General features: G+C 36.8%; 3 protein-coding genes across 8 annotated transcripts; 2 read left to right on the top strand and 1 right to left on the bottom strand.

The window, feature by feature from the left end:
- The first annotated feature begins 3,224 nt into the window (after positions 1-3,224).
- On the top strand, positions 3,225-4,670 carry LOC105048538 (uncharacterized). The gene has a single exon (XM_010927870.4). The coding sequence runs from the start codon at positions 3,282-3,284 to the stop codon at positions 4,086-4,088; it is 807 nt and encodes a 268-aa protein (XP_010926172.1). The 5' UTR covers positions 3,225-3,281; the 3' UTR covers positions 4,089-4,670.
- A 13,672-nt stretch (positions 4,671-18,342) lies between these two features.
- LOC114914361 (uncharacterized) lies at positions 18,343-40,250 on the top strand. Of its 6 annotated transcripts, none has more exons than XR_012139084.1 (9): positions 18,343-19,348; positions 22,063-22,147; positions 23,359-23,549; positions 24,693-27,710; positions 28,752-28,838; positions 28,956-29,057; positions 32,116-32,248; positions 33,089-33,183; positions 38,021-40,250. XR_012139084.1 is itself a non-coding variant. In XM_073252658.1 (9 exons), exons 1-4 carry the CDS (start codon positions 19,325-19,327, stop codon positions 24,714-24,716), a joined length of 324 nt encoding a protein of 107 aa, XP_073108759.1. In that variant the 5' UTR covers positions 18,346-19,324; the 3' UTR covers positions 24,717-27,710; positions 28,752-28,838; positions 28,956-29,057; positions 32,116-32,248; positions 33,084-33,183; positions 38,021-40,250. The 6 variants fall into 6 exon arrangements, 3 of the variants coding, with proteins under 3 accessions (XP_073108759.1, XP_073108760.1, XP_073108761.1); XR_012139083.1 differs by having other exon boundaries at positions 24,693-27,309; positions 33,084-33,183; XR_012139082.1 differs by having other exon boundaries at positions 23,370-23,549; positions 33,084-33,183.
- Positions 40,251-58,305: 18,055 nt separating this feature from the next.
- Positions 58,306-61,164, bottom strand: LOC105048544 (probable WRKY transcription factor 31). The gene is made up of 6 exons (XM_010927883.4): positions 60,805-61,164; positions 60,587-60,685; positions 60,276-60,437; positions 59,766-60,188; positions 59,546-59,659; positions 58,306-59,442 (listed from the first exon to the last, which is right to left on the bottom strand). Exons 1-6 carry the CDS (start codon positions 61,102-61,104, stop codon positions 58,774-58,776), a joined length of 1,767 nt encoding a protein of 588 aa, XP_010926185.1. The 5' UTR covers positions 61,105-61,164; the 3' UTR covers positions 58,306-58,773.
- Between the last annotated feature and the right edge of the window lie 10,925 nt (positions 61,165-72,089).

Genomic DNA, 72,089 nt, shown 5'->3' on the forward strand with positions numbered 1-72,089 from the left:
TAAAAATTCAAAAATGTTTTAGTAATTTTTTGGAAAGCATTTTGTAACTTGGTCTTGACATGATAGAGGAATGGTCCAATTAAATTGAAATACCTATATTTTAGCAAAAATTCATGATTGAAATATGAAATTAGTTATTCACAATGAAAGCTTAGGTTATTAGAAATTTTTAAGCAATTTAATCGAGATAGTTGAATCTATTTATCGAAGAAGATATTGAAAAATCATAGAAAATTCTATTTATAGATCAGTTACAAGATAAGGACACTGTCCAATTTGATGATTGTGGGCTCCCCTTTGTTGGGATTTTTAGAGTTGCCACCTAACTTGTGGTAACTAGCTAGGTTAATGGTGGGAAAAGACTTATGGATGCATACCCACTAACCTTCTATTAGAAAGTCTTAGAGGGTAGAGGTTTTTCTAGCTCATAATTAGATTTGAGCATATTAGTAAATAAAAGAAAAGGAAAGAAAAGAAAAGAGAAAATAGGAGAGAAGACAATGTAGACAACCCAAGACTCCTTGATGCTTTTTCTTATTCTTTTATGAGTTGCTAGTGGAAGGTAAGGGTTTAAGATTCATGGAGGTAGAGGAGTATAATGGAAGAGACAAAGGCTAGGATTTGGTAAATTCAAAATGGTATAGGTTCCCTAGGATTTTCTAATTTATGCCTAATTTCTAGGAGATTTTTTCAGTTGAATGTGGAGAAGAGAGGAAATATTCATATGGAAGGAGAAGAGACTCCACGACCAAGAGTAGTTGCCTTAAATCTAATATTTAGCTAGGATAAGAGGATTGAATAGCTTCTTCCTGTTAGATCTTAGGCTTAACGAGGGATTGATGTGGTGGCATGAATCAATAATTGAAATAGTAGGAAGGCACATATTTTGTGTTTGTTTAGGAATGGGTGGTTAGGATATGTAGATAGGAGAGTAGTTGGTTGGATGGCTAGGATTAAGGCTTGTATGATTTAAGAGTGAAAATAACTTTAAGATAGCATGTCACTATTGATTGGAGGAAGAGAGGAGAGAATTGAGGAGATGGATGGTTAAGATTGAGGGAGTTTGTTTATTGAAGTATTTTTCTTATGGAGAGAATTAACAGATAAAAAGGGATGCTACAATTAGGAGAGGATTTAATCTAGTATAAGAAGCCATGCTAAATAAAAGAATAGGATTGGTCTTCATGGTTTGGTGAGGTAGAATAAGAGTAGATGGTTAAGATGTTGTAGGAGAGAGAGAAAGGAGTATGGTAATGGAAGCTAATGGTGGTAAATATATGAATATTAATTGATCTAGGAGAAGGCTTAGAAACTATTTAAGTTTTTTTTTTGTGAGGCTTTTAGGCCAAATATACGATACCAAGCAAGTCCATGCATGTCATAAAATTAGAATGAACAGTGAAAAGGGTCTGAGAGAATAAATCTTAGATTTATCATGCAGTGGGGCTAGAATTTGGAGTTGAAGAGAGAGAGAGCATGTCAGAAGTATATCGGGATGGACATGTGACAAGAGGAGAGTGAAGGAGAAATCAAGTTACCTAAAAGCAAATATTGAGATAGCATTATAAAAGGGTGCAACTTAGGGAGAGAGCAGAGTAAAAGTCAAGTTTAGGATATTTTTTCACTTTATACGCTCTATGAGTACAAAAAGATTATTTTGATGGTGTATTTATAATAAGAGAGATTGGTGATAGAGTTAAGATATGAAAGGATTCAAAGATTTATTCATGATATTTTGGCTTGACCTTATCTGTATTATATTTAAGATAGACGCAAGTTTATGATACAAGTGTAAAAAAGTAGGGATACTTAGATGCATGTACCATGTTTGGAGCTATCATAAGACTAATTGAGCTAGAATAGACTAAGATGAATAGGATTATGTTAAGTAGCATATGGTTTGATGGGATCAAATGGGGTTTGGTCAGATATAATTGGGAGCAATTCAATAAGATTAGATATGATCACATGAGATTAGTTTTGCTTGAGATGAGATTGGATGTAGTTGGGTGTAATTGAGTAGAAATGGATTAAATCAGGTGGTTCAATTTGAGAGTTGGTTAGGATCAATTATTGGTATGATCAGATTGCAATTAGGTTCTGAGGGATTATGTTAATTAGGTTGGATTAGGACTAGATTTGGCTAGATCAACTAGGACAAATTAAAAGACATGGTTGGGACACGTTGAGGCTAGGGATATAATCCACTGCATCTAAGCAAGGCTAGAATATACTAAGGTTAGAGCTATAATCCATTGCAACTAGGCAAAATTATTTTTCCTACAACTAGGAGGTATCGGAGTCATCAATTTTATTTGTATAAATGGAGTAACATTACATCCTTGTAAGCACCACTTCTATGACATAGCATCATCTTGGAGTATAAATCTTGTCTTATAAGACAATGCCACCATGATATTAAAAATGCATGCTAGACCAGCAAACAACCCTCATAAACATCATACATATTCATACAAGATATAGTTTATATCACTTGAACCATTTTGCTGGATTGCATTAAGAAATTAGCATAAAGTGCGGTTACTTAAGGCTAACCATGTTTTAGATTAGATATGTATCGTAAAATGTTAAAAAATTGATGTGTAACTTTCACACTAGCTCTTCTCAAATGACATCTTATGAATCCTAATAAGTAACCAAGGGAATTACATATCAACCATGTAACACTATATGAGATCTCTAAATGACTTAAATCTTTCTCTCTCTATATGCTAATTAGAGATGTTGCACCTAGTATAAACCTGATCTTCCATGGTTAAATAAAATAAGGTGTTTGCATGCATACCTTTAAAAATTTGGCTTATTGCATGTATATCATTCAAAAAATCAGTTTTTATATACATATCCTTCAAATCATCATATTTTTTCTTGAAAAATTTGACATTTAGTTTCCTTGAAAAGAGATATACCTTTTTGTATAAACTTTTTAAGAATATTAATGCAAAAGGATAATAAAGTTCATTTCACTAATATCATTAATCAAAAATCTAATAGCAGGTTGTCAATGTAAAAATAGAATGATTTAAAGGGTGTTACATATATTATAAATTATATATGAAAGGAAAAATATACACAAAAAAAAGAAAAAAAAAAATCTCAGAAACCAAGAGGTAAGCTCACTGGAGGTGCCTGAACTTCTGAATTTTCAAATGAAAAAGGAAAACAGTGGCAACTTATTCCCCCTATAAAAGGAGAGCTACGCTCCCGCAGAGGGCTCACTCTTTCTTCCACTTCTCACGCTCTTCCCTCCTCCTCCTCCTATGCTATATCTCGAACTCTGCACGCTTACCGCGGAGAATCCGACCTCGCCGTCCTCCCTCTTGATCTTCCCTCCACTGTCCGAGCCGGCCATGGACCCCGTGAAGGCGGAGAAGGAGACCGCGATGCGGCGCTACCGCCGCCTCCAGAAGATCGCGAAGCTCTTCCGCCTCCTCGAGGTCATCGCCGCCCTCCTCCTCCTCTCCTGGTCCTCCGTGCGCCTCCCCGCCGCCGCCCGCCTTTCCGGCGACTTCCTACGCCGCCTTGCCGCCGTCCTCCTCAGTCCCCGCTTCGTCTTCCTCCTCGGCAACACCATCATCCTTGTCCTCTTCGCCAAATCCCGCCACCTGTCCTCATCCACCGACGGCGTCGGCGGCGACATCCATGACCAGTTCCTGGAGACCCGCGGTCGGATCGATTTCCCCCCGCCGCCGCCGCCGACGCTGGCGGCGCAGGAGGAGGTCGTGTTCGAGGACAAGACGGTGTGCATGGAGATCCGCGCGTGCCGGAGGAGCCGGTCGGAGAAAATCGACCGCCGGCGGAAATCGCCGGAGCTCCGGCGCGCTGGGTCGGATGTGGGACCGAAGGGAGCGAAGCCCCCGCCGCCGCCTCCAGAGGCGCCGGCGGCAGCGGAGAATGAGCGGAAGATGAGCAGCGACGACGATGAGGAGTTCCGCCACATGATCGAGGCATTCATCGCCAAGCAGACGAGGTTTCATCGCGAGGAGTCGATGGCGATCGTCTCCGCCGAAGGACCGCAGCTATTAATCCCCTCCGCAGGATCACCAGAACCTAATATTTTTAATTAACAAAATTATATAAAATAATCTCTAAGAAAAAAAGTGGGATTTTAACCACCACCCCCCGCCCCCCTCCACTTTTTTTTTTTCTTTCTTTCCTCTCTCTCTCTCTCTCTCTCTCTCTCTCTCTCTCTTTCTTTCTTTCTTTCTGGTAAATCTGTACCTGTTGTACATATCGTAGTAGAGTGATTAAAAGGACGGAATTGCCCTTGTTAATTAGTACCAATCTGGATCAGCCGGTGGATATGTTCGTAAATTCGTGATCTTTTTATATTTAAAATCTATTTGGTAGGCTATAATAGAGCCCGCTACTTGTATTCAAATTTTTGTCATCTGGTTGCTGAGGATATTATGCTAAGCTTGCACAATGAAGGTTGTGGTATGGCGTCTCAATGCTTTGACATTTGGGTCCCATTGAGCTTGGCATCTCATGGCCGTCCGATCTATATCAAATGACTGGTGGTTTAGCGTGTAATTGTAGTTATATTAATTGTCGTTATTGTATTGATTTGCGTTTATTTATTAGGAAATTCGTGTGGTCCTTGTGACTTGTGAGCAATGGGAGTGGCTTGCGGCACACGAATCCGTGTTTGTAGGTGAGCAAGAGCGAAAAGGAAGAAGCAAGAGAAAGGAATGGGTTCCAGATTCCTTCTGATTTTGTTCATATATATTCCCTGCTAACCCCACATGCCCTTCCTTTTTCTGTCACGGATTCTTCTTTTGGTTTTGTAGTGTTGGGTAATGCAACGCATTAGCTAGGAATGTGTCCCTTCTCAATCCAGGGGTCCATTCCATTTTCTTGCTCCCATGAGCTCCAAAGCTGTCCTTTTTATTGTCCATTAATAAATTGCAAGAATATGGCAACCAGAAGGAGCTAATTGGATTTAGAGGTAGATGAGGAGGTCATTAATGTATCATTTAACAAGTACAGTTCATTTAATGCAAAAAAAAAAAAGCATGATACAGAAACAAAATTTCATCAAATTCTGATGCCTATAAATAGTTTCAAGAACTGATTTATAGGTATCGCAATTAGTTTTGTTTTTGGTGTCCCATAAATTCCAAGTGAAATGGAACACTCACTCCACTATCTCTCTCTATATTTTCGTATTCTCTCCTCCCAGTAGAGTGCTCTTTTCTTTTTTCCCTTTAAATATAATAATGCATTCACTTAACCCAGATGATCATTATTCTGAAAGATTTCCTTTCCATCATGCATGTAATGATGAAATATGTGCTAGTTTATTACTTGCTGAACTACAAGATTAGTTGATGCCAAGTCATGCATCGTTTTTTTTTCCCTTGATGCTCTTTCAGCTTAGCCTTTTGACTATTTGGATAATCATGACATGTTGTCATCATTTATATAGTGTGACTGATCGCTATGATAATTCACTAATCACTAAGATAAAAGGTAATTTGCATATTAAAAGAGCTCAAAAGGCTAATTCTTTTCTTTTGGTTGCACTACTTGGATTCACATAATTATCTCCACTGAAAAAGAGTATTAATGAGGTGGCCAAGGGAAAGCTTTTAGCTACGCATGCTATCTTCTTTAGTTGTAAATTAAACTACCACCACCTTTCTTTCTCCAATATACGTGTCCTAAAAGGACATGTAAAAGACAAAAAATCCTATTCTTCCGCATCAAATTGTCTGTTCACTTTCCTTCTCCCTCCTCACACTAAATAGATAAGCTCATTAGATACTGAGGGTCCATGAGAAAGAAAGTAAGGACCTTGGGCATGTCCTAATGCTCTTTAATTTAGTGATGGGTGCCAACAGATATCGCCTTTGCAGTCTGCTAGACTTTTGCATATACTCCATTAGTTGTTTCTTCATAGCACTGGAATTTATTCCTTGGAATATAATCGTGACGCGCTTATGCATCAATGGAGAGATTATCCTACTTTCTCAAGCCCATCTCTATTGAAGGTGCCCTTAGCTGGTAGCTGGCAGATAAAGGTCATAGTCCTATGATATTCTGCTGTCAACTCATTGCTTCACCTCTCCAATAATTTATCTTGTATTCTTACTGTTCCTCAATATTAGAACAAGATCAGATACCCAATATCATCAAATCCACCACCTCCTCTCCTCAATTGCATTATTGCAGTTCGACCAAACCTTGCTGATCGTTTAGGATCCAGGAAGGTCCGTATTTGGCTAGAAGTGCCTTAGGTAGTAATTCGACATAAATTAATACTTTAATTCAGCTAAATCATACTTTAATGCATAAAACTGGTTCCATGTAAGTGAAATAGGCTTTGTCGGGTTAAGGTTATAGCAAGCTTTTGACCCCTAGATCGTCCAAATTGGAAGGCAAGGTATATATTAAACATTTGGTAGATTTAACTAATATGGAATCCAACAACCACTATAGTAATTAAAAACACATTTGTCCCCCCGGTTGTTCCACGAGATGTCAATTTTCAGCAACCCTTCTGGCATATATCCTAGATATCTTCCTCATTCTTAGGGCCATATCAGAATCTACAAGATTTGGTTATGTATTTGCCGTGTCACTAATGTCATGGTTTACCATTAGCTAACAAATTTTATGAGCATAACCTTATATAAAAACATTTTCAGCCCTGAAAGCATGAGAATGTTTGGCTTATCTCCAAGCCTTTTTCACCTCCGAGCTCTGTTGTGATCAGCTTCATGGCCTTTGATGGTTCCCACTCTCTTAAAACTAAAACTTAGCAGTCTCCTTGAGAAGGAATTTGTGAAGATTTATACTATATATATATATATATATATATATCGGGATTGGGTTGGGACAGGTTTTACCATTATCCATACTGCCCTGGATTTGCTATGTATCAGATTGCTCCATTAGAGTTGGATCAGATTGGATACCTAATGGGACAGAATAATTTGCCACCTCTATTTATTCTTTCAATTAAACTAGCCTTTTTTGCCGACCAGCAACCTAGTGACAAAGTATATCATATTTGTGATTCCAAACATATGCAAAGTACTGTACACTGATGTATCTAATGGCTGCCCAATCTTGGCAAATGCATGGGTTCTTATCACATGTCCAAATTTTATTGTTCTTTGACCATGCATTGATCCATGTGCTCTTCAACAGGCCGTCGTGGATTGATTGCGTGTGGTTGATTTCCAATGACCCCTAATTTGCTTAAACCCCCTTTTTTTTTTTTTTTTGAGAAGACCCCTAATTTGGTTAAACAAATGGCATGTATGCTGATTAGAAAATAACAAATCAAGATAATTTAGACAAGCCCATATTCTGATGGTAGATTCTGTTTGCTTATTCAGCAGCGTATGGCCTTCCAATGCCCTTTTTTCCATACTTTTAATCGGTGGAAAACAGCATCTAACTCATGAAAGCATATATTCTCTAGATATTTTAAACAAAAATTCTCCCTTTCCAGAGAATCTCTAACCCTTTGTCTCAGACATCCAGTCATCAACGGCATATCCATCACCCATTCCCATGGGCTGTGCGAATTAATTGACTTGATATGTCCTTGCACATCACACAGTATTTATTCTCCCGGACAGTGCCACCACCATTAATATGAATCGCTGTATTAGTTCTCACTGCGTTCGGTTTAGGTAGAATCCTCTAGATAGTTTCAAGAGATTCCCTATGTGGCAATTGCATAATTAAGGTTCAGTTCATCGTTATCCACTAGGAATAATAAACGCACTTTAGTGTACTACTAAAGATCTTGCCACCAAGAATGTACTTTGTCTTCCTTGCCTACCATTTGTAACCAAAATTTTGGGACATCGCATAAAGAGAAGATGACCTGGTAGCAGAAGAATTGGCAAATAAAGCTTTATAGATCAAATCTTGTATTTTTGTAGCACTATTGTATTTCTCCAAATACATCTCGGAGTACCCCAAATTTGCCTGACAGTCACACCACCAGCTTCACAAAGATGACTTGGATGATGGGAGTCATTTTCTACATTAGCCATGGTTTTGGTTGGAAACTCTCCTGATGGTGATAGCTTATCCGACATGATTAGATTCGACATATGTGCAACTTTATGGTGGCATATTTGTCTATATTAAATTTTAATAACTATAATCAAAACCTTCAATCTTGTGTTTTAATAGCACCATTGTATTTCTACAAATACACCTTAGAGTACCTTCAATTTGCCTGATGGTTACACCACCAACTTCATAAAGATGACTACGATGGTTAGAGTCATTTTCTACATTAGCCATGATCTTGGTTGGAAACTCTCATGATTAGATTCCACATATGTGCAAAGTTATGATGGCATCCACCGATATTAAATTTTAATAACCACAATCATAACCTTCAATCTTCATGCCAATTAGTTGGTTTTGGTTTTTGAAGCTTTCTTCATGCATCACAAAGTCTAAATAAGAATTTAATACAGAGAGTGTGCATTCCACTAGCCCAAGATAGATCCAAATTTAAGGTAGAAATCATTCTAATTAAATGCCGGAAAGGATTCTTTATGAAATCATTAGGCATATTAAATTCCCGTAATTAATGGTCAGGACCATCTTGACGGCAAAACTTGGTCAAGTCTTAGCAAAAAAAAAAAACTTGATGAAGAAAGTAATCCGGCAAGGACGGTGGCAAAGCTTGACTATGTCGAGAGAGGCTTATTCTTGAGTGTGGCAGGGCTTGCTAGGATAGACAGGAGTTTTTAAATCCCATTTGGACGGAAATGGTGGCAAGAAGTAACGTAGGTGCCATCCCATATTCTGATTCTGAGGCAGGAGGTGGGATGGTGGGGACATCGGCTGTTTGCAATGTAGGAAGGCTAAGAATAGAAGGTGGTGTCCTTTCCTCTACTCTAAGAGTTCCAAAAGCCCTTAAACGGGGCAGGACTAAAAATGCATTGGCTGCCATTGGGTGGTTTCGAGTGCCATGTGAGAATCAACAAAAGAAACCCCACGGTCCAGGAATCATCATGGAGCCCCGAGAGAAGTTAGGCCGGTCTAATTATTGGCCTTGCTCCTCTCCAGACTCCAGCTATGCTTGGGTCCACACCTATTTATTTACTCTTTTTTCTTCTTTTCTAAACGATGTCATGCTTTGAGGTAAGGTACGGAATGAAATCCTCCTCTCACAAGTCATTTCAATGACTAATCAAACAGTGCTGATTGGTTCGTGTTTCTGGGTGAAGGCAGCATTGGAATGACTCCTGTTTTTCAAAAGTCGCTTCAAAGTATATAACTACGTTTCAGAGTTCATGCATTCAATGGGGCCAGGCTCCACAGTTGGTGATGGGAAATGTTGATGCGCAGGCGTAGGGGTAAGAGGGAAGGGGACAGTGTCAATGTGAAGGATAATAGCGAGCAAACGTGTTAGCCTAGTCTATTCAGTTGTGCAGCCCGCTTAAATTAGGAGGCGGCACCCCATCCAATTCTTGCATGATCTTTCTCGAGAACTTGATACGGTTATTCACTTATTCCATCCTTTACTTCTGTAAAATAATTGGTTTCGTGCCCATTATTATGTTTTGAAAGAATAAAAAAATAATTTAAGATTTATTTAATATTACTTTTATTTCTCTACAAATTAATGAAATGCCAAATAAACATTAATGTTGAAAATAACAATTTTGGATGGAATTTTTTGTTGGACTTACTACTTATATTTTGAGCTAGTTCCACATGGAGTGGCCCATATTATACTAATAGGTGTTGGACATGAACCTCACTAATGATGCATATATTTTTAAGTGGCAGCCTATATAGGAAGAAAAAGAGAAAGGAAAAAATAGAGATGAGGTTAAATTTTGAGTTTTTATGTATCACAAGGATTTTTCATAAAATATGCTTCTTGGATTGAAGTTCAAGACACGAGGACTTGATCTTCTTTATTCACCTTATCCAAAATGGTGTTTGGTGCTTCTGAAAAGTTAAAAATTTCTCTTTCAGGGTACGTCTACAAACTTTGTAAGTTAAAAATTTGTTGATATTTTTTATTTTTAACATCTTCTTGCGCTCTCGTATTATGTTGTTGTTGTGGACCTCCTATACTCTTCATATTATTGATTCGTGGATTCCGCTTGATACTCCATAATTTTTTTCTTTCTTAAAAGATTTTTCATATAAAAATTTGATATTCTCATTCTCTTAGTTATTTGATTTTTCTATTTTTACTAGATTATTATTTGTGATTATGGATTGTACTTGCGAAATATGATTTATAGCTTGCCCAGGAGAAGAATAAAGTACTTCTTCCCACCATTTTTGCCATTTCTTACTTTTAATTTTCATTCTTTTTCACCAAAAAAATCTTTCTTATCAAAAGCTCTAAATATTTTATAAATATATTTTTAAAAAAAATATCAGATTACATCAAATATGTTGTTTAGTCTAATCCATTTTTTTTCTTAATATTTTGAAAATAAAAACAAAACACAAAAGCGATACCTTATAGCGTGGTCTTCATTCATATTATGCTGCCATCAACCTATCAACATGGCACCATGTTGCAGGATTACTACATTGGAACTCGACAAGAATAACGATGCATGATTTTTCTTCGTGCAACAATACCATATTAAGTGACAACATTTCCATATGCAATTCATCTCTCTCTCTCACTCACACACACACACACACACATATTCATAGATAAGGAACCATTTGCACGTGGATCCCTGGATAGCTTGGTCTGCAATAATTCTATATCGGCAGGCTCTAAAAGATAAATAATTTCCCCACTATCACAACCATTAGATTAAATGGATAGATTTTGAGAAGATGTACTACATTTCTTCAATCCGAGAAGGTACTGGATAAGTCGAAAATAAGCGTTGTTATCGATGTCTTTTTATCTAAAGGATTGTGCGTCTTCGCCGTAGAAAGTTGGTGCTGTAGATCGAGCAAGCAGAATACTCCCTTTTCCAGAGAATCAGACTGAGACTAACACAAGCCCCATTCCAGCCCATCAAATTGGTTAGGTCAGTAGAGCGTGACTGGGCACAAAACGTCCATAATCTCCAATATATCACCTAGTTTACAAGAAGGTAAGAAAAGGCTACCCACATAGCCAATTTGTATCAGTAAACTTCGATCAACTGTTAATCTTGCAAATACATTTATAACTCAAAAGAACATTTTTTATTCTTGTGCATAAATGGGACTATAAGAACTAGCCAGCTCACCTAGACCTAATGTTGGGCATAACTGGCGCTGACAGGGGAAAAAAAAACTCTAGGCGAACACATTCGGCTACAACAGATAAAATGGATGGCAGGCCCAGCAATCGTGTCACCAATTTGTGGTGAATGAATGCCTTGAGATCACGTACTTCCATTCATCATCTTCCACGGGAGGGGCTGAGATGGAGATAAGGAACATAAAGCTTCATCTGTTTTGTTAATGGTTAAAATTGAAAATATTCGGGTTAATGGGCCATTAGCAGTCTATTCTCTATTCTAATCCACAAATACTCTTCTAAGAATAAGTTGCCAGAGACTGACAGATTCTTTATAGATTTTGCAGCTAAGAATGGAAGGAGATCTATTGCATGTGCACAGGTAGTAATCATGATATTATAACAAAAAAAAAAAAACTTGAGTTTAGGCTAGCAATTTATGAATGCTAGAAGCCTGACCCAACCATAGTGGCATGTGACTCAGGCATGCGTGAATGCATATATATAATAAGTATTTCTCATAGTGGAATAAAACTTTTTAACATGCAGTTTGAAGGGCTGTGGACTGGTTTTAAAATTTCTGGTCCCTCCCCCATCCACCACTATACCAGGTCCAGGGGTGTATGCTTTTAAGGGGACCGAGATTTTTTTTATAAAAAAAAAATAAATTCTTGGTTGACCAGGTGTTGAAAAGTTGGTCAACAGATTTTTGCATTTTTTTTTGGTTAAAGTCTGATCCGCCATCAAGTTTCCCTAAATAATATTTTAGCAAATTCCAAACATGATAGCATCAAATTTATCGATGCAACTATAGAAATTATAATAGAATTTGAGTTTTAAAGATTATGATATAAGAGTATGCACTAAGCCCCTCTTTGATTGGTATCATCCTTTGCCAATTGGGCAAGGAGATAGAGATTCCATTTTAGTTTGCGTTGGTCATGGGGATGTGAGTTGGGCATAGGATAGAAGATGAGGAGTCGTTTTTGAATTATCAAAACAAAATATAACATAGAGCCGGAATATGCTTACCTTAATAAAATCAACGACATGTATAATTTGAGCATCAAATGACTTGAATCATCTCCACTCACTTCATGGATTGAAATTGTATTAAGCTGCCCTAACTATTACCTAAATTAACCTGCGCTTAACCTATGCAATAGCTTGAGCTTTGCTGAAGCTGGGGCACGTTGGGTCAAGAGTTAATAGAGCTCAGCTCGTGCCAAGTAACACATATCAAGAGGGCTGATCCCAAAATTCCTCCGGATTGGTCAAACTCCCACAACACCCCCAGGGACAAGAAAATTGTAGAGAAATTACATCAAATTTGGATCAATCAATCGCCTGAAATTAAACAGACACGTAAGATGGGATGGGCCTGGGCCAGGGCCAAATCCAAACCTTGACCTCACGTTCTTCGTCAGAGAAACCTTGAACTCACTTTCATTATCATCGCTGTCAAAGCCCATTATACCACGCCACTTTCCCAACAACTGTCACTTTGGAAAACATCTAGCGAGATCCGTCCAAATGATGGCAATCAATGGCCTAAAAAAGCCATGCAAATAGGCCGAGCCACTCTTAAGAAAATGTTCACAAGGACCGCCAGGCTAAGTTTCGCTCCCCTGACCCACCTAGAGAAATTCTTTATGCACTGTACGGTGCAGAACCGCATGCACCATCCGCATTGATTTACAATGCTAAATTTTTTTTTTTCATACATTATATTTTAATTTTATACATGAATCAATCATCACGGATGGTATGTACATTCTGCACCATCTGCAGTGCACAAAACCTTTCTCCTCGTCTATTTGCATCTCAGTCTCCGGACAGTAGCCCATATATTTGATAATTAGATTAATCTTTTTTTTTTTTTCTATGACGGTGTTGCTCTGTTAATTAATCTCTATATTTAAAAAGTGCTACTACCGATCAACCAATAATGATCACCGCTTGGATCACCAGGGATGTGGCAGTCGAATTGGTGCCAAACGTAGTAGCGTGGGTGGTGTTAGTCTGGCTCTGTCTGTGCTCAGGCAACCACTAACCTCTATAACCCGGCTAACGTGAGTGGGGATTAATAGTGAGTGATCTATAGCCTTTTTTTACATCGAACTTGCAGCGCTTACCAAAAATAACCAAGAGGGAACAATCTAATAGGGGATGTTCATCACATGGATCAGCAGTCACCTTTCAAGCCACACAGGTCGTGCTACAATATGCATCAAATCATACCGGAAAAATCATGACACCAAGCTGCAACCACAAGAATGTTTGCATGACTTAATATAAACTAGATAAATAAAATTTCAGCCAGTCGTATAAAATTATTGATTCGCCCAAATCCATTTGAGGATGAAATAAATCTGACTCAAGTATCTAGATGAGGTCTGAATAAAAGCCGGGTGGCAATTCATTGCTTCTCTTTTCTATAAAAAAAAAAAAAAAAAAAAATCTAGGTGAGGAGTAACAAGGTATAAGATTCAAATGTCACAATATGTAAGGAACTCAATTCAGATCCAATTGTGTGTACTAGTGATCTCAAAAAAAAAAAAAGAAAAAAAAAAGATAACATTTGTCTCCAAGGAAACAGAAGTTTTTCATCGAGGCCTCTAGTTCAGAGTGTCAATCTTTCAAGATTATTGCAATCAATCTGCCACCTCTACAATTTTCTAATTTAGAGCCTATTAGGAAAATCTAGCAGGAATTGGCTGGATTTCCAATTGGATTATAGATTACATAGTCTATTTAAATAAGATCTTTTTCAATCTAATTCCTCTCCGGTTCAAATTCTATAGAAAATAAAAATGACCTCATAGTTTTTTCCCCCCCTTTCCTGTAATCCAATAGGCCCAATGATGGGATTTAGGCCAACACTAGAATGGACATTTAGAAAGTAAATGACACCATGGTTAAAACGGTTTTAACGTACATGGCTCCGTTTTCTTATCAAATACTAATGCGTGCGTGTGTGAAAACTATGGAATAACAAAAGGCGGAGACAGATGCTATCTATACATAATGTCCGGTACAGCTGACAGCATTATAAAATGGCCATGGTGACCGGGGTTTTATATTTTTAATCATTTATTAACTAAGATATAAATTCTACTTTCGAATATTTTTATTTTTAACATGTTAAAACTTTAATTCAATTTTATTTGGGCAAACAATGAAATGGTCGAAAATAGTTGTAAATTTTTTATATTATTAGAATTTTTTTCCATGATCATCATTATCTACTTTGAAAATTTCAAAAAAAAAAATCTTACCTGGTACGGTATTGCAGCATAGCACCTATAATTCTTAAAAAATTAGATCTCACTTTTTTTTTTTTTCTTGTCACAATGTCCAGTAATACTAGTCCTATGTACCTTAGCTTTGCATTAACTCTGACTTTGTATGTGATAACATTGGCTTAAATTGTACTAAATTTTGATCCAAGAAAAAATATCGTACTTTAGAATCATGGTTTACAAATTCTGGCAAAATATACATTAGTTTGACAATATCCTATAGTCTATGGACATATTTGAATGCTTTCTAAAAAATATATAAATATAATATAAATATTATATATATATATATATATATATATATATATATATATGAAAGCAGAAAGTGAGAGAAAATAGAATGGTCAAGTAAGTTATCCATGTTAGCAGTAAATTTTCATTTATGAATGCTATGTGGATTAAAACTAATTTTCCATATACTACATATCAAGACTCTCCTATCTAATCATTTTTTCAGCATTAAATGCAAGCATTATGTCAGGGTATTGAAATTCATTTATATCTATTTAATTAGATGATTAAAATTCGCTATTATTGATCTTTGGAATATGAATAGACATGCTTTTAGTATTCATCTAGATATTTTTTAATAAATTATTTTTTATCATACAATCAATAATGTGATTTTATAATCCACGTGCAATATGTGGGATAAAAACTTAGTATTAGATAGTTATGTTGCAATAACTAGAAAGGTTAGGATCCCGGCGCAACCAAGAAAAGGCACGTAGCAAGGATTATACAAGGAACCCTGAAACTTAGGAGAAGAGATGTGATGATATCAAACATGGCTTATCAGATTCAAGAAACCTTTTCCATTAGGTTGTTAGAACAAGCCAAAGGACTGACTTGAAAAGATCTTTTTTTAAAAAAAAAAAGTCTTTTGAACTTATCATCCAAATTAAATAACAATCCAGTCTAAGATTACATTTCACCCCCCTTTTTGAGGCAAAAAATTCTAGAATCAGGTTAGCCAAAAACAATAAAGAAAGAAGCCTTATAAAGAACGCTAGAAAGGGAATAGCACTACAATAAGGAAAACGGGATGCATCATACTTCATTATCTTCAAATGAAGGAAGGCCAGAGGCATTGCTCTTCCTCTGAGTCGACAAAGTATGCTACTCGTTAGTTCCCGCATTATTATTTCATCAAATGCATATGATTTAGTGAATATAGAAACTAGTTGCAGGACCTGCTTTCTTACCCCAAAGCAAGTGAATTGTTTGAATGCTGTTTTATTGGTTTCATTCTTTTCCTAGGTGTAGCTAGTCGGTAGGCAATTATCACTCATATAAACTGCAAATTAAATGTTTCAGGCTTGGGCATTATTCCGGTATTTGAAGTCGTCTAAGCTTTTGTCATGTGGCAAGTGATACTGACAACTGTTTTAATTCTTCCTGGTTCCATAAATATGATAATCAGATAAAATGAAATGCTTCTTGACTTGCTGGTTATCCTTTATATCTCAATATGCTTTACTGTGTCAACGAGAAGGGAATTGTAATTGTAATTTAACTAGTGATCCAAACTCTTGATTTTTATGGATTAAATGGACTTCATGTAGCGAATTTCTAGTTGGCATAGAATCCATGTTATGCAATATATTTCCTTGAGAAAGTCGAGGAAGTTCCTGAATCTGCTATTGCTCTTTAGTTTGAGTGATAGATAGCAGCACATAAAACCTTAAACTTCTTTACAGTGCAAATGTTTCAGCAGTTTCTTATAGCTTTAACATTTGGAGAGCACTTGCTTGTTTAAAACAATCACATGCTTTGTAAAACGACTCTTACCTGCTAGTTCCATGGAGGTGTTGTAAGTAATACACTTACGTTCTAACATTTTTTTGGGGTAGGCTGAATGATGCTTTGGAATATTGGAATGTCTTGTTGAGATTAGGCGGGAAAAGTTGGGGACAGGCAATCCAGCTGAAGACAATGGGTAGAGGTCGGCTGTTATGTTGAAAGAAACTGGTACAGTTCGGTGCTAGAAGATCAGGCAACTGGAAATTCTCTTCAAAGGCCATTCCCATGGCATAAAGAAAAAGCGATTCCAATGTAATTCCTATCATGAAATGTGTTTCTTTGCATGGTAAAAGATCTATGTCGATGGCTTCTATTTGGATGGTTAAGCTTGAATTGGAGAATGACTTGGTGAAGTATCATTGTATGTTTCTTCTTTATACCAATGAGACACTGTCCCTTGTATTCTTGAATGTAACCATCTCTTTGCCTTTGTGGCCTTTTTTTTTTTTTTTTTTTTGTTTCTTTTTTCTTTTTTGGTGGTAGGCTATAATTCTTTGTTATAATATCTTGTAGTTCATTTCCTTCACCAAGACAATACGCGGGGCAAAAGATTTTCCTCCGTACAATTATCTATTTCTCTGGTGATGGTGCGGCTTGAGGTTCCAAAGAATGCTAATATCTCATGTGAGATTGTTGATGTGAAACAAAGTACATAAATGTAGTAGTAGAAGAATGCCAGATGAAAACGTGAACATTGTGTCTATGAAGGAAGAAACGGAGTTGTTTAATAGATAATACTAATATTAGTATTAGTATGGTAGAATATTGGTGGAAGAAACAATGAAGAATAAGACGGATTTGAAGATCTTCAGTAAGGTGAGAAGAAGAGGTTGGCAGACATCGACCTCCCACTGTCCTCGGTAGACCACCAACCAAATTAACTCCATGCTCACCCTGCCCCAACAAATAAAAATAAAAATAAAATAAAAAAGATTAACTCCATCGTTACAACGTTCCGCAAGAAGGATTTCAACCCACTAACATAAAAAACAAAAACAACCGAGTAGAACGTCTACCCAGTGCACTGTATCTTTTGCGTGAAGGGAAATTATTTGTACACGACGGTGCAGAAAATTTAACGTGGATGCATTATTTTATATAATTGATCTATGTAGTTATTATTTTTTAATATATATTTAATATTTATAATTTTATTTTTTATTTAAAAATTTAAAATAATAAAAATATTTTTATTTTTTTAAAAAAATTATAAAATTTTATGTCTGTATTTTGACGCAAGATATCGTAATATACCACAGAATGTCATAATTTTTTTTAAAATATAGAAATATTTTTATCATTTAAAATTTTTAAAAAAAAATTATAAACATTAAATGCGCATTAGAAAGTGGTTAAACAAAACTATCTCTTGTATATTATGACATCCTGATCCATATTATGACATTCTAAACTATATTACGACATCTTATATGCATGAAATCATAATATGTCACAGAATGTCATAATTTTTCGGATCATACGGTGATATCCTGCAGGTAGAAAATTATAGTATGCTACGAGACATCATAATTTTTTTCAAAAAATAAAATATCTTAATTTTTTTCAAAAAATAAAAATATTTTTATTATATAAAATTTTTAAAAAAATAAATAAAATTATAAATATTAAATATATATTAAAAAATAATAATTTTATAAATTAATTATATAAAATAATATATTCTATATCGAATTTTGTACACCGTCCGGGTGTATAAAGAATCTCTCTTTGCATGAAAGAAAATAATGATTCATCTCCCTTCACGATTGACACCATTGACTCGTACAATAATCATTTCAAGATTTGTGCAGGCGAAGAGATATGTGCCCAGCGTGATCCAACGGTTGACGTACGGAAAAATATCACTCTTTTCGTACGGAAGATGCAACGCGAACCCTGATCGGTCATCCAACCAAAACCGCGTGCGTTGGGGCCATTCGTGGTGCACCGCGTAAATACTCTGAATAGAGGGGTGCTTTCTTTATGAGCAATCCTATTCCCATCCAATTGCCGGTGGGAAGTTTCAAATGACGATCCCTATAGAAGGGGTACCGCGAGCAATTCTATTCCCATCCAATTGCCGGTGGGAAGTTTCAAATGACGATCCCTATAAAAAGGGTACCGCCCTGTTAGGAGCCCAAGGCTTCCCTCAGTCCAACGTTAATTGAAACCATCATCCCCTCGCTTCAGTTCGGTTCTGGAAGAATCTAAAAACCCCAGCTCCGCATCAAGAAACGTCGAAAGCCTTGGAGCTTCGCCGGAGACCGGCATCCTCCTCCGCCGTCGCCCCGAAAGTAGCTCTCCCATCATCGGGAACTCGAGCATGGCGTCCGCGGGCGATTCTGTAGCAGGAGCGGTCGATCCAAAGCATTGGATCGGCGAGGGGAACGATCTCGATGAGGAGAAGAAGGCGATTTCGGCCAGATCAGTCTTCAAGAACAAGTTCCTCCATCACCAAGAACTCAAGCGCGATGTCTGAGGGCGATTCTAAGGCAGGAGCGGTCGGCAATGGCGATCTGAAGGATTGAATCTGTTGGGGAACGATCTTGGTGAGGAGCAGAAGGCGAGTTCGGGCTAGACTTGTCTTCAAGAACGAGCTCTTTCATTACCGAAAATTCGAACGTGGTGTTCGAAGGCGATTTTGATGCAGGAGCAGTCGGCAATGGCGATATAAAGAATCGGATCGGCGAGGGGAACGGTGTTGATGAGGAGAAGAAGTTGGGTTCGGGCCAGCCAGATTCGTCTTCAACAACGAGGTATTCCATCACTGAGAACTTGAGGACGGTTCTATATCAGGAGCCGTCGGCAACGGCAATAGCAAGAATCGGATCGCGAGGGGAACGATCTTGATGAGGATAAGAAGGGGAGTCCGGCCATACTCGTCTTCACGAACGACTTCTTCCATCACCGAGAACTCGAGCGCGGCGTCCGAGGGTGATTCTAAAGCGGGAGCGATCGGCAATGGTGATCTAATGGATTGGATCGGTGAAAGATAGGGTTCGGAATGGTGAAGAGACTGCTGAGTTCGGTAAACTTTTTCGCTCTGTTCTTGTTTTATCGTGATGATCTTGTTAGTTTTGTATTTCTTTTATTTTTTATTTGCGGTGGTTGTTTTGGGTTCTTCTTTTAATGCATTAATGAATAGCAATATTTCTCTTTCCCTGCATTAGAGGCTTTTCATATTCATTTAGACAGCATATATACAATTGAATTGTTATTCTCCATGCGTTGAATCAATAATCTGTAATTTCTTTGTTGTATGTTCCGGGGATTGCTACATTGTATTCTCCTCCTCCTTCACCTTTTATCTTCGTGACAAAGCCTAGCAGGCTCTAATTTGATTCTTTCTCTTTTTCTTAAACTTTAGTCTCTTGCTAATTGTAAAATGGAATATCTCAGAGTTGGTTTAACACATTTCCACGGTCAAACTTAATTACCAATTGAACACTTAGAATATGTCAATGTTCCTCATGTTGCTGAAAATTTTAATGTGCTGCGTTTACGGTTCTCTTTTGGGTGAAACTCTAAAAATTCTATAATTGATCTGTGCAAAACCTCATGCAAACATCCTAGATTGGAAATTACATATCTTGTCCTTGTAAGATGTGCAATAAGGATCCATGAAACAGGATTCATATTTCAGTATTTCTACATAAAGTTTAGGACACTGAGCTTCTTTATAGCCTAAGCTACAGGTTAATCTCTTATGTGATGTTTTCACAGTTAATAGGCTATGCATTTGCTGCTCAGCTTACATCTCCCACCCTGCTTCTTAAGATTCTTTATGATCTCCCTTTTTGTTTGGCCTCTTATCAATTTTGAAGGCCACCTTCAGTGCATTGTATTCCTTTGCCATTGTCTTGAGATTGTTGCTCAATTATTAAACTTGTTTTGTATATTCAATTTTCTGACTTGGTGTTTATTTTTAACATGTGCAAGTTACAGTCTCAAATTATCTATTTTCTTATTGAAATTTCTTATTTTAGAGTTCTTTTTTTGTACTAGGGGTCTTATTATTTAAAAATATAACTCACGGTGCTAGCTTCAAAATTTGGCATATTATGGTGGTTCCCACACTATGTTATCAGGTATTATCAAGTTGGACTTCTAAGAAAGTGATGGAGGCTATTGATTTGTTGTAAGTTTGGAAAAAAATTTCCTCACAACTCCGGGTTAGCAGACAAAATATTTATTCAAATGTCCTCTAGTCAATATTATATATTTTTTGGTTTTCTTTAATCATGTACTGCCTCATGTTTTGATCATTGATAGTTGTAATTTTTTGTGGTATTCATAGCTGGGCCACATTAGACCTGATGCATCAAAAATGGTTGGGTGATTTGTCAGCTTGTTAAGTTGGTGATTTTATTGAGATGATTGGCCTCATCAGTGAATATCTTGATGGCTTTTCACATGTTCTATTCCTTACAACTGCTAATGAATATTAACCTGGATGTTAGTTTAAAGACAAAAATTTGCAAGAACTTTGCAGTACATTAACACAATTGTCAAGAATTCTCAACATTCCATGAAAGGGAATTTCTTAAATGCATAGAGTATTGAAGCTATCAATACCAACTTTGTATGTTCTATTGCATTTTCTACTTGTGGTAATTTGATTTGCTTAAATCTTTCTAATGAGGTGGTGATGTTTTTTTTTTGTTAGTGCTTCATTTATTCCCTTCGTCTTAAGTTTTTGCCAAAAAAGTCTCGTACAACTTGAATTGTTCTTGAACAACTTACATGGAATTTTCACTTTTGTAACTTTATCCTTCACTTTGGTTTGCATTGTACCGTTCACTCCTGTATGAATGCCCACATATGTATACTTATGTTTAACATAAGTAACTTCTGTCTTTTAGCATGTTGTTTATATATTAGATTTTTATTTTTTTTACATTAAAAATATCATAATGAACACTTTTTGTTAGAATTATTTAAAGTTGAAACTTCAAAAATTCAAGAGATATCATGGTTACTATTTCGCATTTTTGGTTTCACATAAGATTTCAATCTGAAATTCTTAATTTACAAATTTTTTAGGTTACATTTTATTGATTAAATCAGTATCTTAACTGATAGTTAAAATGAGTTTCATGTGATGAACTATTCCTGTTGCATGCATAGGCAGATATTTGTCCTTTAATATTCCATGGCCCTAAACTATAGTACCATCGCTGGAAACCTATTATCACTTCAATTGGTTAGGTTGACTGAAATACAAAAAAAAGTCACTAAACAATTCTTATTTGACATATTTAAATGACATTTATCCTTTCATTTCTTATTTCCATACTACACGTTAGGATCAGTACTGTCACTTCAACTTTTTTCATTCATTCCACTTGCATCTAACCAATGAATTTGAAATTGGAACAAATTGCATTCTGTTCTTGCACATCTAATCAATGATTTTGCTCATTATTTTCATGAGAGTTCATATTTCATATTTGATATTACAAATGAGATTTGATCCTTATACTATTTGACTCTTGAACTACTGCTTGAAATTTACTAATTTTAACAATATCATATCAGTGCATCCTTTATGTAAACAGTTAAAACATGTTAGTTCTTCTTGAGTTCCTTCATTTTGATGATCATGAATTTTCCATAGATTGGTGGAATGCAAAAACTGTTGAAGTGGCAGGTTTAAAGTGCAATGCTGTACTTGGTAATAATTTCATGTGAACAAATACATTATAATCGACACTAATGATTCTGATTCTGCTTTGTGTTCAGTGTGTATATCTTGCTTCTTCAACTTTATCAGTGTTGGAGAATTTGGAACACGTAACTTCTTCAACCACATGTCTAGCTATTTTTGGTATGTAATTATTTTCGGTTTTAGTGCATCATCTTCTCTGTAGTCTTCTTATCTCAAAAATGTCACTCAGTATCATATCTTTTTAATATTTATTTTCATGCCCATAAAATAAAAGCTCTTTTTGAGGTTGAATGTTTTCCTTAACCAACATTCTTTGCTATCATCTTGGGAGCTGACATCTGGTTCTTATTTCAAAATTTTCATAGCATTTTCATTGTACAACAGCTGTATCTTTTTTCCAGTAGCTTGTTGAAGACTTCCAGGTAAAAATAACTAGATTCTCTGTAGATAGATAAAGGTTGAAAGATATAGCTGCAGGAAAGAATTGTTATGCACTTGTCAGCGCACTCCGTTCCTTTTTATTATTTAGTATCTTCTAGACTGTGCTGTGCAAATGTTCCATTTAGATTTATATCAATATCTCATACTCTTCTGCTGGAATCCAGGCATGACAATTTAACTGTGTGTCACCGTGGTAGAATACAGGCCTTGGTATCCCTATCACAATGAGAAAGATGTGAAGATATATTTGATTATTTTCTGAAATTTTGGATATCAGTACACATAGAGGTAAATCTGTCTGACATGGGACCGATTAACATGTTGAGATTAGTATATGCCAGCAGGTGTTATCTATTTAGGGGCAACTAGAAAAATGTCTAATTTGGTTCCACATGTTAAATCCTAAATGGAAAATGCTGTTGCAAAGTCGTTCCTTTTGAGCTTGCCTCATGAAATGTACCATAAAATAAAGCAAAGTGAAAGCTACAAACCATCTGAATGGTCTTTTTTGAGTCAAATTTTTGAGTTACTGTGGTACTGCTCATCCTATGCAGAGATAAGCTTGTTATTTGATGGCACATGACTTATAAGGAGCATCTTAAGTCCTTATGATTAGTAGATAATGACATGCAATTCGATTTGTTACTCTATCTTCTTGGGGAAGAGTCAACAAGTGTGTTAAACCAAGGAACAGTACGTATGAAGAAATTTATTAGATGTTTCATTTGAGATTTGGTCTTGAATATTTAAACTTCATCAAGAAAGGAATAGGCAGTGAACAAGTACAAGTATGTTTCATGATGATTTAACTCAACATAATTAGATAATGAATTAAAGAATGACTAGAACATGATGTGTTCAACTAGATTTTTTTTAATCATTTAAATTTTCAGAGAGATATTTAATCTTTTAAATTTTGATATATAAAGAATCGGATCAGGAAGGTAACGATCTTGGTGAAGAGAAGAAGGGGAGTTTTGCCATACTCGTCTTGAAGAACAGCTTCTTCCATCACCAAAACTCAAGCATGGTGTTCGAGGGTGATTCTAAAGGAGGGATCGACAATGGCAATCTAAAGGATTGGATTTGTGAGGAGGACAATCTTGGCGAGGAGAAGAACGTGAGTTCATGAGATAGAGTAGGGAGTGTTGAAGAGACTGCTGAGTTTGGTTCACTCTGTTCTTGTTTTATTATGATGATCTTGCTAGTTTTGAAATTCTTTTCTTTTTCATTTGTGGTGGTTGTTTTGGGTTCTTCTTTTAATGCATCAAAGAATATCAAAATTTCTGTTTCTCTGCATTTGAGGCTTTTCATATCCATTTAGATAGCATATGTACCTTTGAATTACTATTCAGCATGCATTGAATCAATAATCTGTAATTTCTAATTTCTGTTTCTCTGCACTTGAGGCTTTTCATATCCATTTAGACAAGCATACATACCTTTGAATTACCATTCAGCATTCGTTGAATCAATAATAGGTAATTTCTTTGTCGTATGTTCCGGATATTGTTACATTGTAATCTCCTTCTTCTTGTTGACCCTTTGTCACATTTTGTCTACATGACAAAAGCCTAGCAAGCTCTAACTTGATGCTTTCTCTTTTTCTCAAACTTTAGTCACTTGCGAATTGTAAAATGAAATATCTAAGTTTTCTATGATTAACACCATTTCATGGTCAAACTTAATTACCAATTGAACACTTAGAATATGTCAATGATTGTGCCTCATGTGACTGAGAATTTTAGTGTGCTGAATTTAAGGTTCTCTTTGGTGCAAAACTATAAAAAATCTAAAATTGATTTGTGCAAAACCTTTTACAAACATCCTAGATTGGAAATTCCATATCTTGTCCTTGTAAGACTTACAATAACCATCTGTGAAACCGGATTCATGTTTCAGTATTTCTACGTAAAGTTAAGGACATGGCACTTCTTTATAGCCTAAGCTACAGGTTTACCTCTTATGTTTTCACAGTTAATGGCATTATGCAATTGTTGTTCAGTTTACATCTCCCGCCCTGCTTCTTAAGATTCTTTCTGATCTCCCTTTTTGTTTGGCCTCTTATCAGTTGCAAAGGCCATCTTCACTGGATTGTATGCCTTTGCCATTTTTTTGAGATTGTTGCTCAGTTGTTCAACTTGTTTTATATATTCAATTCTCTGCCTTGGTGTTCATTTTTAAACATGTGTAAAGTACAGTCTCGAACCATCTATTTTTCTCATTGATATTTCTTATTTTAGAGTTGTTTTCTTTGTACCAGGGGACTGATTATCCAAAAATATAATCAAGATGCTAGCTTCAAATATTTGGCATTTTTTTATGGTGGCTCCCGCACTATGTTACCAGGTATTATCAGGTTGGACTTCTAATAAATTGCTGGAGCCTATCGATCTGTTGTAAGTTTGGAAAAAAAATTTTCTATTTATTGGGGTAGTGGATAAAATATGTATTCAAATGTTCTCTGGTCAAATTTGTATATTTTTTAGTTTTCTTTAATCATGAACCGCCTTATGTTTTGATCATCGATGTAGTATTCTGTAGTGTTCGTAGCTGAGCTATGTTTAGACCACATTCATCAAAAAGGTTGGTTGATTTGTCAGTTACTCAGCTTGTTAAGTTGGTGATTTTATTGTGATGATGGGCCTCAACAGCGAAACAATTGGTGGCTTTTCATATGTTCTATTCCTTGCAACCACTAATGAAAATTAAACTGGACATTGGTATAAATATGAAATTTTGCAAGAACTTTGCAGTATTTTAACACAATTGACAAGAATTCTCAACATCCTATAACAAGGAATTTCTTAAATGCCACAGAGTTTTGAAGCTATCAATACCAACTTTGTATGTTCTATTGCATTTTCCATTTGTGGTAAGTTGATCCATTTGATTTGCTTAAATCTTTCTCATGAGGTAGTGATGTTTTTTTATTAGCGCTTCATTTATTCCCTTCATCTTAAGATTTTCCCAAAAAAGTCTCATAGAAGTTGGATTGTTCTAGAGCAACTAATATGGGAGTAAAACTTTTGTAACTTTATCCTTCACTTAGGGTTGCACTGTAGTACTGTACTGCTCACTCCTGTTTGAACACCAACATATGCATACATATGTTCAATATAAACAAGTACTGTCTTTTAGCATGTTGTTTATATATTAGATTTGTTTTAACTTTAAAAATATCATAATGGACACTCGTAGTTAGAGTTATTTAAAGTTGAAATTCCAAAAGTTCAAGGGATATCATGGTTACTAGTTCATATTTTTGGTTTCACATATGATTTCAATCTGAAATTCTTACTCTACAAATTTGTTAGGTTACATTTTATTGATTAAATCAATATGTTAACTGATACTTAAATGAGATTCATGTGGTGAACTATTCCCATTTCGTGTAGGCACAGTTTTGTCATCTAATATTCCATGGCCTGAACCTATAGTACAATTTTGAAAATCTATTATCATTCTTCAATATCTTAAGCATGATAAAACACATGGTTAGGTTGACTGATACAAAGGTGGGTGATGAATTGTGTGTCTAGGAATTAAAAGTCACTAAACAATTCTTGTTTAGTTGACATTTATCTTTGCATCTCTTATTTCCATACTCTACATTAGGATCAGTAGTTCAGTACTCACTTTTAACTTTTGTCATTCATTCTGCTTTGATAGGTAAAATCTTGTTCGATGTTACCAGCAGCTCTGAGTACTGGATAATGTATCTAACTGTTCATTTGAAATGTTCTGGATGTTGTTTGGATTTTGCTATCAAATCCAAGGTTTCAGATTTCCTACTGAATCTCAAATGGAGGTGCATATGTACCTACTTGCATCTGACCAATGAACATGAAATTGGAACAAATTGCATTCTGTTCCTGTATGTCTAATCAATGATTTTGCTTGCTCTTTTCATGAGAGTTCATATTTCATATTGCAAATACGATTTGATCCTTATACTATTGACTCTTGAACTACTACTTGAAACTTATTTAAACAATATCATATCAGTGCTTCTTTTATGTAAAGAATAAAAATCGGTTAGAAGTTCTTGTTGAGCTTTTTGTTTTGGTGATCATGAATTTTACATAGATTGATGGAATGCGGAAACAGTTGAAGAGGCAGGTTTAAAATGCAATGCTGTACTTGGTAATGATTTCATGTGAACAAATACATCATAATCAAAGCTAATGTTTCTGATTTATGCTTCGTGTTCGATGTGTATATCTTGCTTCTTGAACTGCATTGGTGTTGGAGAATTTGGAATATTGAACTTCTTCAACCACTTGTCTAGCTATTTTTGGCATGTAATTATTATGGGTTTTAGTGCATCATCTGCTCCGTAGTCTTCCTATCTAAAAAAATTTACTCAGTATCATCTATTTTGATATTTATTTTCATGCTCATAAAATAAAAGCTCTTTTTGAAGTTTGATGTTTTCCTTAATCAACAATGTTTGCTATCACCATGGGAGCAGATGTCTGGTTCGTATTTCAAAATTTTCATAGCATTTTCCTTGTACGACAGCTTTATCTTCTTTCTAGTGGTTCTCATTGATAACTTCCAGGTAGAAATAACTAGATTCTCTATAGATACACAAAGGCTGAAAGTTATACCTGCAGGAAAGAATTGTTATGCACTTGTCAGCACACTCTGTTCCTTTTTATTATTTATTATCTTCTAGACACTTTTGTGCACATGCTCCATTTAGATTTATATAATATCTCATACTCTTATGCTGGAATCCAGGCATGGTGATTTGGCTGTGAGTCACCTTGGTGGAATACAAGCCTTGGGCTTTCTATCACAATAAGAATGTCATAACAAGATGTGAACATATATTTGATTATTTTCTGAAATTTTGGACATCAGTGCACATAAAGGTAAATCTGTCTGAGATGGGACCTATTAACATGTTGAGATTTGAATATGCCAGTAGGTGTTATCTATTTAGGAACAACTATAAAAATGTCTAATTTGGTTCCACATGTTAAATCCTAAATGGAAAATGCTGTTGCAATGTTGTTCCTTTTGAGTTTGCCTCATGAAATGTGCCATAAGATAAAGCAAAGCGAACACTACAGTCCACTTGAATGGTCTTTTTGTTGATTTTTAGGTTACCATTGTCCTGCTCATCCTATATGGAGATGAGCTTGTTGTTTGATAGAACATCACTCGCAAGGAGCATCTTAAGTCCTCATGATTAGCAGATAATGGCATGCAACTTGATTTGTTAGTCTATCTTCTTGTGGCATAGTCAATAAGGGTGTTAAACCAAGGAACGGTACGTACGAAGAAATTATTAGATATTTCATTTGAGATTTGGTCTTGAATATTTAAAATTCATCAAGAAAGCAATAGGAAGTGAGCAAGTAAAAGTTTGTTTCATGATGGTTTAACTCAATATGATAGCAATATCTCTTTCTCTGCATTAGAGGCTTTTCGTATACTTTTTGAATTTTTATTCAGCATGCGTTGAATCAATAATCTGTAATTTCTTTCTTGTATGTTCCAGAGATTGTTACATTGTGCTCTCCTTCTTTTAGATCCTTTATCACCTTTTGTCTCCCTAACAAAGTCTAGCAAGTTCTAATTTGATTCTCTCCTTTTCTCGAACTTTAGTCACTTGCTAATTGTAAAATGAAATATCTAAGAATTGGATTAACACATTTCCATGGTCACGTTAATTACCAATTGAACACTTAGAGCATGTCAATATTTATGCCTCATGTCACTGAGGATTTTTATGTGGTTCATTTTAAGGTTCTCTTTTGGGTGAAACTCTAAAAGTCTAAATGTGATCTGGGCAAAACCTCTTGCAACATCCTAGATCAGAATGTCCATATCCTATATTTGTAAGACTTGCAACAAGGATCTATAAAACAGGATTTATATTTCGGTATTTCTACATAAAGTTAAAGACACAGAGCTTCTTTATGGCCTAAGCTACAGGTTTACATCTTATGTGATGTTTGCAGATACTGGCGTTGTGCATTGCTGTTCAGTTTACATCTCTCCCTGTGCTTCTTAAGATTCTTTATGATCTCCCTCTTTGTTTGACCCCTTATCAATTATGAAGGTCATCTTCAACGGATTGTGTGCCTTTGCCATTTTCTTGAGATTGTTGCTCAATTATTCAACTTGTTTGGTGTTTATTTTTAACATGTGTAAATTACACTCTCAAACTATCTTTTTCTTATTGATATTTCTTATGTTAGAGTTGTTTTTCTTTGTACCGGGGTTCTGATTATTTAAAAATATAACTCAAGCATCTAGCTTCAAATATTTGGCATATTTTATGGTGGCTCTCACACTATATTTCCAGGTACTATAAAATTGGACTTCTAATAGACTGATGGAGGCTATTGATCTGTTGTAAGTTTGGAAAAAAAAAATTCTGACGGCTCATCGGGTTAGTAGATAAAATATTTGTTCAAATGTTCTCCAGTCAAAATTTATCATATCTTTAGTTTTCTTTAATCATGAAATGACTCGTGTTTTGATCATAGGTAGTTGTAATTTTTTGTAGTATTCATAGCTCACCTACATTTTGACCACATGCATCAAAAAGGTGTTGGGTGATTTGTCAGCTTGTTACTTTATTGTGATGATGGGCCTCATCCATGAACAGGTTGGTGGCTTTTCATCTGTTCTATTCCTTACAACTACTGATGAAAATTTACCTGGGCGTTAGTTTAAATATGAAATTTTGCAAGAACTTTTCAGTACATCAACACAATTTTGAAGAATTCTCAACATTTTATAAAAGGGGATTTCTTAATTGCCATAAATTGTGGAAGCTATCAATGCCAACTTTGTATATTCTATTGCATTTTCTGTTTTTGGTAAGTTGATCAATTTGATTTGCTTAAATCTTTCTTATGAGATTGTGATGTTTCTTTTGTCAGTGCTTCATGTATTCCCTTCATCTTAAGATTTTCTCAAAAAAGTCTCATAGAAGTTGGATTGTTCTAGAGCAACTCATACAGGAGTTTAACTTTGGTAACTTTGTCCTTCAGTTAAGGAAGCAATGTACTGTTCACTCCTGATGAACACCCACATATGCATATGTTTGTTTAATATAAATAATTACTATCTTTTAGCATGTTGTTTAGATATTAGATTTGTTTTAACTTTATAAATGTCATAATGAACACTTATAGTTAGAACTATTTAAAGTTGAAATTCCAAAAATCAAGGGATATCACGGTTACTATTTCACATTTTTGATTTCACATATGATTTCAAACTGAAATTCGTAGTCTACAAATTTCTTAGGTCATATTTTATTGATTAAATCTATATCTTAACTGATACTTAAAATGTTAGCTGATAATTAAAATGAGTTTTATTTGGTGGATTATTCCCATTGCATGTATTGGCAGAGTTGTCATTTAATGTGTCATGGCCCTAACCTATAGTACAACTGCTGGAATCCATTATCATTATTGAATATCTTAAACATGATAAGATGCATGTTTAGGTTGACTGAAATATGAAGGTGGGTAATAAACTGTATGTCTAGAATTCAGAAGTTGCTCAAAAATCCTTCTTTGACGTATTTAAATGACATTTATCTCTGAGTCTCTTATTGCCATGCTGCACATTAGGATCAATACTGTCACTTCATCTTTTTTCATTCATTCTGCTTTGATAGGTAAAATCTTGTCCTATGTTACCAATAGCTCTGAGTACTGACTTGTGCTTATTTGAAATATTCTGGATGTTCTTAAGATTTTGTTATCAAATCCAAGTTTTCAGGTTTCCTGCTGAATGTCAAATGAGGATGCATATGTTTCCAATTTCGTCTACGTAATGAATGTGAAATTGGAAGAAATTGTGCTTCATTGCTGCACATCTAATCAATGATTTTGCTTGTTACTGTTCATGAGAATGCACTTTAAATTGCAAATGAGATTTGCACATTATATTATTTGACTCTGAATTACTACTTGATATTTACTTATTTCAACAACATCATGTCAGTGCATCTTGTCTGTGAACAGTGAAAACAGGTTAGAAATTCTTGTTGAGCTCCTTCATTTTGATGATCATGAATTTTACATAGATTGCTGAAGTGCAAAAACAATTGAAGAGATAGGCTTAAAATGCATTCCTGTACTTGGTAATGATTTCATGTGAAGAAATACATTATAATCAACACTAATGTTTCTGATTCTGCTTTTTATTCAATGTGTATATTTTGCTTCTTGAAATGCATTGGTATTGGAGAGTTTGGAACACGTAACCTCTTCAACCACTTCTCTAGCTATTTTTGGCCTATAATTATTATGGATTTTAGTGTATCATCTGCTCGGTAGTTTTCTTATCTTAAAAATTTTACTCAGTGCCATATATTTTGATATTTACTCTCATGTCCATAAAATAAAAGGTCTTTTTGAAGTTTGATTTTTCCTTGATCAACATTTTTTTGCCATCCTTTTGGAAGTAGACATCTTGTTCTTCTTTCAAAATTTTCATAGAGCATATTTCTCCAACTTTATCTGCGTTCTAGTAGCTCATTTAAGATTTGCAGGTAGAAATAACTAGATTCTCTATAAATAGACAAAGGCTGAAAGTTATAGCTGCAGGAAAGAATTGCACTTGTCTGCACACTCTGTTCCTTTTTACTATTTATTATCTTATAGGCCATGCTGTGCAAATGCTCTATTTAGATTTATATCTATCGAATACTCTTGTGCTGGAATCGAAGCATGACGATTTGACTGTGTCACCTTGGTAGAATACAGGCCTTGGTATCCCTTAACAATAAGAATGTCAAAATAAGATGTAAAAATATATTTGATTATTTTCTGAAATTTGATCTTCAGAGCACATAGAGATAATTCTGTCTAACATGGGACATACTGACATGTTGAGATTCATATATGCCAGTAAGTGTTATCTATTTACAGACAACTAAAACAATGTCTCATTTGGTTCCACGTGTTAAATCATAAATGGAAAATGATGTTGCAATGTTATCATTCCTTCAGAATTTGCCTCATGCAATGAGCCATAAAAAGAAAAAAAGCAAACTAAGCACTAAAACTGGCTGAACGGTCTCATTTGAGTCAGATTTTTGAGTTACTGTAGTACTGCTTATCCTATATGTAGACGAGCTCTTTGATAGCGCATCACTTGCAAGGAGCATCTTAAGTTCTTACGATTAGCAGATAATGGCATGGAATTCAATTTACTCCTTGGGGAAGAATCAACAAGGGTGTTAAACCAAGAACCAGTATGTAGTAAGAAATCTATTAGATATTTCATTTGAGATTTGATCTTGAATATTTAAACTTCATTAAGAAAGGAATTGGAAGTGAACAAGTACAAGTTTGGTTCACGATGGCTTAACTCAACATAATGAGATAATTAGTTAAAGAATGACTAAAACCTTAAGTGCTCAACTCTTTTTTTATCATTTAACCTTTCTGAGAGATTTTTATGCTTGCAGGTTCTGATATTTATTAGGGGTATTAGAAATTTTCTTCTGATAGAAATGTCTATTCAGGGGTTCTGGGTAACAAGTCCCTGGGGAATTTTAAAATTTATGTATACCTTGGGGGATTTAACAATTTATATATATGTATATGTATGTCATTTACACAATTCTTGGAAGCTATCCATTTTATGACCACTTGATGCATGGGTAAGAAAGCCCTGAATAATTGTATTTTTGGTTTCAGGGCATTTGGACTTTGGAGATTGTGATCAATAATTTCAATTTCTTGCCTCACTATGCATTTTGGCAGCAGGTCATAATGATGTTACCAATGGCACACAATATTTAAATATGTATGTACTATACCTTACACACGGGTGAGTATATGCTTAAATGTATGTAGAAAAAAATTATACATGTGAAAAGAACAACTCTCGACATGATTTTAAATCATACTTGTGTTACAGTGATATTTAAGTGAGGTTGTGGTTTGTGGGTTTAATATGCCGAGTCATGAGTGGTGACAGTATTACCAACTGCCAAGATTTGACTGTTTAGTATAAAGCTGGAATGCTTCACATATTTGATTGAGTTCTGGTTCCATCCTATGCCCATAATATATCTACATGAATTGAGAGCCGTTAAATTGTAGGGAGCAGGGACTGAAATGCTAAACAAGAACCTTGTTGAGATGATAATATGCTGGATATGTAAAATTAAAGCTAACATATGGATGTTGGCGTAATATATTATAGCTGGATCTTTATGGGCCAGAACAAGAAGATGCTAATTAAAATGAAAGAAATGAACGTAGTGAAGGTAATAATATGTTTTATGATAAGCATTACAAAGCTCTGAAGCACATGATAAGAACAGATTGTGAATGAGTTGTTTAATGGATGTTATAGAACCTAAAATCTAAATGGATATTCAAGTTTCTTCACGTTTAAACTTCAATTTTTTTAATGCTTACTTGCATAACAAAATGGCATGCACAATTTCACATGACACTGATGAAGCCAAGACAACAAGTTGTTGTTATAAGAAATATTGGACTGAATTTGTAGTTTTTCTAGATGCCCTGTATTGGCCATCATGATGACCTTGAGCCCCACTAATTTTATTGAGATTCTTCCTAGAATATGTATGGAGCATATAACTTAATGAAGAAAGTTGATGTTCGTTGATGTTCTCAATCAATAACAATTGTAGATCAGAGTTAGAGCTGATAAGAAGGTTCAGAGGATTGAGAAGATGGGAAAAAAAGCAGCAGAGTAAATCAACAAAGTCAGGCTTGTGGCTGCAACTTTGGGTATTATTCTTCTTGAATTGAAGTTTCTTTGTGTCAGAATTTTGATTTAGCCTTTCCCAACTCTTCTACAGTCACTGTTCACTTACCTAGTATATATGTTAGTCTTGCCTTCTGTTTGTGTAGTTCCAGAGATGCGTTTTATTGTTTGCTTTCTAGAAGCTAGCACCACTATCTATTCCTATATAGTATGGATTGTTTCCTCCAAGCTACAGAGTGGATATGGATGTGTTCATTCAATGCAACAAATCACAGTAATCATACTCTCTAAGATATGATGTTGAAAGACCAAAAAGATTGTTTTAAGTATTTATGTAAGCACAAGATAATATTTTTACATGTAAATGCCCAGATTGAATAATTTTGTGTTGAGGTTGACCTTCGCTAAAAGATATATTGAATCAATGTTCACATAGTATCTTTGTTGCGGCCATGGGTTAGGTGTTCACTCAGATTTGTCAGTCTTTCAAAAGATGCTTATGTGCAAGTGCCATAAAGTTCTTACGATGTTGTTTTGCTGTAGTTTTGATGGTTTGCATTGGTTGTATCATTGAATAGAAAAATGATAAGTTAGCTATTCTATACCATGTCCTGGTGTATCATTGATAGGTCCAGAGGTATTAGACTGCCATGATGCCCAATTCAGGCAATCTGTATGGAAATGCTATGCATCCATGACACAGCATGCTTTCAAGCTATAGGACAAACTATAGTAAAGTTCTCAAAGATATTGCCCATGATTTATAGGATCCTTGAATACTGTAAAATTCTCAAAAGTTACACCCATGATTGATATGATCCTAGATGGCAACATCACTTTTCGCCTTTAGATTTTATTTTATTCAAATGATGTTGACATAATGGTCATTACAAACAGGTTCCTCGCCTTTTTACCTTCTAAATACCTTTTTCTTTTTTTTTATATCAGATATTTCCTGTTTTTCGATATCCTACAAGTTATCATATTTCTTGTTTCTATGATTGAAGTTCATCCCCTCTATACTTTTCAATGCAGCTAAGTTCATCAAATTGCCTTTGTGCTTCTATTTTTTCTGCTAATTGCCTTGTTTTTTCTTTTAATAACAAAAGCATCTCTAATGTAATCTGTTGATTTTCTGACATATTGCATGTTATCTTATCGACCAGATACTGTTTGTGTTAAGATCTAGGAGTCCCTTGCCTTGTGTTCAATCCTTTCCAAAATATGTCATACCTTTTCACGTACCCTGACACACATGCATCTGTGGTCAAGCTTCCACTTTTCTTGTTTCAAGTTATTATGTGTCTTGTAAAGATGACTCTTATATTGATGCAAGAGATTGAACTAGTAATATTGGTATTGGTAGTCATTGATGAAAATTGATTGCTTACCCTGCTCATAAATGGATTGATTGCCATGTTTACCCTTCTTGCATACAAATGGTATATCAAAGGTAATAATCTACTTGAATATGTATTTTTGAGGCATAGTTAGGATACTCTATGTCTCTATCTTCTGAAGTGCTTTTCATAACTCAACATTTTATAACAATACTATTTCCTTCATTACTGGCATTTATTCTATTAGGTTTTTCACATGTATATAAAACTCTTATTTTGTAAGCTGATTATTTACTCTGAATTTCAAACAAACTGTTAACCAAGCAAATTCTGCCCAATGCTTTCCACTAGGCTACCATAGTTCCTTGCAGAGCATCACCTTGTCCTCTGGAATAAGTTAGTTGAGTTTTGTATATAATAGGAAATTTGTATGATGGTACTGTAACTCATTTTTTTTGTATACAATATTACCTAATCATTATGAACGTTGAGCATGAATCCTCAGAGCCCATCGAGATGCTACCACCACTGTTATGTATGCCACATTAGCACCTTCTCAACCCTTAAGGATGCTGTATTTGTTCTTGGCTGGTGCAGTTTGCAGGATCCCTGCATGCAGATCAATCATGTTTGCATAAAAAGGGTGGCAACATCCTGGCAAGGGCTGAGGATTGGCAAACTATGAATCTATTATTCTAACTGAATACAAGATAGCTTTGAATATATGGCACTAGGATTTGGTTAAATCAATTTTTCTTTCTTTTGATAAAAATAAATTATTGCATAGTATTGTTTAAGATTATGAACATATGTTATAGATCAGAAAAATTCTGATTCCATTTTTCATAAGAGCATATACCAAGCGAAAGCTATATTTCTTTCTAGCGTATTTGTTGCATGTATACCCTCCAAAAAAAAATGCTTATTTTCATATACACCTGTCTAAAAGTACCATTTCTATGCATATTCTTTAAAATCTATCTATTTTGCACTTCTATCCCTATTGTTGTTAGCCATCTACTGATGCTAGGTTAGCCAAAAATTGGATTAGTTAAGAACTAAGTTAAAAATTGAACATCTTATTGTTATAGACATCTATCCTATGTTTGGTTGGAGTCATGGAAGGATGGATGGATGGATGGGATTGGAAGGATGGATGGCCTCCATTCACCGTTTGGTTTAAAAAGTTACAGAGAGGATGGATGAAAAAGAAGGGATTGTCCATCCATTCTGGCCCACTAATTTTTATCCTCCCAATTTGGGAGGATGAAGAAAGAATGGATAGAGCATTGAAGGATGGATTTTTACATCGACAAAATTATCTTCATTAATTTTTTTGATAAAACTATAATACTTCTTCATTTTTTCATTCATATTATTTATATATTTTTATATATACTATTAATCATATACTATTAAATTTTATTAGCCATTATTTTAACTTTAGTATATAATTTTCATAATTATAATTAAATAATTTGATTATCTTCTATTTCTCTATTTATATTTACTATTTTTAATTAACTATTTGTATAATATTAATAAACTATTTAAACTAAATTATAAATTAATTAGTTATTTGTATTAATTAATTATTAATAATTAATTTATAAAATTATGTATTAAATTAAATATTTATATAATTTTTTATATAATTATAGATTATAGAGATTATAAGTTTATACATTGTTTACTTCTTTAGTATAAATAAGTATTATAAATTAATGATAATAATATTTTTATCAAAGGATAGTTTAGTAAAAAATATCATCTATCCTTCCTCTTATTCTTCTTATACCAAACAGATAAGGGAATTATTGCCACCCATCCTCTATTTTTCACCAAACATATAAGAGGATGGATGGAAAATCCATCTATCCTTTCTTTTATCCATCCTTCAATCCATTCTTCGTACCAAATAGAGGGCTAATGTGAGAGGGTAGATTTGTAATTTCCCATGCACTTGATTTCGGGGGGGAGAGACGGAGAGATTAATGTCTTCTCATCTCCTATTTCCTTTGAGCCATGCCCTTTTCCAATCAAGCCTAAAACCCCATTTTAAACCCTATATCATGGGAGCAAGATGGTGTGTCATAGCCCGCGACAGTGGGAGTGAGGTGGCAGTTTGGTTGAGAGTCATGGAGGTGAGGAGGTGACCTAAGGGGCCTTGTCTTCCTTCCTCCACAGCATCAAGGGGAGGCAGCTAGGCTTCAAAATGATGATTTTGACTTGTCACATGCTTTGCACAAAATCTGTTTTTCATTTTTCTCCTTTCTTTGAATGCATCTCGGTATCTTGCACTCAAATGCTTGCAAGGATTTTGTCAGCATAGTGTGAGGTTCCCTTCATCTAAACTCATCACTCGCTGTCTGCTCCATTCAACCCCAAGAAAACTTTGTTGGTCATGGATCTTGAAGCTCCCTCATTTGTTACAGCTAGTCTAGGTCAAGAATGCCAATTTTTCAATTGCAGGTGTACTCCAACTGGCTGAAGATTGGTCCTAAGTTTTCGTTCCCTAGATAGATTGGATAAGTCTGGTTTGTCTCAGTTCTACTTCCAGCCCATGGTGTGACTGAACTAATTTTGTCTAAATGGTTGAGAACAGTCAGTCTTCTCTTTCTGCAGCATATTACAAATTAAAGAATAGGCTCATGAAAGCAATCCACCCCACCCTCAAGACTAACAGCTGCCCTAGCTATCTCCTAGTCCTTTCAGAGATCTTCTTTTTCTTCCCCCAAATTTTCCAAAAGATTGTCAGTAGGTTTGATAGAGTTAACCTAGGTCCAAAGGGCAAGACTCAAAATCAAAAGGTGCTGGTTAGAATGAGGTGAAGTCCCATGGTCCCAGCTTCCAGCTACATTATCTGTTCATCCTAAGCAAAACACTTCCCCCTTGAGCTTGGAACGTATTAGCTCTGTACCTGTTTCTTCCACAATATTTAGTTGCATTGATCCTTTTAAAAATGTTTTTACTCAATATTATATCTCATATGTAGTGAAACTTTAAGACCATTTTGTCCTCTGTTTCCTCTGTTTGTATTAGTTTTTTTTTGTTCTGTTTTGGCCATTCCCTAGTTGTGAATTTTTTTATGTGAGATTGTTCTGTCTGGGCCATCTTTTGTTTTTCTTTCCAAGTTCTTTTATTTCTTGATTGGAAATTATAAGAGCTGTTCAATATATGACTAGATTAGTGATATGATGCTAACTAGGTCATTATATTCATGTGAATTATTTGGGCGGCACCTACACATTATCTTATGGTTTTTCTCAGCATGTTTAGTGCAGTTGAGCTGACTGATTCAATGGATAGTTTGACTTTATATCGATAGCTTTGGCTTCTAATAAAGATTAAATGATAATTGATAGAATGCTTTTTGAATGCATGCATAGGTTGAGCTATTGAAATAGATAAGATAATGTTTAAGTTGAAGATCAAATTGAAGATCAAGTTGAAGCATTACTATGGTAGGCAGAAAAATATCTTAGTTGTGTGATGACATTCCTATCATGTTTGGCTGCAGTCATATTGAGATCACAAAAGTTTGGTTCGTGCTGTGGCATGTATTGCCAAAGAATATTGCTATCACGAGGCTCAGATAAAAAAATGAAGACTGCTTCTGGGTGCCTGGGAATTTTTCATGTGTGGTAGTAGAGATGGCAATACCAGCTAGTGCAATGGTGCCAAACTAAGTCCAAAGTAATCCTGAAGAAGGCAGTGTTGAGGCAACCAGGGTCCAGGACATCCACAGATTGATGTTGTTTAAGTAGATGGTGGTAACATTGTTCAGGGCTAGTGAAGTCGGACAGCATTCCATGGAAAACAATAATTATATGTTGGTCTGGGTGATGAGCACTTATGGCAAGAAGCGGACGAATCAGATGGCGATCTTTGTGATTCAGTGTCGCACGGCCTTTATAGCAGTTATTCTGATGATCAAATTTCAGATTTTCAGGGAGAAACGTATGTGGTGGTAGCTTGCTAATTCATGGGAAATGGGAAGACATATGAAAAAATGGAGGATTTCAAACACAATATTTTGAGATGAAATCCAGCAAAGGTTGCTAAGTTGCAGCTTGGTCTTGTAGATGGCCATCAATTTTTTGAAAGGCTTGTTGTTTCATTTGGTGCTTGTAGTCCAGGATTCCTGGCTAGAGGCCTTACCCAGGCCTCGATGAGATGATTGTCATTTGCAAGGAGATTAGAGGGCACAATGGTGGCTGCAATGGTATTGAATGGAAACAATGGCACGTTTCCAGTTGCCTTTGGTATAATGGAGCTAGAAATTGCTGAAAGCTGGTAGTGGTTCCTGGAAGCTCTTGAGGAGGCAAACAGTATGCCAAAGAGTTTACTGCTGGCATCTAGTAGGCAAGGGATTGGAAGAAGCAATGCCTGTAGGCTGACAAGACAGCACAGGAGCTGCATGCAGCATGCATATAAGAACTTCAAGAGTTAGTTCCCTCATAAGTGGTTTGAGCTGTGGTTGGTGCTGCTGCAAGGAGTTTGATGTGCATGTGAAAATGTCTGATGGAGTCACATAATTTATAACTGCTACAGGTGTTGGATTGTGGAGCAGATGACAATTGACAGCTAAGTGCCATAAACAAACAACTTGGCTGAGTCAGGTAATGCATGGATTTCTGAGGCTAGAGATAAGAGTACTCCTTGATATGTTAGATGCTGAGGCAAAAAAATTATGGTGGAGATGGAAGCTCAAAGAAGAATGTCTGCCAGTTGAAGGGTGTTTTAGTTCTTGTGGTTCAAAATAAAATTTTAAATCCCGTGGGACAAAAATGTCCGAGTTTCTCCATGGAATGGGTGGCCTTGTTATCCCGTCCCATCCTGACAATCATCCCGGTCATGTATCTTGATGGATATCCTCCATCTTTCTCCCCTTCTTCTTTCCTTTCTTTCTTTTTTTCTTTCTTCCTTTTCTTTCTTTTTCTTTACCTTTCTTTCTTTCCTTTCTTTTTCATCTTCCTTTCTTTCTTTTTTTTATTTTTATTTTTCTTTCCTTTCATTTTTTCCTTTTCTTTATCTTTTCTTCTTTCCTCTTTCTTCTTCTCTTCCTACATGAATGGGTTTCGAAGTCTTGAGACCATTTCGGTCTTGTTTTCTCATAAAAACGAGATGGGATGGCCGGGATGCCCCCTATCCCCCTGAGATGTAAAACCTTGGTTCAGAAGTCCAACAGAGATGTAAGCCAAAAACTAGGTGGTTATGATGTTAGTAGGAGAAGGTAATTTTATGGCAGAGGTAACTGATAAAGGTGGGAGGTGTGAGGTGATCTAAGGGCCTATTTTGGTTTCCCATAATTGGGCTTCAAAAGTTGAATTGGTCTAGCAGGAGCCTATTTCGGGTGTTTGCTTGGCCCGAAGTAGAATATATCTAGGTTCCTAAATGGTTCCATAAAGTGAAAAATAGCCTGAAATGGCTTCAATCCAAGTGAGCCAAACCAACACAGCGAAGTGGTCTCTCGCTCAGCCAATTATGCCAAGCAAAATAGCATGTTAAGGGGCTTTTTTGTTACCTGCATCTAGGTTTCAGATGCTGGAACCTAGTTGCACGTGGATAGATGTATTGCATGCCTGCAACTGGGTAAGATGCAGGCAACTGAGTTATAACCTATGGTCCTTTTGTTGCATCTAGAGATGCAAGCAAAAATGATTTCAAAGCAAGGTGCGGGCTCTAGTGGTTGTAGGCTTAAAGGGCTATTTTATCACCTACCTCTCTCTGCAATAGTTATACTATGATCATGATAATCAAAATTTTATGATATTATCATTATTTTTATTATAATAATTCTCTTATGATAAAATAATGATTATCATGGTGTGATATAGTAATATAATCATATTATATATCTATTATATAATAAAATTATATAAAGATATAGAAATATAACAATTACTAGTACAATAATATTGTTGATAATTATTATAGTTATTATCAATATTAATTAATTATATGATATACTATATTATTATATTTTACATTAAATTTATAGTATACTATAATTAATATATTATATAATTATATTATAGAATGATATTATAATAACTCTATGATATGATGATGTAATATAATAATATTAGTGGAGGTAATCTTATTAGGTGATCTGCAATTGCAGATTTAGATGCAAGCATGCCAAACAAACACTTGCAAATACAAATGCAGCATTTTTAGGTGCAGCTGCAAGAGAAAAAATAAGCAACTTGAAATGTAGGCAACCAAACGGGCCCTGCATGAGTGGAGGTGTTATTGTAGAATGCGGGAGGTTTCAAGAACTCCATGTGTGTGCTGCTACTGTTGTTAGGAGAATGAGAGGTGCAAAGTGGAAATTATGTTTAGGAGTACTTTATAATTGCCAGATGGAGGGCAGCATATGAAGATGAAGTTAGCCCATTTCTAGCAAGAACTGATGAATAAAAGTTGATATAGGGTACAAGGTGATCGCTCTAGTGTTGAATCTCAGGTGTATTGGAAGGCCAAAGTAAAAGAGGATTAGGGACGTAGATGAATCTAACTACAGATTGCACTAGTGGAAATGTTGTGGCCAGCTTTTTGCGCCTTGCAAAGACGTAAAAACCTAGTTGATCCTACATTAATAGTGAAATCTCAAGCTTCAACATCCTTTTCTACTGGACCAAAAATTAGTGGCAGGTAACTGTATTTATATATTTTCGGTTGATGATTTAAATGCTAATACTTCACTACTCTCTTGGCGAAGGATAGAATTGCATATCTACTGCATTGAGTATTGATCCAAAATCCTCCTTGCATGTAGTTATGCAATCGTGACTACTAAGAAGTTCTTGAATGCTTTCCACTAGAATATCTGCAGATTTCAAACTATTTTAACTAAAAACTTCAAAGTGCTCTTATGCATGTGTTAATGATGAGATTTATAAGGAAACTAAGCAAAGGGGTGTGACCACTAGGGCAAGCTCCAATTTATGAAATTGATAAGGAAACTATGGCATCATAAATTATTAGTTCCATGTAAAAATTGTTCTTGTTTCTAGTGGATTGTGAGGCCCAGGAAAAGTAGCTCACGTGGAATTAGGATTGGTACATGATATGTGGTATTTGTACCATTGAGAAAAAAAAAAATTTAAGGTCCCATGAGCAAGCTGGTAGGAAGGAGCCTTCTAGGGGAGAGGATGCAAGATTCATAATTTGAATGATATATTGTTGGCTAGATTATGTTTAACATATAATAGTTATATCGTTTCAACTTTGAATGATATATTATTGGTTAGATTATGTTTAATATATGATAGTTATAGTCTCAATCTCATAATGCCTAATGCATCTTTTTTGGTCTAACCTTAGCTACATAATAGCAATGCGTAGAAGCTATATTTTGGAATTATGGTCATGCTTGTAAAACTGCATTTGGGAAAACTGTGGGATGGGGACATTTGGAGTGATATTGGGGGTTATTGCTTCCTGCAAAGCTCTATCTTGGAGTCAGTCCATATTGGATGACTTTCTTATATATATTTAAAGGGATAAGCTTGGCTAAGATCAAGATAGGATTTTTCTGGTTTCCTTTCATTACCCTTGGGCTTTGCACTATTTTGCTTATCTCTATTTTGTTTAATGTATTATTTTCAAATTCCTAGTCTTGGTTGTTGGAGTGGGGTTATTTTGGCAGAATTTTGCTTTAATTTGCTTTTGAATAAAATAGCTAATATTGTTGATTTGTAGGTTGTCTTTTGTTGTTTTGTGTGGGGCATGGAGGAAACCTACACAAAGTGAAACACAAGCCCTCTCAAGGTCAAGAACTTCAACCTAAACTTATGTGATGGTGTTCTTTCAAGGGGAAACCCTATCCCACCAAGCACTCGAATAATATTACTCCCTGCTACTTAGGCTAGGGGTATGGGTTTTGTTGCCACCGAGGGTCGATTTAGCTCAGGCCGATGAGCTGAAGCTAAGGATAAGAGGCGGTAATTGGCAACCTAGGGACTCTAGGAGCTGGTTGAAAGTCGGAAAGCTGTCGGAGAGGTCCAAAACTATGTTTCAACTTTTTTGAGCATGCTGAAACACCAAAAGCAAAGGAAGTCCGCTTGCCGAGGGTTTTCTAGTGAGGACCCTCTGATGCATTAGTCTACCTCGATGGAACAAAGGAAGTTCTAAAAGAAGTAGAAGGAGATGAGATCAAATCAACGGTGCATGTGAGTGGAAGTCTTGAGTCTGTGGGAGAGAGGAACGGTCTATGTTTAGGAGAGATATAGTCTCAAGGGGATGTCACTCAGTCTAGAACTATGAGAGACCCTTTGGGTGGATCACCACTGGTAGGGTACTCTGAGCTCATGAGTGGAGACTCGGTGACTCAAAGATTTTTCTAGAGACTCGATAGAACTTTAGAGAGCTTCCAAGAATTTGAGGGTATTCGGAAGGATTTAGGCTTAGGAAGTCTTGTCTAGACTTGATTCGACTTGTGTGGACTTATCTAGAGGTTCCCTAGGAAAGAGTTTATGTAGATGAGGGTTGGATCCCAAGGCATTAAGAACATGCGAGGGAGGTTGGGGATAACTGTTTCGCACGTTCTTGAGCTTGTTGGGATATGATAAGATACAGATCTCACAATTGTGGAGGTCATTCTGCTATTATAGTCCAACTATCACCGAGTGGAGGTTGTCTTTTGTTGTTCTGCGTGGGGCATGGAGGAAACCTACACAAAGTGAAACACAAGCCCTCTCAAGGTCAAGAACTTCAACCTAAACTTATGTGATGGTGTTCTTTCAAGGAAAAACCCTATCCCACCAAGCACTCGAATAATATTACTCCCTGCCACTTAGGCTAAGGGTATGGGTTTTGTTGCCACCGAGGATCGATTTAGCTCAGGCCGATGAGCTTAAGCTAAGGATAAGAGGGGGTAAGTGGCAACCTAGGGACTCTAGGAGCTGGCTGAAAGTCGGAAAGCTATCGAAGAGGTTCAAAACTATGTTTCAACCTCTTTGAGTATGCTGAAACACCAAAAGCAAAGGAAGTCCGCTTGCCGAGGGTTTTCTGGTGAGGACCCTCTGACGCGTTAGTCTACCTCGATGGAACAAAGGAAGTTCTAAAAGAAGTAGAAGGAGATGAGATCAAATCAGCGGTGCATGTGAGTGGAAGTCTTGAGTTTGTGGGAGAGAGGAACGGTCTATGTTTGGGAGAGATATAGTCTCAAGGGGATGTCACTCAGTCTAGAACTATGAGAGACTCTTTGGGTGGATCACCACTGGTAGGGTACTCTGAGCTCATGAGTGGAGACTCGGTGACTCAAAGATTTTTCTAGAGACTCGGTAGAACTTTAGAGAGCTTCCAAGAATTTGAGGGTATTCGGAAGGATTTAGGCTTAAGAAGTCTTGTCTAGACTTGGTTCGACTTGTGTGGACTTATCTGGAGGTTCCCTAGGGAAGAGTTTATGTAGATGAGGGTTGGATCCCAAGGCGTTAAAGACATGCGAGGGAGGTTGGGGATAATTGTTTCGCACGTCCTTAAGCTTGTTAGGATACGATAAGATACAGATCTCACAATTGTGGAGGTCATTCCTCTATTATAGTCCAACTATCACCGAGTGGAGGTTGATTTGATTTTCTTTGCATGCCCTTAGGTTGGCCACATGGCAAGAACTGGTTGGCCGAGGTGATGGGTTTTGTGGCTGGTCTGTGTTGAGCTCCTATTCGGCAATGCCACATCACGCAAGTCAGATCCGAGGTGTATCAGGTTTGATTCCGATTAGAGGCAGCCCTTTGAGGGATGGGGTAGGTATAAGGTAGAAGGTAAGGATTAGCCTCTCACAATGTCCCCATAAAAAAAGGCCAAAACCTCGGCCCTCTTAAGGTCTTCCTTTTCCCTGGACCCTAGCCAGCTCAAGTAATGCTACTAGATGCCAAGAGAAGGCCACCAGAAGAGGTTGGAATGATCATTCTATGTGCCTTCACCAAAGAAACACAAAGACCTTCCTCTTTGCTTTTTCTATCTTTGTTGTGCCATGGTTTCTGCTAACCCTCTTCCCCTATTCTTCTAACTCTTTCCATGTCTTCTTCTGCAAAGCCATGATCTGTGGCTAGTACTACCTTCAAGTGTTTGAAGAAATGTCCATGAATGGTTGAATGGGTGATCTGCTGCTCCCACTGCGTTTTTTTGGTCTAGACTGGAATCTTCTTTAAGATTGGAGTGGATTTTTTGGTTTTCCTTCACTGTGCTTGGGCTTTGCGCAGTTTCACCTATGCATTTGTTATGTTATGCTCTTTTTTGGAGCTTTGGTGGGTGAAGTTGAATTATTTTGGTCAAATTCTGGTTTGTTCTACTGTTGCCCTGGTATCTTGATAGAAAGTCTGGTTTTATTGATTTTTGTATCATCTTGCTCTTTTTGTGAGGGACATAGAGGAAGTGAAGTGGGGATGTGGGCTATGAGCTGGTCCTCCCTCTACTGACCCTTTCCATATATTATGCTCGAAAGCCATGGCTATGCTTATTGTGGTCTGGAGGAGAGCTGTCTCCATGTGTTTGAATAAATGTTCCTGCATGTTTGAGTGGCTAATCTGCTGCTTCCATTCCATTTCTCTTTTGCCATATGAATTTGGTTGCTTGTGATTAGATATTGTACTTGAGAAATATGTTCTTTTATTGCTAGGATCGGTCCATAGGTTGGGTTTTGTAATTTGATGATGACTGATCTGAAGGTTTGAGTAGTTGTTTTGCTGTTTCAGCTGGATCCATGTATCATTGTTGGTTTTATTTTGTGTGTACTATTGTATTAAATCATTTATCTTTATGGCCCTGTGATGATTATTATGAGGGTTTTAGTGTACATGCTGAAGTTACTGTTGGGATTCTTGATTTCAATTTGTTTTTGTAATCCTTCAATGGTTAAGTTGCTTGTTTGTTGCCTCATTTGAATTTTTATTTTGATATCATTTAAATTCCTTGGGATTCGGCATTGACTGCAGTCTGTCTTTCTATTCTAGTGATTGCTCTATTTGTTGGGTTTTTTAACCTAGTGATGATTAATCTGGAGGTTTTATCTATTGGTTGTATTTATCTGTTGTTGTTGATTTTGTTTCCAAGGATTGCTGTGGTAATTCATTAATTTTACGGCTATGTGATGATTATTCTGAGTTTTAGTATCTGGAGGCCATGATGCATAGGCTAAAACTTATTGGAAGGTAGACACTGGGGAAAAGAAAACTTGCCTCAGATTGTTTCTTCTTCTCCTATCTTTTTTTGGTTACTCCAAAGGTATCTTCTAGACAAACACCAACCTTTTTTAGCATATAAATCATGAACTTCACTTTTTGACACTGCTGACTACTGTGCACATGCTTTTGCTAATACACAGCTTGAAAGCTCTAAATCTAAGTAGTTGCCAAAATAATTTTTATCTTGCAGATTGGTATGCACACCTTAAAGTGTACTCATGAAGGATTGGAGGTTTCTTGTGATTTTTATTATGAAATTGCTGTGGGTTTGTAGGGGTATGGTTGTGATCCTTGAATGGTTGAGCAGATGATTTGCTACTCCAGTGTACTTCTGTTTTGCTGTCAACTAGGTTCTTTTTCTTTGGACATTCCTGTTGAGTATTGTATACTTCTCTTCTTTGGATGGATCTAATTTTTGTAATGAAATTTCTTGATCGGACATTTTTGTTGAGTAATATATACTTTGTTCTGGGGATTGGTCTATTTGTTAGGTTTTGTAACCTGATGATGATCAATCTGAAGGTTCGAGCAGTTGTTTTGTTTTTTCAGTTGAACTTATCTTCTATTGTTGGTTCTATTGCTATTGATTGCTCTATTATTTTGTTTTTGGTGGCCCTCCGACTGTTATTCTGGGTATAAGGATGCTTAATTTCACTGTTTTACGATCCCTGGATAGTTGAGTGCCTCATCTGCTGCTCCCATTTTATTTGTATTTTGCTATAGACTAGGTTTCTTTGGATTGTGCATTGCAGTGGAGCAGTTCATGCTTCTGTTCTATAATTGATCCATTTTTGTGTTTTCTAACATAATGATGATTAATCTAAGGTTTGACTTCTAGTCCATTCTTTTGTTTCCTAGGAGCAGTCCATTTATTGTTGGGTCTTGTTACCTGATTATAATTAATCTAGAGGTATAGGAAGCTATTTTGTTGTTTCAGCTGGATCTACCTGTAGTTTTTATTTTTATTTCTGTTGTTTGCTACATAGATTTAGTTGATAGCAAACTTTGGCCCAAATACTTTGAAATTTCTCATGCATTAACCCCACGATATGCATTGGGAAATGCGTGGGTTGGCTTGGACTTGCTGATTTTGGATTCGTTTTTAAGTTCGTAAAGTGTAATTACTATGGATGAGACATTGCCTCCATCATGTTTTTGGTTTGTTTAAGTAACTCACAGTGGTGTGTTCTGCATTATAAGATTGTGGTGATTAGATTTAAGTTGATAGTTATGTTTAGACATATCTATTCTATTAAACTTGTTTCAAACTATGGCTTTTGGTTCATGTTATGTGTTTGTGTTAAGAGAATATATGTTCCATACTGGTAATCAATGTTGATGTTAAGATGATGGCTAGTTGGCTGTCTTTGTTTGCATAAATAACCAACAGTGATTTCGTTGCAAAGCTGATCTTACAATAATTGATCATGGTTCAGGTTATCCTACATTGTTGGATCATGGCGTGTAATCTTTCAGTTTTTTTAGTTCAATTTAATTTATATTTGTTTAACTGTCACAAGACTTTATAAGTTATAAATCTTGATTTGTTATACATTACAATGATGATTATATGCATGCATCCGTGCCTACCTGCTTGCTTGCCTTTCTGTTTGTATGTCTGTGCATCTTTTGGTTATAGTTCAGGTTGTGTTGGTGCTGCAAGGATATTTATTCAGATTGAATAATCAATGTCTATTAAGATGATGGCCAAATGGCTATCTATGCAGATATATTCATGTAGATGTGCTGACCGTCGTCAAAAGAGGTGTACGAAGTTTAAGTGTTAACGATCATGTTAGATTGCTTTGTTGATGTGAGCAGTTATTATAATTCTATGCATCTAAACGTTTTGGCAAGTTCTATTGATTGCTGATGCCCATCTTTTGAGTTGTAGAATTATGATGGCCAAATCCTATTGGATGACAACCTTCCATTCATCCATCAGAAGACTAAATCGCTCGATAGGAGCTTTAGCTCAAGAGTTTGTAGGCATTCATAGTATGAAGGGTGATGTAGATTGGGTTTTGTTGAATGTAGGGATGTCATCTAGCAATTTCGCTATTGTGAACCCACAATAAATTAGACGATCATTGACCAACAATCTAAGAAACCGCAATAGATTTTCGGAATCCTAGATGTTCACATGCATTGAAGCAACGATGAAAAAATAGTTGCATTGGTGAAGCTTTTGGTAACATAACAGCCCAGCTAGTTGGCAGGTGTCTCTGTGAGGGCTTGCTCTAAGGTGATGGCTATGGTTGGAAGCCTTGGTGTTGGTGCATTACCACCATATTACGAAAAAAAAAAAAAAGTAAAGTTCTTATGTGAATTTCTCTCTTTTTTTTTTTTTTTGTTTTTTGATTTTTGGTAACATAAAAAGATCATATGCATTAGATGTGGATACATTCAAAAAAGTCAAAAAATAAAATATCCTGGAAGCCATCGAGAATAATCTTGATCTTCATCCACAAGACCTCCTAAATGATCCACAACATAAGGAGGCTTCTCAATCTACAGCCCAATTAGTCTCTTGATAGATGTGTCTGGCTTCTAGGGTGGTATAATCCCAAGTCACTCACCAAATGCCATGCAAAGGAGGGTGGGCAGTCGCTGACTCGGTCTGGTTCTACATCCACCTAATAATTGCAGAGGAGCCCCACTCCAAACCTAGTTGATTAGCCTTCAGTACCCTCCTCGTATAAGTAAACCCAGTCCACATCCTAAGCTCTATCTCAGGAATTATAGTTACCCTCTTACCACCACAAAGGATCCTAATTCCTAGAATGATGAAAGCCGCTCTACCTTTGCTACCACCATTCAAAACATTGCCATTGAAATTGACTAAAGAAGCTTGGTGGTGGGGCACCTAGGTGAGATATATCAACTAGGCCATTGAAAAAGCAGAAGAGGAACCCTAGATGTCCCAAGCTATCGCTATCTCGATGAGAGAGTGATGGATAAAATCTAAAGCTTGAATGTTGGGTCTCTCCAATGGTAATCAGTGAGCATCCAAATCTATAACGTCTGTCCACATTGAAATAAGATGTACTTAACAGTCTCCACCTCTTTGCCATAGTAGGAGCACTCCTTAGATATAAGCATCCCTCTCTCTTTGAAAATGCTCTCGTGGGCAAATAATCTTGGGCCATCTTCCATACAAAGAGTGCAATCCTATGATGAACCGTTAGTCTTTAGATCTAGGAACCATTCAATCTCTGAGGTGGGTTGTCCCTATATAAATGGTAAAGGTCTCAAGATCACACTCTGGGGTTGCATAAAGAGGGTCCCTATACCCTCATGTTAGGGCTGTCATAAGGAGGAATTGCTAGAGTTAACATCCTATTTATCAGGTAATCTGACTAATCAAATTTGGTCCACATACCACATCCACCAATCTGATCGGATCAAATCACTCACTACCAGGCATGCTTTCTTGAGCTTTAATGCTAACCATGGTTGGCCATCTTTACAATAGGAGATTAGACACCCAAGCATCATCCATATCATCATCCTGAATCACCAACCTAGTGCTAGCTATGATCTCTAGAGCACGGGCACAAATCTCTTTCTAAAAAATAAGAAGCACTTTGGATTGTTCGGATCTTTGCACTGGCTGTCCAAAATCTATATTTTGCCCTCATCATTGAACTCCAAAAGCTCTTCGATCAAGAAAAAATCGAGCAATGTGTCTGGCAATCATAGTCTCTCTCTTGACACTTGACAAGCAACGGTCATGATACCCAAACTTCCATCATGGTGAGGTTGGCAATAACCCCCCAAGCCATCAGATGGAGTCTGGCCCTACCACCAGCAAATCCCCACATGAAGCTCCTAAACAATTGCTGTAGCATAGGGAGAGAGGACCTTGGTAGGATGTTGTTAGCGAGTAATAGGTGAGCATAGAACTAAAGATAGATCTTATCAAGGTCATCCTGCACATCATAGGTAAAGATCAACTTTGCCCCCACTTCAGATGCTCGTGAAATACTATGTTCCATATTGCCTCACTCAAACTTGAGTTTTCCACCTGAGATCGGGACCCTCAGGTTCTGTCATGACTCAGATTGCTCTGAAAAACTTAGGACATCTTGGATTGCACATCTCGCTTGGGGTTTGGTCTTCAGATTGAAGTAGACCATCAACTTGAGATTCACCCTCTAGTCAGATACTGCACAATAATCCTCCAGGACCCTTAAATCATAGTATTACGTAAAATGGGTCAGTTTAGGAGCAAACAATCATTTGCAAAAAGCAAATGAAAAATTAGTTGGGCTCCCTGGTCAGAGTTGCAGCATGAAGAGCCCAAGATAATGCATCAACACAAAGAATAAATAAGTATAGAGATAGTGGACAAGCTTGATGAAGACCCATGATGGATTGAAAGAAAGCCGTAGATATGTCGTTGATCAAAATGGAAAAAAACGGCGTAGAGATATAACTAATCTAGGCACTGTGGAAGCCATAGCTCTCCAAAAATAGTCGAAGAAAATCTCAGAACATGTGATTATAGGTCTCATGTCAAGCTTTATTATCATAAGACTACATCAAATAGATCTCTCCTCAGATCATACATGAACTCTTGGGCCATTTGAACATTATCAGTGATGCTCCTGCCACCAACGAAAACTCTTTATTCTAGACTAATCAATCAAGGGAGAATCGGCTTCATCCTGTAAACTATGACCTTTACAACAACCTTATATAAGGTCATGTATAGACTGATGGGTCTGTAGTGGCTAGGCTCACAGATATTTTGTCGCTTAGGGATCAAAGTGACTTAGGGATCAAAGTGACAAATATCCTCTTCTACATCTCATGCATCTTGTTGAATATAAAAAAATTGGTGAATTGCTAGGGTCACCTCCTACCTTATAGTAGCCCAATATCTCATGAACGATTGGGGGAAGCCATGTAGCCTCAGATCTCTGTTGCGACCAATCGCTTCGTCGTCCGATCGCCGGGGAGCGGGCATCTGCAAAATGAAGTCCGCACTGACCGGAGGCGGCTCCGGCGGGGACCCTCCGACGGTCAAGTCAGAGAGGCGACTAGGCAACAGTGAAAACGAAGACAGAGAGCTCGATCGAAGAGAAAGAGAGGGAGAGAGGGAGCGAGCCTGTGGTTTTTTGAGAGTCGAGGAGTGGACTGAGCGTGATTGATCGATCCCCTTGCACTGTTGCCTTCCCTGGTTTATATAGTGGAGCACGGTTTGGCGTCGTCATTAATGGCGCGGACAAGTGAGGAACTGTCAACTCACCATGGACTGTCAGAGTCGCCGTGAAAATGTCACATCGCCGTGGGGGTTGTCAAATCACCAGGGTTGACAATGCCCCTGGCAGGACAATGTCCCGAGACGGTCGAGCCGCATGTCGCTGTCAGAACTGACAAGATCTGGCGGCTGTACGGCGATCGGAGGAGCCGACCGACCCTAGGTCGGTGGCCCGCCGAGTGGCGTCGGGCCCCTCCGTTGGTCGGCGAGTTTTATATGAGTCGGCCATCGGAGCTCCGAGTTCAGTCGGTCGGGAGGGATACGCCCGACATATCCTCAGTCGGTGATGGGCCGTCAATTGGTCAGTGATGGCGTCTGCCAGTCGGTCCCTCCGGCTGTTGGTCGGTCGGTCGGTCCCTCCGGCCATCGGTCGGCGGATATTCCCCAACAATCTCTATCCTCCATCATGGACCACACTGCCGCTCAACCCCCTCCCCTGGGAATCTCTTTCAATAGCCATCCTCATGCCTTGCTGCTCCACATCAAATACTAAGGGGAATTTACTTTCATAGGAGTTTGACGACTTTGGAATGATTGAAGGAAAGCAAGTTCTTGTCATGATGCAATCAATAGGATATGGAATTGGTTAGATTTTTAGATACTGGCATGACTAATAGTTTCTTGTAGTTCTTTATTTAAGAGTTCAGGTAATGATTTTCTATAATAAGCTCTAGCTTCAACAAAATCAGTTGATTTATAAACAGATTATAAAGAGTTTGTATTTGCCTTTACTAAATATATGATTTCTTTGAGTGCTCTAAATATATTTCTAATTGTAATAATAGGATAATGATCATATAGGAAAAATGTTGCTGACTGGAGTGCCCCCACCATCCAAGCGAACCAAAGTAATAACAAAAGAAATGGTGTTATTTTCGGCATGGAGAAAATCTATAGCTACATTAAAGGAGTACCAATGTGCCAAATGTTGAACTCCCACCGTGATATTTTTTGAACCTTCGAAGCCTTCTTGAATTCTTGATTGCACGATTTTTTTCCTTCAAATCCAGAGGTATGCCCTCACCCAACCTGTGCCCCTCTCTTATCAAGTATAGATCCACTTCCCTTGTGCCTCTGTCCACTTTTCTCCCTCGGTTGAACTCTATAAATTGAAATTTTTGTAGCCAAAGAAGAATCCTTTTGATGGAAAATCCTCGAACCTTCCAAAATATCATGCTTCCATGAAGATTAAGCTCTCAAAACATCAAGGGACCAACTCACACTGTCACAACTCACACAAAATCCCGTATGCTTGAGAAAAAAATCCAAACCTAGGTGCTTTCCTTCTCACAAATCTTCAAAATAGAGAAAGAAATAAAAAGAAAAAGGAAGTGAAAAGAGAAAAAAAAATCAATATTTGTGGGGAAAGGTCTCACCTTTTAATTTTTTCTGTCTTTCCTTTGTTTTTGTTGATTTGTCCTATGTTTCCTCTAGTGCTTCCTTTATTTTCTCTATTTTCAAGAGTCTCAATGGGGTGGGAAGAGTAGTCGAACAGGGAAGTTTAGATGTTCGAAAAGGTCTTACCTCCTAAGTTTTTCAATCTTTCTATTGTTTTCATTGATTCTTCCTATGTTCCCCTCGATGCTTCCTTTGCTTTTGCCATTTAGGGGTCTTAATCGGTTGGGAGGCTTCGAGCAGCCCAATAGGAAAGTTTAGATGATGGCTAAGCTTTTGTGTTGGTTCTTATACATAGGAGGTTAAAAGGTATAAATATATTATCAATTAATTTATAGAATAAGGTAGTGGTTAGCTAATCCAAAGATTAGAGATTAAATCCTCTCATCCTCCAATTATATACATATTTCAGAAGCTTTATCATGCCTTTTTTTTTAAATAAAATAAAATAAAATGAAGAGCTATGATTATGTCTAGTTTTCTTTTTTTTTTTTAAATATCTTAGATTTCTCCATTATGATGGCTACAAAAAAATTAATTGAGACAATCACACTAATTTAGTCTATGATGGCCAAGTTTGATTGCTTCTGATAAATGATAGGGATAGAGTTTAGCCAAAATAAAAGCACATAAGCATTAAAGATCTAACAATGATCTCCATAAAAAAGTATTTTCACATTTCAATTCTAACTAGCATGTCTACTGTGTTATTTGTTGATGTGAAGAAGACATATAAGAATTATATGCCTACCATAAGAATATCCTAAGCTCTTAACTTAGATCAATGATACAATAGTGATGTATTCACTAATGTGAGAGGGATGGTGCTGATATTTATTAATAGATGCAGCTTTAATTTTCTCTAATACTATGGTTGATGCGTTGTCTTAACAAAATATTTAAAAATTATTTTTCAGGATATACATATGAATGCATATGTTTGTAAGTGTATATGTATATAAGTGTTTCTACTTATTTATGCGAGATGGATGGTCCTAATTTTGTTAATAGACTTAGTTTTAATCTTTTCAAATGCTGTGGTTAATTCATTCCTTTAACATAGTACATAAAAACTAATTTTTAGGTATACATGTGAGTGCACGTGACATGAGATGGTCTAGAAAAATGTTACTATGAAGCTCACCGTATGGTTGCAAACTGTGTTCATATAATTTTTTTAGATATACGGTTATAAGTTAATAATTACAAATGTTATTTGAAATGACTAAGAGACAATCATGACTTAGGATTAGCTGAATAATGATTATGCTAGATTGCACCCTATCCCAATGATAACAATTGGAGAAATGTTACTAATTTAATATCTTTTTTTTTCAAAAATAAATGGAGTAATTTAAAATTATCTATGCATTGCGGGTGATAATGCACTTTCATCTAGAATTCTTAAGAAGATTTATCTTCCAAGGTACTTATTGAATTTGACTCTCTATTTCTATATTGATAAATAAAAATTTGTAATATTTTTTTATTTTATTTTGTTTACATAAAAATTATTTTATCATATTATTTTAGGTCGATTTAGTAGTTTGTTTTTCCATATCTTTGAACCAATGCAAGGGTTTGCCATTTCTTCTGGTTATTATAAGATCTTTTGCTTAGGATAGGGGGAGAGAGATAAGCAAAACTTATATTTGTTTTTCTTTTTTGTACTTTGCTTGAAGATATTGTTACAATCTTTATCTTTGTTTTGCTTTTTCTGCATCTTCCTTGAGTGGATTTTATTCACAAAATTAGAAAGGCTCTTTAAAGCTTTAAATAAGGGCTTTATTTATAAGGATTTTATATTTTGCTTTCTATTTGCATAGCTCCATGAAATTTATTCGATTGTGTGAAGCTTTCTATTTTTATAAATGAAAAACTATAAGTTTGGCTTATCTTTATCTCCCTACTATTGTTTCTGCTACTCAATTCTTCATGTAACTTGCTACCTCACCGCAGTAGTCATAGAACATCCACTCTAATCTCTTCTCTGCTCCTATTTATATAAAATAAAAAAAATAACTTCAATCAAATTTGTTTATTCTTTTTTCATCAATGCTAATAATCTTCTTTGATCTTTTTCACCTCTAGCAACGATGAGATAGAAAAAATAAAATAGAAGTGAAGATTCTATCTCTCTCCTCGATCAAGGTTGAAAAAAAAAATAAATTTAAAATTTTTTGTATGAAAAAATTTTTACTGTAATTATATTTTTGTAAAAAAATTGTATTTATGTGCCATCTGAATCTTGATATAATAGCATTTTTTCATGAAGCAATCAACCCGGGCAAATATATCAAAATTTTGTATAGCATCTAACATTTAAAACAACTATAGCTTTTGTTTTTTTATTTTGGGTAAAAAATTATAGCTTTGCTTATCATCATATTTTTGTTACTTTTTCTACTATTTAATTAAATTTCGCTGTGTACTGTGGGTTACTTGCTAGTAGAGCATGAAGAATGATAGAAGAAAAATAGAAGAAAGTAAAGATATAATGTTATTGCCAGCTATATATTAAAAAATTATTTCATGTCATGCGAAAAACCCACTCTTTTAAAGTTATAGTAAAAATATATCAAATTCTATTTTATGACTGTGTAAAGAAGTAATTGGGGTTTTGACACAAGGGCTTCAATAAAATGGAAGAAGGTAACCATGATATTCTTTGAGGAATGAATGGATGTATTTATCCATAGATTTGTAGGATCTATGCTATATATAGTGGAGAGAAATTCCTTGTACGTCGCATCCGATGTAGAAAAATATATTGTCTTATCTAATTGAGCAATATAGATATTATTTTTCAACGTGCATTTAATGTCTGCAGTTCTATTTTTTTTTTTAAATTTTGAATAATTAAATATCTCTCTTCTTTTGAAAAAATAATAACATCATATGGTCATATTATAATATTTTATGATCAAATTATGATTTTTTGCATATAGAATATTATAATTTTTTTCAAAAGTCATAAAGAGGGAAGGATATTTTTAACATTAAAAATTTATAAAATTTTTAAATAATAAAAATATCTTTCTTTTTTTTATGATATCTTGTAGTCAAATTATGACTTTTGAGTATAAAAAGTCATAATTTGATTGCAGGATATCATAATATAATCACAAGATATCATAATTTTTTCAAAAGAGAAGGCGTATTTTTGCCATTCAAAATTTGAAACGAAAAAATAAAACTATAGATATTAAATATATATTGAAAAGTGATAGTTATATAGCTCAATCAGATGGAGCAGTGCATTGTTTCTACACCACGTGCGGTGCACAAAGAATTATTCTATAGTGGATTACACAAGAGGAAACCTTCTCATGGAAACTCCTAAAATCTTCAGGAGATAAATGAAATAAGCAAACCTATAAGAAATCTTGCCATGGTACACGAATAAAAGAAATGACCCACTTCACGTGAGAGTAAAATAGGACTCTCTATCTCATCTCAAGAAATAATTATAAAATACATGCATGCAAATATAAAATTAATGTGTTATAATGGAGGTGGATATTTATGAATTGTTGAGATCAATTTAATTACAAAGGATATCTGCATTGCCCTCTAATTTAATGGGGATTGCAAGAAGGAGAATCACTCAGGTCTTGTTTGATTTGCAGAAAGAAAATACTCTCATTGAGATGTTTTTTCGGAAAGCACATTCTCGCAAATATAATATTTGAAAAAATAGTTTTGGTAAGTTTAGTTGATCATTGGGAGAGTGGCATATTTAAAAGTACTTTATGTTTTGTTAAGTATCTATTTTTTTAAAAAAATTATAAAAAATACTTATAATATCTTTAATAAAAAAAAAATTATCGTATTCTATTTATGACTTTAAGGTCACTTTTGAAGAAAAAAATAATCTAAATTTTGTTTCATAGAAAAACCAAAAATCCATATCCCATATAGATTTTTATTTTTCATAAAATATGAAAAATTTATTTTCACGAAAATTTCATTTTTTAATCTCTCTTCTTTAAAAATCTTATCCAAATAAGCAGATTTTATTCATTTTTTTATTAACCATACTTTTCTCTCTCCTATTTCTGTCATCCAAATGAGTCCCCAATGTTTGTAAATGACAAACTTCAGGGAATGAGCAGTCTAGAACCTCCTTGAGACGGAGTCTAGTGGTGGTATCAATAAGCTTATCCATGTTACATTTCGTTAATGAAATGGAGATGTGTATGAAAATTATATTTGGGTGCTCGGTGTGATTTATGAGTGAACAAATAAGCACACTTTTTATCTAACAGAAAATGCTGCTATATTTAGCCAACAGTCTTGGTAAAATGGGTGTAAACTTGATTTTCTTGGTGAAATGGGTGGTTTGCTAGCGCTTGAAATGTCATCTTTGGTCGTAGCAGTTCAGAATGAACCGTGAATGAAAGGTTTTGGCAGGGGCGAGGCATCTGATAAAAAAATTCAGAACAGCTATCACAAGGTCGTACTCTACAACATCATTTCCCGTTAATTAACTTATTAAATAGAATTGGTGGAAAATGCTAAAAATTTAATTTAATTTTGTTGCTTTTCTCATGTTCTGTTGTGCTCTGCATGCCTTAACGCCTTAAAAGTCCACTAAAGTTTGAAGCAAGAACCACTTGATTTTGTAATCGGTTGGAATAAGAATTAGCACATGTCATTAGGGAAGCATATAGAACTATTCGACAACAATGGCGGTTCAGCGGCGAGAGAGGTAGTCGTCAGATATCCGGTTGCTAGTGATAGTTTAAGGTGGGCCATGAAGCGTTGCATATGGACTTCGTTATCCAGAAGCCAATCAAAAGGTAGTTTCAACAGCTGAAATTTTAAGAGGGGAAAAAAGAAATAAAAAATAAAATTTATGAGCTCTCCCGCCACAATCTCTTTTAGTCATTCCACATGAACATGATAAATAGATTTATCTATAAAAAAAATAAAATTAAAATAACCTTTGGAAGAAGAGTTCTCTTGTTGGATCATGGAAAAGAACAATGCCAAGAAAAAGAGGGAAAAATACAAATAAAAACTGCTTGAGGAAGACGCCAAGAAGAGGAAAAAGATTTTCTTATATTATTATAATTATCTTTGTTGGATAAACATTAATAGTAACTGAAATCCTTAGAGAAAAGAAGGGAATTTTACAATTCTAGTAAAAGATGGCAGCAACGAATGCCATAGATGAGAAGACCGAGATCAAACACGTGCCCTGTTAAAGTTTGAAGGGGAGAGAAATATCCACGCATAGGTCAAACAGGCCGCTTGGGTTGCTAGAGTTTTATTGACACTTGGAACATGCTACCCATCAGTGGCCTCCTTTTCCATGCTACCCAACACATTCCATTTTAGTGGAATACATGGTCCTTCATGACTCACATTCTTAGAAACAATTTTCAATTGAAAAACAAACTATTAAGAAGTTTAACAAATTTGCCACTGGATTTTATAAAAGCAAACAATTTTCAATTGGACAACTAATTTTCAATTAATGATTTTATAAAAGCAAGTTGATAGAGTTCCGGCCGCCACAAGCGCTGACCGTGGCATGCACGTTTGGGACCGAGTGAGAATTTCCGTGTCAAACCCCACGTCTCACCCCGCGGTTCATGTGCATGGGACCATTTCCCTGCCTCTCCCTATGACGTTCCCATTACCTTCAGGCCAATTTCCACCCCGCGGACCAAACGCGCCAAGGTCCGAAAATAGAACATCTAGACGTCAACAACATTCCCCATCGAGTCCTCATTCTTATAGAAATCCACTTGCAACAAAAGAACGCAACTTCGTCTCCGTCCCACCTCCCAAAATGATAATTAAAATAAACAAAGAAAAATAACTACATGTGATCTTATTTCCTTTGAAAAATTTAAAAAAAAAAAGGCCCTTTTCTGACGATACCAGCTGCATCAAGATAACAAATTATGTCAAAAATTATCATCGAAAAAAAAAAAAAACAGAAATAATTGCATGTATAATTTCACTTTCCTTTTTCCTTGGAACAAAGGAATTAGGACAAAAAGAAACCATCAGGCCAATTTCCACCCCGCGGACCAAACGCGGCTGCTCAAAAAGGTCCGAAAATAGAACATCAAGAACATCTCCCTCGAGTCCTCATTCTTAGAGAAATCCAGTAGTAAGAAATTAAAGAACGCAACTTTGCCTTTGTCCCACCTCCCAAAATGATAATTAAAATAAACAAAGAAAAATAACTACATGTGACCTTATTTTCTTTGGAAGATCCAAAAAGGGGGCTTTTTCTGACGATGCTAGCTGCATCACGATAACAAATTATACCAAAAATTATCATTAAAACAAAAGGCGGAAATGATTGCATGTATAATTTCATTTTCCTTTTTCCATGGAACAAAGGAATTAGGATGAAAAGAAACTCTGAGAAAATGAAAAGCCTGGGCAATGCAATATTTAGTTATCGCCCGTCTTGTTATCACTAGTGTTGTTGATGTTGTTGCTGCTTGTTTGGGCATCGCCGCTGCCACTGCCGCCGCCGCCGCCGCCGCCACCACCAATGATGGAGGTGATGGCAGCTGCGAGTGCAGCAGTGAAGTTGGGATCCGCCGTGATGGCTGCCGTTGCAGCGCTCACCGTATCAGCCAGAGATGTCGACGGCTGCATGGATTGTGGCTTTGGATGTGAAAATTGGGCACCATCGCCGGCCGACATCTGAACCCCTGAGAATTTCGACTGGTTGAAGAGCGTCTGCCCGAAGACCTGTGGCAAAGAAGTAGGTGGTGTCGAGCCGAAACCAGGAGCACCATTTGGAAATGGGGCCTGGAATTGGGTTGATGTCCTTTGGAACTGAGCATTGGGAGTGTGTGTGAGGTCCAAGGTCACGGTGGGGAACGGAGCTGATGCTGATATGGTGGCCATGCTCGACGAGCATGGCAGTATAGTTCTTGCAAGGAAATTGGAGTTCATTAGCCCGTCGGTGCTTGACATGGATCCAGATAAGAGCATGTTCGCCGCCGCGGAAGTGGTTGATGCCATCGCCATGGCTGCCGGGGGGAGTGGGTGGTTGTGATTCCCTTCGTAGGTTGTTATCAAGACCGATCGATCCTCCGCACACCTTTGGACCTGTCACAGCTTCAATGAGTCCTCATTCACGTATTCGATTGTTTTAAGATTTTTTTTTTTTTTTTAAATGGTTCGGGACTAAGTAAATGGCAGCGATCATTACTTGTTTGCGAACTGGACACCCGGCGGCCATGGTGCACCGGTAGTAGGCTCGGGGGCAAGGGTTTCCCTTTGCCATCTTCTGTCCATACTTCCTCCATTGGCATCCATCAGTGATCTAAAAGAACACAAATGGTTTCAAATTAGTCTGAACCAACTGATTCTAAACTACTATTGTTAATTAGTAATTGGATTACAAAGTTCTTTTATATGTATAGTTTTACCATGGGTGCTTCGGACCGTGCTCGGACTGACACGCGAGCCTTCCTCATGGTGGCTTCTTGGGCTTGCTGGTCGGAAGTATTACTCTTTGGAGGGGATAATTTGGGTGCTTTGTTGGGGACCCAGCCTTGAGACACTTGATCAGGGCTCACCTCTCCGAACGTAGGCCTAATATCCCTGACATCAGTTCTCTCGCAATCTAATGTGGCTATCTCTTTGCCGTTGCTGTTCTTCTTTAGGCTGTTATCGATTGGCATCACTTCCATATTGTTAGGTGGTGATGTGGATCGATCCCGGCTTCCACCTTCTGTTGCGGAGTGGGAAGCGTCTTCGGCCAATGAAGCCGGTCCAAGATCCAGGAACTGTCTTGGAACCATGGCGTCTTCATGTTCGTTTCGCTTATCGCCCATTTGATCACCGCTGACCTAATGAAAGATCTGAAGATTAACTTTTCTCGAATTTTATGCTTGCTGAGGTAATATGCATGGGTGTATTATCTCGTAAAGGCCTACCTCATGGCTTTGCGGGCTTCCATTTCTTCGGCTCCTCTCCTGCATGAGTGTGATGAACTGCATTTGGAGGGAGTTATAGTTGTTTGTCACATGGCCTAGCATGCCCTTTAGCCTCTGGTTCTCTTGGTTCACTCGCCCAAGCTCGGCTTGCATCGCCGCCAACTAATTGTCCAAATGAAAGGGAAAAAACATTATTCTAAAAGAAAAGAAATCGGATGAAATTAAAAGAAATAGTTGTTCTGAAATTTTTTAAAAGGGAATAATTAATTGTTCATATTAAAAACAAAAGATGCATGGAGAGAGATCCTAACCTCACTCTTGCTCTCTTTATCCTCCTCGTTGGGTGACAACCCGTCATCTACAGTTGATTGATCGCTTCTGGTGTTGGTTGTAAGAAGGTGCAAACCCATCTACGACATAACAAAAAGAAAAGATTAGATGGATAATTGGATTAAAAAAAAAAAAAAAATCTGGTTTCAATTAGATAGAGAGAACACATCCAAAAAAAAACCAGCAATGTTTCACCAACATTAATGGTGAGATCTTCTTTCTTGATGCAAAGGTTAGGCGCATTATGATCCAAGGCCGGTCGTGCCCGTTCCTTTCTGTCATCTGAGAAGAAATCCATCTCACCGACGACCCTCCTGTTCTCCCTACCTTCCGGCTCATTGTGGAAGCCGAGACTCATCTGAAAGTGATGGCCAGACTCCATGGAGCTATTCTTCTGCTTCAGGCCTCCACCAAGGAACGAGTCCATCCCACCACCGTTATGGAACCCAGCCGAATCCCCCAAGCTCAATCCTCCACCACCCTTGTCCATCCTTTCCATAGAGAGAAGAAGAGAAGGAGAGATAAAATGGAGGTGCGAGAGACTGGAAAAGTTTTTTTTTTCAAAAAAAAAAAAAACGCAATGACAAAATTGAACAAGTCTTCCACTAGTGCAATGAGGATCTGAATAAAAAGAGTTCGGAGAGCCAAGAACGAAGACTTGAGACTTTGTAGCAGCGACGCAATTCGGTGCGTCGGGAATACGTGGCAGTATCCGGGGAGGGATACGACACATGGCTGAAGGATGTGACGTCGGATTTGGGCGGTAAGTGCACCGTGGTCCGGTAGGGCCGGCGAGTCCCGCGAGGGAGAACCCGTCAACCGGTCTGACTGGTCCCACCGGTGATCTGAAGCGAGGGCGGAGGAAGGGATGGGAGGTGATCGGACCGCGCTCGCACCCACCCTTTCCACTGTTTTCCCCAGCGGCGGGACCTCCGATAGCAGCGCCACGTAGGAGGGGGATGCCGGGTTGGGAGCGCGAGGCGCGGCGGTGAGGGGCATTTCAGAGGGCGCCACGTATACGTGTATTTTTGCGATCTCTTTGACTCTTTCGGGCTAAATGGGGGTTCAACTGGTTGACGAGAAACGTGAGAGGGGAATCGAATCAAGCATCAGGAATTATTCCGAGTCCCGTTCATACGCTGGTCTAATTCGGCCGTGGTACGTCAACGATGGCCATTGAATTTGTGAACCTGGTGTTAATGTAGCTACGATTCAATTAAGGACTCCAAGAAGGGTGTATTTTAGGATCATCTAGTCTACTACAGCAGATATTAATTGCCAAAACAAAAGAACTTACAATTATTTTTAGTTCTAACATTGGTGAAATTAGAGATATCATGTCATGCATGCAACTGCAACCAAAATTGCATCCCAAGTATGTGGAGGAGGCAACTTCTTATGTGAGCCAGTCAAATAATGAGCTAACCTGGCTAATGAATGCTTAGAGATTGTAGAACCTCCTGTCGTACTCGACGGAAACAGTTGCACATCTATCCGAGTTTACATTTTCATGTTCACTTGCAACCCATACAACATGGTGTCATTGAAACATCCCCATGTTTCGTGATGAATCTCTCTCTCTCTCTCTCTGGGAGAGAAGTTACATGTCCCTCGTAGTGGCCCCTCTTTCTCTAGAAGCCCAAATTCGTTTACAATAGGTAAAGTTTTTCAAATTCAAAATTATATTGCTTCTTTGGTTGATCAAAATATTTAAGTTCTAATAGTTAAGATGTTTGTTTTCTGGGCTTGGTTCTTAAGAGAAAATAACAAAATAAAAATAATATATTCTAAAAAGGATAGTTAGTGTAAAATGCCATTTGAGATCATAAAAAAATAATAATACAGGTTAGTCTCCCTTTGTTCTTCTTCTTTTGTCTGAGGAGGGGGCCAGGGCCGGGAAGGTAGCAGGCGGGGGGCTATTATATGTATTACATCTGTCTTTCAGCTGAAAACATATATTACTCGACTAAGAAATATCTGTTGGGCAAAAGCTGATAAAATAAATTTCAAGGTAATATTTTTTGCATTGATATTATCTAAGAGGTATTTGGCCATTAAAAGTAGAAGGTTTGGGAGTAAAACTTCTAATAAAAATATAGTTTTCTAATATTCAACTCAAACTATAATTTTTAATTCAATGATTCCAAAGTTTTTTTATGAAACTTAGAGGTGAAAATGGATCGGATATTATCCATCTGGATCTATTTTTATATCCAAACCTACATGAATATTGATACAAATTTGAGTATATGATTAATATCAAAATCCGTGTCCATATCTATGAAAGAAAAATGGAAATAAATGGATAAACAATTATCTAACCTATATCCAAATATCCAATTTTATTTCTGACCTTATTTAATTTTATATAATATTCATAAATTTTTACGAAAAATATAAATGATTGTGTTAGCATATTATTGACTTAATTTACCTTCTATTCAGTGATATCTTTAATTTTATTATCACAAAATTTAGTCTAACTTATATTTCTTTATTTTCAAATATATGTTATACATCCATACACATTAAAAAGAAATATGAATATTTTATATATAATTAATATCCATATTTGTATCCACCAAATTTATGTAGATATGGATATGGATATACTAATATCCATCCACATTCAATATGTTTTTAGACGTTCGGAAACTCCATTAGACTACCAAATCCAATAGGTCCAATTTGCAAAATTATTTCTTTTAATTTTAAGAACATTCTTTAAATCTCATAATTTTGTAGTATACAATTTTTTGAAAAAAAATCAACTATGAGATGTTTTCAAGAGTTCATATTTGGAGAGGGAGGGAGGCAGGGAGAGAGAGAAAGTAAAGAAATCGTGTAAATATGATTAAGTAGGTGTTTTCAAAGTTCGATCTTCTTGACCAAATTCTTCCTTTGACTTTGTCTCTTCAACACGTTACCAAGTAAATACCGATTAAAGCCAATTGTAGTAGGTTTTTGCATTGATGAAATGAGAATAGCATATATGCCTAACGTATTTCTAGATGCTAGTTTTTGACCCTACCAACTGCCTTTGTTGTCAGGATTAATCTAAGCTCATGGCTATGGACGCGCAGTATGATGAAAGGGTTACAAAAGTCGGTCTAACTGGCCACCACCCAAGGGATGGATGAAGCCCGTGCTGCTCCATTATTACAATTTACAAATGTATATATGTAGGTGACTCCCCAAGTCTTGACGCACGGCTTCTTCCGGTGAATTTCCTCTCAGGTTCATGGACGGTACTAATTATCTATATCTTATTCTCCGATTGATTCAGTCGGCATTCGAAGGACAGGAGAGACGCAAGACTAGACCAGGGCGTGTCCACAAGCCATCTTCTCATTCAAAACTCAAAAGCGAAGAGATGGGACGGACGTACTGACCAGAGTCTGCCGGGGCCAATCGGTTCGGAATTGTCGACTCTCTCTCTCGCTACTCGAGCTTCTGCACGCCCAATACCATGAGATTGGGTAATATGCATGGAAAAAGGATCTGCGTGCATAAAAGGCAGACGGTGGTATGAACAGAAACGGCCAAAAATGCTGAGAGGAAGAAAAGACCTGGAAAGAATTGACGCGGATCGGAGGCCCCTGTCACGGTGGAGAGTTCCCACTGCATGGTAGATTCATTGTATGGTTGAAGATGATGGTTGAGAGAAGTGCGAACTTACCAAACTGGTAAGTTCTCTATTGGCTGCAGCTGTCCTCACTAGAGCCGTAGAACATGGTAAATTAGCAATATTCGGGAATCGACGAGCTAACATTTCTTGAATCACCCATTACCTATATCTCTTCTGGTACAAAAAAACAAAGAATTCAAGAAAGATGATAGCTGATGACGTTGGCACCAATAGGACAATAAAGAAATAAATTAAATACCTCTGCTACTGGAGCTTAAATCGGATTATCCGTATCCGTATTTATTTTATTTAAAAAATATAAATAAAGATATATATATTAGTCAAATACATAAATTTATCTCTTATTTATTTTAAATAGATATGGATATAAATCAAATATAAATTAGATAAGTAAATTTTATGACTACAAAATCAAATATATTACTAAATGGATGATCCTATATATTTTTTTTAAAAATTTATAAATGCTATATAAAATTAAATGAACTTACAAATTGATTAGATATTTAGATATATATTTGGTAGTCATCTATATATCAATATCTATATTTTTTTTTTATGAATATAAATATAGATATGAATATATATTAATTGAATATTCAATTTTTTATCTATATATGAATAGGTTCAAATAAAAAATGGATCTAGATAGATATTATTCAGTTTAGTTTTACTACCATATGTACCATCCTAAATTTTATTATTAGCTCAAATGCTTCTTGACGGTCCCTAAGAATCATCCGGAGCTCATTCCTAACGCATGCCTGATGCCGCGTATATTATATATAGTTAGCATCCTTTTAATTGTCCATGAATTATAGTACCTTGGAGTAAACACGGATGGCACCGATTAGAGGATCGGTCAACCAATTGCGGGACCGGTGACACCTAATTTTAGAACAATCAATCTGCCTGGAGTAGGATTTGGGTAGAGATGGACCTAACCTCTTTTCCCTGTCCCGGTCAAAGATTCCAAAAATTAAGCCCCGTCTCACTGGAAAAATCTTGGGTCTCTTGGTTTCCGCGGGGATCGCGTGCCATCTTGTCGTTTTTTTTTTTTTTTTTTCTCTTTACAGAGTTGAGAACTCTGACAGCCAAGGGGTAGTCTTCAACCACCATCTTGTCGTTCACAGGCCAGCGACTTGCAGAAGAGCTGCTTTACAAGCTACAATATTTCTACATGTTAACAGCTTGAATGCGAGCATACATATTTTCTGCATGACATCAGACTTTGCTGATCAAGTTTGGGCTTAAGCACATCCCAACCTGCACTACATGAATAGCATCGAACCAAACATTATTATTTTTCAGTGGGCCTCCTGAGAAATTAACGTAGCTTATAATCTTGAACAAACAACAATCTTCACCTGTTGGGCAATAAATATCAATGATTCCATTGCCATCCATGTGGTGATGATTTAAGTACTATGAGGGCTTGTCTTTCCACAAAGGGCTAGGAAGGGATGGGGTATAAAGGGTAAAACGGCTATTTTGAAGTTTAATAAAAGGTTTGGAAGGAGCTTGTGACTGGGTTGTTATATGTTTTTTTTGCTTCCAAGATGTATTACGTTTTTGGGTATTTTATCAGGTTTGTAAGCTATATTACTCTTGTACCATAGACTAGCACTTGTGAAATAAAGAAGTTTTTTTCTTTCAAAAAAAAAAGGCTTGTGACTGGGTCAATGATCGCTATGAACCGCCACACAACCTATCCACCTTTTGTCTTATTTTGCGCTGTGCATTGTCGCTGTATATAGCCACTTCTTTCAAACAAAAAGAGAGAAAAAGAAAAGGAAAATTGGCATCACAAAACAGCGACCATTGACTCACACGACAGGTGCTCAACCACCAAACTACGTATAGTTTACTTAATCGTATGAATTCATGCCATTAAATTAAAAATTTGATGTATATTATGATATTTTATATTTCATCATTATTTCTACAAAAATAAATTATTTTTTTATAAAAAAAAAAGATAAATATTGAATATACTTGTTGTGGCCAATCTTCTGTTGCGCCCGTTGCCGATGAAGAGCATCTACAAAATAAAGTCCTCACAGATCGGAATTGTGTTCGATGGAGACTCTCCGATGCTTAAGTCAGAGAGGGAGTAGGTGAACAGCAGATAAAGAAATTTGGAATGGCAGAATCTTCGTCCAGAATTGTCTTACCCATATTGTTCATTTACCTTCCTTTTATAAATGATTCTGATGTAACCGTCGAGCACGTGGTCCCGCTTTTTATGGCGCTAAATTATCGGACCATAATCATAGAGTCAATGAATTGTTTATGCCCACTAACAACCGTGACACGTAATCAATAACCGTTTATAACGGTTAGATGTGTTGAGAAGATAGACCGACTATATGTCGGTAATAGTGGTAAATCGATAGTCCTGAAGATCCGAATGAGCATCGGTCGGTAACTCTGATGCGCCGATAGTTTTTGGTCGGAGGTTAACTGAGTTGTCCGTTGTTAGTTGATAATAGTCGACTGTCGGTTGGTTGACCGAGTGTGAGTCGGTGTAATATGTTTATTCGATCGATGTAGGGTCAGAGTCGGGGGTCGGTTGTATTGTCCCAACAGTTGTCCCCCACTCTCAAGTCCAAAGTGGTCCGATGTGTATATCATCACGTGGTCTGTCATGTTGGATGAAAGGAGTCGTCATGTGTTGCCTCGAATTCCGACTCAGCTACTGGCTTTTATGAGTTTTTAGAATACGAGAGATCTCTGACTGTTTTGTTGTTTCGATAGCTATGAAATCATTATTGAGCTATCATTTCAATAAGATAATTTGGCACCAGACGTAGTTTCAGGAAGATAATTTGACGTCGGACGATTTGATTCTGACTGGTAGATCTTGGCTATGTGTTCGAACATCATTAGGTCAGAGCTGCTCATGCGGATAACGATGAGGTGGCATGATCAGGAGTAGGTGCGTCGAACTGTCCGACCAATGGTCAGTCTGGATGTTGCCATATGTTGTCATCTGATGAAATTCAGATTTGATAGATTTCATCCTAACCGTTGAGGGATCTTATATATATAGAGCCACTTTCAGCCAGACGTTATTTTTGTATTTGTCACCATTCTCTACAGCAGAAGGTTTTGCCGGAAGATCGCCCCAATACCAGAGCTCCAGGGTCTCTTCTCCGCTCCTTTTTAGCTTCAGGTCAAATTTTCTTGTCCTTCTCCTTGGATCTGTCTCCCTTTTGAGTTTTTGTTTGAGGATTTTCTCTAGTTTTCCATCTTCATGGCTAGGGCTTCTTCTTCTCGGGATAGTCGATTGAAAAATCCGACCGACGAATCTCCATCGGGCCCAAAAATGGAAGCTTCTTCCTTATCCAGGCCCAACGTTAAATGACTTCGGGAGCAGTATCATATCCCTGAGCAATATCAGCTCTTTGCTCCTAACACGGATGGTCGGGTTAACTCTCCTCCTTCGGGCTAGGTCATATTTTATGTTGAAGACTTTCAGGCCGGTCTTCGATTTTTGATTCCAGAATTCGTCTGGAATCTCTTTGACTATTACAATCTCTGTCCTGCTCAACTGGCTCCGAACTCCGTTCGGTTGATCATCAGTTTTGCTTTGCTATATCTGCTCATACCGACTGACCTCGCCCTTCTCTCTTCCGAACTTTCTTTATCCTTCGTCCCCATCTAAAGGCCAAGGGTTGGTGGTTCTTCAATCCGAGAAAAGACCTTTCTTTCATCACCAATCTTCCATCGTCCATTCATGGATGGAAGAATCAATTTTTTTTTGCTTCTTCTCCTTCTCCCTGGGGCTTTCCTTCGTACTGGGGTGATCCAAAGACCGGACCCAACGAGAATAGTCGGGTGGATGTCGATGATCAAAAAAATTTTTACCGACTGAAGGATATGACAGTTCCACCGCAGAGAGAGCTGATGACCGAATAAGCTTTCTACGATGCCGGCTTTAGTTTGGTCACCTCCTTAAGTATAGCATAATTGACCACTTTCATTTTTTACTTTTGTTTATTTTTGAATTGTACGATTTCTTTGTTCTGATTGCAGCTATGTAGCTGAGGGCACGAGTGTCGATCGCTGATATCCATTAGCACGCTGCCAAGAAGAAGGCAGCATCTAAAGCTGGATCCTCCCGACCACCAAAGAAGGATTTGGTAATTACTTCATCTACACTAGTGAGGGAATCCGACATCCCATCGAAGTTGGTTCTCGAGCCAGTGTTGGCATTGTCGGCCCCGACGATGCTCCCTGAGGTGCCGTCCCCTAAAGATGGGGTGGCAGGAGAAGACGAAGTTGCAGCAGTACTATCGACAGCTCCATCAGCTGAAGCTCGGACCAAGGCGAAAGTCGCAACCGAGTCAGAACGATCCATAGCTACTCCAGCTATTCGAGCAGCAGAACATTCTCAAGCGCAGTCGAGAGCCAACTTCTCTGCATTCTCAAGTGCGGGGCTACTGACAGAAGATCAGGAGAAAGCGTCGGTGACTTCGGCTGACGATGGGTCGTCGGTGGGCCATCCCGTTCTTTTCAACATTAGAATTTTCGAAGGTGAGTCGGCCTTGGCCAATCCGACATTGGCTAAGCGGCTCATCCAAGCTGTTCTTCTCCCGACTGATTAGGAGAATAGGAAGAATCGGATAGTAGCCGAGATATTTTTTTCTTTCTATCCGATGATATTCGGGGTAAGTTCTTCAACATATCTTTTTTTTTTATCTGACTTGATTCATCTTCTGCTTTCAGTGGGCACATGACATGCATGACCTGGAGATCGACTATCGAAAGATTGTCAACTTTCATCGGTCATGGATGGACAAAGAGGCGGCCGCTAATACTGAAAAGATGGCTGCCCTTGAACAACTCCAGGCGGCGACTGAGCAGGAGGCCAAAGCTTCAGGAAGAAGTCTCCTATTTGACTGCCGTTCTACAATCTTCTGGAGCCAAACTTGAGTCGGCTCACCAAAATATTTCATCTCTCGAGTAGCGAATCAAGAGCAAAAAGCACTCCATCCACTGGCTTTGATGAGAAAAGGATGGTTGCATTAATGAACTCGAAGCCGAACGTAGAAGATATCGGGCCACCCTAAAAATGTTGGCACTGGCCGATGCTGAGTCAGCTTCTGCGAGAGCTGACACGGAGTTGGCGAAAGCTGAAGCAGAGTCGGTAAAGGAAGCTCTGAATCAAGCCGTCGAGAACTTCAAGAACTCAGAAGAGTTCAAGGAAGAAATCCTCAAAAGTGGGTTCGTCTCTTATTGCATCGGATACGAGGACGATCGAGATGCGATCGGAAAGTAGCACCCGGATCTGGACTTAAGCAGTATTATCCCTCCTGCATCAGAAGATGAAGCGACCGAAGAAGGGGCTGTGCTGACTGAAAATGTTGCACCGACTGTGCCAGAAGATGTTCCAGTCACCGATGCTGCATCGGAGCAAGAAGATGGAGATGATGACGGGTGATCGATGTAATATTTTTATTTTTTTTTGTGATAAGAAACTTTTGTAATCGGATTTCGGTCCAATTTTGTAATCTTTTTCTCAATGAATGAAAGAAATTTTTTCTAAGTACAGATTCTTTCTTTTCTTATGTATTTGCAATATCGTAGAATTATTATTTAACTTTCGAATATCGATCGACAAGCCGAACATTCAGTAGTACTTGTAGAATTCATCCGTTAGTCGAATATTAATTGACATACTTTACCTTTTAGGTATTTGGATAAATGGTGATAAGCCAAATATCCTTCGATCGATCGTAGTCAGGTCAGTATGTCTGTTATTTGATAATCGATGGCAAGCTGAATATTCTTCGACTGACCGTAGTCAAGTCGATATAATTTCAATTCGATCTGGATCGCATTGGCATAGTATTCGACTTAGTTAAAACTAAGTTAGCATAAAGAGTCATTCGACTAGAGTCAGCTTTTATAGTGGAAAGCTGAGGTATAGTCGGTACCGAGATACAGTCGGTATATCGACTTCTACAGTGAAAGTCGAGATATAGTCGATGTGCCAGTTTTTACAGTAAAAAATTAAAATATAGTCGATAGGAACTGACCATCCATTTATCAATCTAAAATTATTTTGTAGTTGGCCAAAACTTTTATGATTCTAAAATTTAATATTTCATTCTGAATACTGTACATATAAATAACTTTATTGATAATACATCTTTAAGTTGTCAGCATTCCACGAATGTGGAATAGCTATTTCTTCAAGAGTTTCCAGCCAATATGCATCCGATCTAAATATTTTAATTATTCTATAGGATCCTTCTCAATTTGAAGATAATTTTTTTTGGTCTAAAAGTTTTGAGACTTCTGCTTTTCTTAGGACTAGGTCTCCTAGACGAAAGACCTTCGACCTAACTTTTGCATTATAATATCGGGCTATCATTTGCCGATATACTGCCATCCGAACTTGAGCTTGTTGTTAAAATTCTGAAAGTAGATCTAGATTGACTCTCTGACATTCTGAATTACTCGGCTCATTGTATTGTTCCACTCTTGCTGATGGTAGTTCAATCTCAAGTCAGATCATCACTTCTGTTCCATAAGCCAGATTAAATGGCAATTCTCTCATTGGTATGCGAGGAGTCATTCGATATGCCCATAAAATCGAATATAGGTCTTCCACCCAGAGGTCTTTAGCTTTATTCAGTCTGATTTTGAGTTCATGCTGGATTATTCGGTTTGTCACTTCCACTTCACCATTAGATTGTGGATGGTCGACTAATGTGAGTTTGTGCATAATATAAAATTTTGTATAAAACTCTTTGAAGTTCTAATTGTCAAATTATCGATCATTATTGGTGATGATGATATATGGTAGACCGAATCTGCATATGATTGATTTTTGAATGAAGTCTTTCATCTTACTTTTAGTGATTTGCGCCAGAGGTTCAGCTTCCATCTATTTGGTGAAGTAATCAATGATGACCACTATAAACTTTTTCTAACCAGATGCCGGAGGGAAAGGATCAAGTATGTCAATTCTCCATTGTACGAAGGGGCATGATGCAATAATTGATGTCAGCTGACTAGCCTGTTGGTATTATATATTTGCATATTTCTGATATGGTTCATACCTTCGGACAAGTTCAGCTGCATCTTTCTTCATGGTGGGTCAGTAATATCCTTGTCGTAAGATCTTATAAGTCAAAGATTTATCCTCCAAGTGATTTTCACAAATCTCTTCATGAACTTTTCTAAGTGCATAGTCGTCATCTGTCGATCCCAAACACTTCAGTAAGAGAAGAAAAAATGACCTCTTATATAATTGACCATTCATCAAAATATATTGCGAGGCTGTCTATCTGAGTCGTTTGGCTTCTAAGGGATTCGTAAGTAGAGTTTCATCAGTCAAGTACTGGATAATCGGATCATCCAACTTGGTTCATCAGTGATTTGTAGCACTTCTTCAACTTTATCAATACTCGACTGTTTAAGGCATTCGACGAACATCCGACCCAGCAAATTGAAAAAAATGATTGCGAGTCGTGAAAGTACATCGACTCGAGCATTTTTTCTTTTTGGGATGTGAAAAATTTTAAAATATTTCAAAGCGGACGTAAGATCTTTCACCTTCTAAAGATACTTCATCATAATAGGGTCTCGGGCTTCAAATTCTCTTTTGACCTGTCCAGCAATTAATTACGAGTCGGTGAAGACCTTCAGGTTGTCAATATCAAGCTCCTTAGTAATCTTTAAGCCGGCTAAAAGTGCTTCATATTTGGCTTAGTTATTCGAAACTTTAAAATTAAATCGAAGAGCATATTCAGTTATAACCCCTTTAGAATTGGTAAGGATGAGACCAGCTCTACTGTCTTATGCATTAGATTCTCCATCAA

The sequence above is a fragment of the Elaeis guineensis genome, chromosome 2 (assembly GCF_000442705.2).
Source record: "Elaeis guineensis isolate ETL-2024a chromosome 2, EG11, whole genome shotgun sequence".
NCBI lineage: Eukaryota > Viridiplantae > Streptophyta > Magnoliopsida > Arecales > Arecaceae > Elaeis > Elaeis guineensis.

Coding starts and splice junctions, on each gene's coding strand:
- LOC105048538 (XM_010927870.4), top strand. CDS start 3,282: ATGCTATATCTCGAACTCTGCACGCTTACCGCGGAGAATCCGACCTCG.
- LOC114914361 (XM_073252658.1), top strand. CDS start 19,325: ATGGTGAAGAGACTGCTGAGTTCG. Junction 19,349..22,062: donor TGAAGAGACTGCTGAGTTCG/GTAAACTTTTTC, acceptor CTTTGTGTTCAG/TGTGTATATCTTGCTTCTTC. Junction 22,148..23,358: donor CACATGTCTAGCTATTTTTG/GTATGTAATTAT, acceptor TGATATATAAAG/AATCGGATCAGGAAGGTAAC.
- LOC105048544 (XM_010927883.4), bottom strand. CDS start 61,104: ATGGAAAGGATGGACAAGGGTGGTGGAGGATTGAGCTTGGGGGATTCG. Junction 60,686..60,804: donor AAGAAGATCTCACCATTAAT/GTTGGTGAAACA, acceptor GTTATGTCGTAG/ATGGGTTTGCACCTTCTTAC. Junction 59,443..59,545: donor GGTGTCCAGTTCGCAAACAA/GTAATGATCGCT, acceptor AAGCTGTGACAG/GTCCAAAGGTGTGCGGAGGA.